General features: G+C 47.3%; 1 protein-coding gene across 1 annotated transcript; it reads right to left on the bottom strand.

Annotated features, from left to right (window-relative positions):
• Nucleotides 1–32,977: 32,977 nt before the first annotated feature.
• On the bottom strand, nucleotides 32,978–34,256 carry LOC125544313 (uncharacterized). Its single transcript, XM_048707942.2, has one exon. It carries the CDS (start codon nucleotides 34,178–34,180, stop codon nucleotides 33,473–33,475), a length of 708 nt encoding a protein of 235 aa, XP_048563899.2. The 5' UTR covers nucleotides 34,181–34,256; the 3' UTR covers nucleotides 32,978–33,472.
• Between the last annotated feature and the right edge of the window lie 37,833 nt (nucleotides 34,257–72,089).

Raw genomic sequence — 72,089 nt, forward strand, 5'->3', positions numbered from 1 at the left:
CCAGATCTGTGTCGAAGCTAGCGTCGACGTAACCCTTTACGACGAGCTCTTCGTCACCTCCATAAACGAGAAACATTTCCTTAGTCCTTTTCAGGTACTTCAGGATATTCTTGACCGCTGTCCAGTGTTCCTTGCCGGGATTACTTTGGTACCTTCCTACCAAACTTACGGCAAGATTTACATTAGGTCTGGTACACAGCATGGCATACATAATAGAACCTATGGCTGAGGCATAGGGGATGACACTCATCTCTTCTATCTCTTCTGCCGTGGTCGGGCATTGAGCTGAACTCAATCTCACACCTTGCAAAACAGGAAAGAACCCTTTCTTGGACTGATCCATTTTGAACTTCTTCAAAATCTTATCAAGATATGTGCTTTGTGAAAGACCTATGAGGCGTCTTGATCTATCCCTATAGATCCTGATGCCTAATATATAAGCAGCTTCTCCAAGGTCCTTCATTGAAAAACTCTTATTCAAGTAGGCCTTGATGCTGTCCAAGAGTTCTATATCATTTCCCATCAAAAGTATGTCATCTACATATAATATGAGAAATGCTACAGAGCTCCCACTCACTTTCTTGTAAACGCAGGCTTCTCCATAAGTCTGCGTAAACCCAAACGCTTTGATCATCTCATCAAAACGAATGTTCCAACTCCGAGATGCTTGCACCAGCCCATAAATCGAGCGTTGGAGCTTGCACACCTTGTTAGCATTCTTAGGATCGACAAAACCTTCCGGCTGCATCATATACAATTCTTCCTTAAGGAAACCATTAAGGAATGCCGTTTTGACGTCCATTTGCCATATTTCATAATCATAGAATGCGGCAATCGCTAACATGATTCGGACGGACTTCAGCTTCGCTACCGGTGAGAAAGTCTCATCATAGTCAACCCCTTGAACTTGTCGATAACCCTTAGCGACAAGCCTAGCTTAGTAGATGGTCACTTTACCATCCGCGTCTGTCTTCTTCTTAAAGATCCATTTATTTTCTATGGCTCGCCGTTCAACGGGCAAGTCAGTCAAAGTCCATACTTCGTTTTCATACATGGATCCTATCTCGGATTTCATGGCTTCTAGCCATTTGTCGGAATCCGGGCCCGCCATCGCTTCTTCATAGTTCGAAGGTTCATTGTTGTCTAACAACATGATTTCCAAGACAGGGTTGCCGTACCACTCTGGTGCGGAACGTGTCCTTGTGGACCTTCGAATTTCAGTAGGAGCTTGATCAGAAGTATCTTGATCATCATCATTAACTTCCTCTCTAGTCAGTGCAGGCACCTCAGGAACATTTTCTTGAGTTGCGCCATTTACCGGTTCAAGAGGTAATACTTCATCAAGCTCTACTTTCCTCCCACTTACTTCTTTCGAGAGAAACTCTTTCTCTAGAAAGAATCCATTCCTGGCAACAAAGATCTTGCCTTCGGATCTGAGGTAGAAGGTATACCCATAAGTTTCTTTAGGGTATCCTATGAAGACGCATTTTTCCGACTTGGGTTCGAGCTTTTCAGGTTGAAGTTTCTTGACATAAGCATCGCATCCCCAAACTTTAGAAACGACAGCTTAGGTTTCTTCCCAAACCATAATTCATACGGTGTCGTCTCAACGGATTTCGACGGTGCCCTATTTAAAGTGAATGCGGCAGTCTCTAAAGCATACCCCCAAAAGGATAGCGGTAAATCGGCAAGAGACATCATAGATCGCACCATATCTAATAAAGTGCGATTACGACGTTCGGACACACCATTACGCTGAGGTGTTCCAGGCGGCGTTAGTTGTGAAACTATTCCACATTTTCTTAAGTGTGTGCCAAATTCGTGACTCAAGTATTCTCCTCCACGATCTGATCGTAGAAACTTGATTTTCCTGTCACGTTGATTCTCAACTTCACTCTGAAATTTCTTGAACTTTTCAAAGGTTTCAGACTTGTGTTTCATTAAGTAGACATACCCATATCTACTTAAGTCATCAGTGAGGGTGAGAACATAACGATAGCCACCGCGAGCCTCAACACTCATTGGACCGCACACATCAGTATGTATGATTTCCAATAAGTTCGTTGCTCGCTCCATTGTTCCTGAGAACGGAGTCTTGGTCATTTTTCCCATGAGGCATGGTCCGCATGTGTCAAATGATTCATAATCAAGAGACTCTAAAAGTCCATCTGCATGGAGCTTCTTCATGCGTTTGACACCTATGTAACCAAGGCGGCAGTGCCACAAGTATGTGGGACTATCATTATCAACCTTACATCTTTTGGTACTCACACTATGAACATGTGTAGTAATACGCTCGAGATTCATTAAGAATAAACCATTGACTATCGGAGCATGACCATAAAACATATCTCTCATATAAATAGAACAACCATTATTCTCGGATTTAAATGAGTAGCCATCTCGTATTAAACGAGATCCTGATACAATGTTCATGCTCAATATAGGCACTAAATAACAATTATTGAGGTTTATAACTAATCCCGTAGGTAAATGTAGAGGTAGCGTGCCCACGGCGATCACATCGACCTTGGAACCATTCCCGACGCGCATCGTCACCTCGTCCTTTTCCAGTTTTCGTTTATTCCGCAGCTCCTGCGGTGAGTTACAAATATGAGCAACGGCACCGGTATCAAATACCCAGGAGTTACTACGAGTACTGGTAAGGTACACATCAATCACATGTATATCAAATATACCTTTGGTGTTGCCGGCCTTCTTATCCGCTAAGTATTTGGGGCAGTTTCGCTTCCAGTGACCCTTCCCTTTGCAATAAAAGCACTCTGTCTCAGGCTTGGGTCCATTCTTTGACTTCTTCCCGACAGCTTGCTTGCCGGGCGCAGCAACTTCCTTGCCGTCCTTCTTGAAGTTCTTTTTACCCTTGCCCTTCTTGAACTTAGTGGTTTTATTCATCATCAACACTTGATGTTCCTTCTTGACTTCTACCTCTGCTGATTTCAGCATAGCAAATACTTCAGGAATGGTCTTTACCATCCCCTGCATATTGAAGTTCATCACAAAGCTCTTGTAGCTTGGTGGAAGCGACTGGAGGATTCTGTCAATGACCGCGTCATCCGGGAGATTAACTCCCAGCTGAGTCAAGCGGTTATGTAACCCAGACATAGTGAGTATGTGCTCACTGACAGAACTATTTTCCTCCATCTTACAGCTAAAGAACTTATCGGAGACTTCATATCTCTCGATCCGGGCATGAGCTTGAAAAACCATTTTTAGCTCTTCGAACATCTCATATGCTCCATGTCTCTCAAAACGCTTTTGGAGCCCTGGTTCTAAGCTGTAAAGCATGCCGCACTGAACGAGGGAGTAATCATCAGTACGTGTCTGCCAAGTGTTCATAGCGTCTTGGTTTTGTGGGACGGGTGGATCACCTAGCGGTGCTTGTAGGACATAATCTTTCTTGGCAGCTATGAGGATGATCCTCAGGTTCCGGACCCAGTCCGTATAGTTGCTGCCATCGTCTTTCAACTTGGTTTTCTCTAGGAACGCGTTGAAATTGAATACAACGTTGGCCATTTGATCTTTAAGACATATTGTAAAGGTTTTAGACTAAGTTCATGATAATTAAGTTCATCTAATCAAATTATTAATGAACTCCCACTCAGATTAGACATCCCTCTAGTCATCTAAGTGTTACACGATCCAAGTCAACTAAGCCATGTTCGATTAACACGTGAGACGGACTAGTCATCGTCGGTGAACATCTCCATGTTGATCGTATCTTCCATACGACTCGTGTTCGACCTTTCGGTCTCTGTGTTCCGAGGCCATGTCTTCACATGCTTAGGCTCGTCAAGTTAACCCTAAGTGTTTTTGCATGTGTAAAACTTCTTACACCCGTTGTATGTGAACGAAAGGATCTATCACACCCGATTAACACGTGGTGCTTCGAAGCGATGAACTGTAGCAACGGTGCACAGTTAGGGGAGAACACTTCTTGAAATTTTTGTAAGGGATCATCTTATTTACTACCGGCGTTTTAAGTAAACAAGATGCAAAACATGATAAACATCACATGTAATCAAATAATAATAGTGACATGATATGGCCAATATCACATAGCTCCTTTGATCTCCATCTTGGGGCTCCATGATCATCCTTGTAGATCGTCATACTCATCGACATGTAAGTCGTGATTCCTTGTACAAGAACATGATCAATCTCATACATCACATATATCATTCATCACATCCTTTTGGCCATATCACATCACATAGCATACCCTGCAAAAACAAGTTAGACGTCCTCTAATTGTTGTTTGCATGTTTTACGTGGCTCCTATGGGTTTCTAGCAAGAACGTTTCTTACCTATGCAATGACCACAACGTGATATGCCAATTGCTATTTACCCTTCATAAGGACCCTCTTCATCGAATTCGATCCGACTAAAGTAGGAGAGACACACACCCGCTAGCCACCTTATGCAACTAGTGCATGTCAGTCGGTGGAACCTGTCTCACGTAAGAGTACGTGTAAGGTCGGTCCGGGCCGCTTCATCCCACGATGCAGCCGAATCAAGATAAGACTAGTAACGGCAAGCATATTGAACAAAATCAACGCCCACAACTACTTTGTGTTCTACTCGTGCAAGAGAACTACGCATAGACCTAGCTCATGATGCCACTGTTGTAGAACGTTGCAGAAAACAAAATTTTCCTACTCGTTTCACCAAGATCCATCTAGGAGTTCATCTAGCAACGAGTGATTAGATGCATCTACGTACCTTGTAGATCGCGAGCGGAAGCGTTCAAAGAACGGGGATGATGTAGTCGAACACGATGTGATTCAAATCACCGATGATCAAGCACCGAACGGACGGTGCCTCCGCGTTCAACACACATACGGAACGGATGACGTCTCCTCCTTTCTTGATCCAGCAAGGGGGGAAGAGAGGTTGATGAAGATCCAGCAGCACGACGGCGTGGTGATGGATGCAGGGCGTCACAGTAGCAGGGCTTCGCCTATACTACGAGAGAGAGACGTAACGGGGAGAGAGGAAGCACCAAAGGCTGAGGTATGAAGTCCCTCCTCTCCCCCACTATATATAGGAGGGCCAAGGGGGGGTGGTGCGCAGCCTAGGAGATCTGATCTCCTAGGTGCGGCGGCCAGGGGAGGGTTTCCCTCCCCCCCAAGGCACCTCGGGGTGCCTTCCACCACTTGGACTCCTCCTTGGTGGAAACCCTAGACGCATGGGCCTATAGGGGCTGGTGCCCTTGGCCCATACAGGCCAAGGAGCACCCCCTACAGCCCATGTGGCCCCCCGGGATAGGTGGCCCCACCCGGTGGGCCCCCGGGACCCCTCCGGTGGTCCCGATACAATACTGATAACCCCAAAACTTGTCCCGATGGCTGAAACAGCACTTCCTATATATAATTCTTTACCTCCGGACCATTCAGGAACTCCTCGTGACGTCCGGGATCTTATCCGGGACTCCGAACAACATTCGGGTTACTGCATACACATATCTTCATAACCCTAGCGTCACCGAACCTTAAGTGTGTAGACCCTACGGGTTCGGGAGACAAGCAAACATGACCGAGACGACTCTCCAGTCAATAACCAACAGCGGGATCTGGATACCCATGATGGCTCCCACATGCTCCACGATGATCTCATCGGATGAACCACGATGTCGAGGATTAATCAACCCCGTATACAATTCCCTTTGTCAATCGGTATGTTACTTGCCCGAGACTCGATCGTCGGTATCCCAATACCTTGTTCAGTCTCGTTACCGGCAAGTCACTTTACTCGTACCGTAATGCATGATCCCGTGATCAACCACTTGGTCACCTTGAGCTCATAATGATGATGCATTACCGAGTGGGCCCAGTGATACCTCTCCGTTATCCAGAGTGACAAATCCCAGTCTCGATCCGTGTCAACCCAACAGACACTTTCGGAGATACCTGTAATGCACCTTTATAGTCACCCAGTTACGTTGTGACGTTTGATACACCCAAAGCACTCCTACGGTATCCGGGAGTTACACGATCTCATGGTCAAAGGAAAAGATACTTGACATTGGAAAAGCTCTAGCAAACGAACTACACGATCTTTGTACTATGCTTAGGATTGGGTCTTATCCATCACATCATTCTCCTAATGATGTGATCCCGTTATCAATGACATCCAATGTCCATAGCCAGGAAATCATGACTATCTGTTGATCAACGAGCTAGTCAACTAGAGGCTTACTAGGGACATATTATGGTCTATGTATTCACACGTGTATTACGATTTCTGGATAATACAGTTATAGCATGAATAAAGACAATTATCATGAACAAAGAAATATAATAACAATGCTTTGATTATTTCCTCTAGGGCATATTTCCAACACCGGCCCCCTCTCTCTCTTTTCCACCTCCGCGAATCCTATTCCAACTAGGATTGGGGGGGGGATCCTACTCCCAGAGGGAGTAGGACTCTCCTGGCGCGCCTCCTATGGCCGGCCAGCCTCCCCCCCTCTAGTCCTTTATATACTTAGGTAGAGGCACCCTAGAACACACAAGTTGATCCACGTGATCTATTCCTTAGCCGTGTGCGGTGCCCCCTGCCACTATAGTCCTCGATAATACTGTAGCGGAGTTTAGGCGAAGCCCTGCTGCTGTAGTGCATCAAGATCGTCACCACGCCGTCGTGCTGACGGAACTCTTCCCCGACACTTTGCTGGATCGGAGTCCGGGGATCGTCATCGAGCTGAACGTGTGCTCGAACTCGGAGATGCCGTAGTTTCGGTGCTTGATCGGTTGGATCGTGAAGACGTACGACTACTTCCTCGACATTGCGTCAACGCTTCCGCAGTCGGTCTGCGTGGGTACGTAGACAACACTCTCCCCTCTCGTTGCTATGCATCACATGATCTTGCGTGTGCGTAGGAAATTTTTTGAAATTACTACGAAACCCAACAGTGGCATCCGAGCCTAGGTTATTTATGTTGATGTTATATGCACGAGTAGAACACAAGTGAGTTGTGGGTGATATAAGTCATACTGCCTACCAGCATGTCATACTTTGGTTCGGTGGCAATATTGGACGAGACGACCCGGACCAACCTTACACGTACGCTTACGCGAGACCGGTTCCCCCGACGTGCTTTGCACATAGGTGGCTTGCGGGCGACTGTCTCTCCAACTTTAGTTGAACCAAGTGTGGCTACGCCCGGTCCTTGCGAAGGTTAAAACGGAGTCTATTTGACAAACTATCGTTGTGGTTTTGATGCGTAGGTGAGATTGGTTCTTGCTTAAGCCCGTAGCAGCCACGTAAAACTTGCAACAACAAAGTAGAGGACGTCTAACTTGTTTTTGCAGGGCATGTTGTGATGTGATATGGTCAAGGCATGATGCTGAATTTTATTGTATGAGATGATCATGCTTTGTAACTGAGTTATCGGCAACTGGCAGGAGCCATATGGTTGTCGCTTTATTGTATGCAATGAAATCGCGATGTAATGCTTTACTTTATTACTAAGCGGTAGTGATAGTCGTGGAAGCATAAGATTGGCGAGACGACAACGATGCTGCGATGGAGATCAAGGTGTCGCGCCGGTGACGATGGTGATCATGACGGTGCTTCGAAGATGGAGATCACAAGCACAAGATGATGATGGCCATATCATATCACTTATATTGATTGCATGTGATGTTTATCCTTTTATGCATCTTATCTTGCTTTGATTGACGATAGCATTATAAGATGATCTCTCACTATATTATCAAGAAGTGTTCTCCCTAAGTATGCACCGTTGCCAAAGTCCGTCGTGCCCAGACACCACATGATGATCGGGTGTGATAAGCTCTACGTCCATCTACAACGGGTGCAAGCCAGTTTTGCACACGCAGAATACTCAGGTTAAACTTGACGAGCCTAGCATATGCAGATATGGCCTCGGAACACGGAGACCGAAAGGTCGAGCGTGAATCATATAGTAGATATGATCAACATAACGATGTTCACCATTGAAAACTACTCCATCTCACGTGATGATCGGTTATGGTTTAGTTGATTTGGATCATGTAATCACTTAGAAGATTAGAGGGATGTCTATCTAAGTGGGAGTTCTTAAGTAATTTGATTAATTGAACTTAAACTTATCATGAACTTAGTACCTGATAGTATCTTGCTTGTTTATGTTGATTGTAGATAGATGGCTCGTGCTGTTGTTCCGTTGAATTTTAATGCGTTCCTTGAGAAAGCAAAGTTGAAAGATGATGGTAGCAATTACATGGACTGGGTCCGTAACTTGAGGATTATCCTCATTGCTGCACAGAAGAATTACGTCCTGGAAGCACCGCTGGGTGCCAGGCCTGCTGCTGGAGCAACACCAGATGTTATGAACGTCTGGCAGAGCAAAGCTGATGACTACTCGATAGTTCAGTGTGCCATGCTTTACGGCTTAGAAACGGGACTTCAACGACGTTTTGAACGTCATGGAGCATATGCGATGTTCCAGGAGTTGAAGTTAATATTTCAAGCAAATGCCCAGATTGAGAGATATGAAGTCTCCAATAAGTTCTATAGCTGCAAGATGGAGGAGAACAGTTCTGTCAGTGAGCATATACTCAAAATGTCTGGGTATAATAATCACTTGATTCAGATGGGAGTTAATCTTCCAGATGATTGCGCCATTGACAGAATTCTCCAATCACTGCCACCAAGCTACAAGAGCTTCGTGATGAACTATAATATGCAAGGGATGAACAAGACTATTCCCTAGCTCTTCGCGATGCTAAAAGCTGCGGAGGTAGAAATCAAGAAGGAGCATCAAGTGTTGATGGTTAACAAGACCACTAGTTTCAAGAAAAAGGGCAAAGGGAAGAAGAAGGGGAACTTCAAGAAGAACGGCAAGCAAGTTGCTGCTCAGAAGAAGAAACCCAAGTCTGGACCTAAGCCTGAAACTGAGTGCTTCTACTGCAAGCAGACTGGTCACTGGAAGCGGAACTGCCCCAAGTATTTGGCGGATAAGAAGGATGGCAAGGTGAACAAAGGTATATGTGATATACATGTTATTGATGTGTACCTTACTAGAGCTCGCAGTAGCACCTGGGTATTTGATACTGGTTCTGTTGCTAATATTTGCAACTCGAAACAGGGACTACGGAATAAGCGGGCACTGGCAAAGGACGAGGTGACGATGCGGGTGGGAAATGGTTCCAAAGTCGATGTGATCGCGGTCGGCACGCTACCTCTACATCTACCTTCGGGATTAATATTAGACCTAAATAATTGTTATTTGGTGCCAGCGTTGAGCATGAACATTATATCTGGATCTTGTTTAATGCGAGACGGTTATTCATTTAAATCAGAGAATAATGGTTGTTCTATTTATATGAGTAATATCTTTTATGGTCATGCACCTTTGAAGAGTGGTCTATTTTTGATGAATTTCGATGGTAGTGATACACATATTCATAATGTTGAAGCCAAAAGATGCAGAGTTGATAATGAAAGTGCAACTTATTTGTGGCACTGTCGTTTAGGTCATATCGGTGTAAAGCGCATGAAGAAACTCCATACTGATGGACTTTTGGAACCACTTGATTATGAATCACTTGGTATTTGCGAACCGTGCCTCATGGGCAAGATGACTAAAACACCGTTCTCCGGTACTATGGAGAGAGCAACAGATTTGTTGGAAATCATACATACCGTTGTATGTGGTCCGATGAATATTGAGGCTCGTGGCGGATATCGTTATTTTCTCACCTTCACAGATGACTTAAGCAGATATGGGTATATCTACTTAATGAACCATAAGTCTGAAACATTTGAAAAGTTCAAAGAGTTTCAGAGTGAAGTTGAAAATCATCGTAACAAGAAAATAAAGTTTCTACGATCTGATCATGAAGGAGAATATTTGAGTTACGAGTTTGGTGTACATTTGAAAAATTGTGGAATAGTTTCCCAACTCACGCCACCCGGAACACCACAGCGTAATGGTGTGTCCGAACATCGTAATCGTACTTTACTAGATATGGTGCGATCTATGATGTCTCTTACTGATTTACCGCTATCGTTTTGGGGTTATGCTTTAGAGACGGCTGCATTCACGTTAAATAGGGCACCATCAAAATCCGTTGAGACGATGCCTTATGAACTATGGTTTGGCAAGAAACCAAAGTTGTCGTTTCTTAAAGTTTGGGGTTGCGATGCTTATGTGAAAAAGCTTCAACCTGATAAGCTCGAACCCAAATCGGAGAAATGTGTCTTCATAGGATACCCAAAGGAGACTGTTGGGTACACCTTCTATCACATATCCGAAGGCAAGACATTCGTTGCTAAGAATGGATCCTTTCTAGAGAAGGAGTTTCTCTCGAAAGAAGTGAGTGGGAGGAAAGTAGAACTTGACGAGGTAACCATACCTGCTCCCTTATTGGAAAATAGTACATCACAGAAAACTGTTTCTGCGACATCTATACCAATTAGTGAGGAAGCTAATGATATTGATCATTAAACTTCAGGTCAAGATACTGCTGAACCTCGTAGATCGACCAGAGCGAGATCCGCACCAGAGTGGTACGGTAATCCTGTTCTGGAAGTCATGCTACTAGATCATGATGAACCTACGAACTATGAAGAAGCGATGGTGAGCCCAGATTCCGCAAAGTGGCTTGAAGCCGAAATCTGAGATGGGATCCATGTATGAGAACAAAGTATGGACTTTGGTTGACTTGCCCGATGAACGGCAAGCAATTGAGAATAAATGGATTTTCAAGAAGAAGACTGACGCTGATGGTAATGTTTCTGTCTACAAAGCTCGACTTGTCGCAAAAGGTTTTCGACAAGTTCAAGGGGTTGACTACGATGAGACATTCTCACCCGTAGCGATGCTTAAGTCTGTCCGAATCATGTTAGCAATAGCCGCATTTTATGATTATGAAATTTGGCAGATGGATGTCAAAACTGCATTCCTGAATGGATTTCTGGAAGAAGAGTTGTATATGATACAACCGGAAGGTTTTGTCGATCCAAAGGGAGCTAACAAAGTGTGCAAACTGCAGCGATCCATTTATGGACTGGTGCAAGCCTCTCGGAGTTGGAATAAACGTTTTGATAGTGTGATCAAAGCATTTGGTTTTATACAGACTTTCGGAGAAGCTCTGTAGCATTTCTGATATTATATGTGGATGACATATTGCTGATTGGAAATGATATAGAATTTCTGGATAGCATAAAGGGATACTTGAATAAGAGTTTTCCAATGAAAGACCTCGGTGAAGCTGCTTACATATTAGGCATAAAGATCTATAGAGATAGATCAAGACGCTTAATTGGACTTTCACAAAGCACATACCTTGACAAGATTTTGAAGAAGTTCAAAATGGATCAAGCAAAGAAAGGGTTCTTGCCTGTGTTACAAGGTGTGAAATTGAGTCAGACTCAATGCCCGACCACTGCAGAAGATAGAGAGAAAATGAAAGATGTTCCCTATGCTTCAGCCATAGGCTCTATCATGTATGCAATGCTGTGTACCAGACCTGATGTGTGCCTTGCTATAAGTTTAGCAGGGAGGTACCAAAGTAATCCAGGAGTGGATCACTGGACAGCGGTCAAGAACATCCTGAAATACCTAAAAAGGACTAAGGATATGTTTCTCGTATATGGAGGTGACAAAGAGCTCACCGTAAAAGGTTACGTTGATGCAAGCTTTGACACTGATCCGGACGATTCTAAATCGCAAACCGGATACGTGTTTACATTAAACGGTGGAGCTGTCAGTTGGTGCAGTTCTAAACAAAGCGTCGTAGCGGGATCTACATGTGAAGCGGAGTACATAGCTGCTTCGGAAGCAGCGAACGAAGGAGTCTGGATGAAGGAGTTCATATCCGATCTAGGTGTCATACCTAGTGCATCGGGTCCAATGAAAATCTTTTGTGACAATACTGGTGCAATTGCCTTGGCAAAGGAATCCAGATTTCACAAAAGGACCAAACACATCAAGAGACGCTTCAACTCCATCCGGGATCTAGTCCAGGTGGGAGACATAGAGATTTGCAAGATACATACGAATCTGAATGTTGCAGACCCGTTGACTAAGCCTCTTCCACGAGCAAAACATGATCAGCACCAAGGCTCCATGGGTGTTAGAATCATCACAGTGTAATCTAGATTATTGACTCTAGTGCAAGTGGGAGACTGAAGGAAATATGCCCTAGAGGCAATAATAAACTTATTATTTATTTCCTTATAATCATGATAAATGTTTATTATTCATGCTAGAATTGTATTAACCGGAAACATAATACATGTGTGAATACATAGACAAACAGAGTGTCACTAGTATGCCTCTACTTGACTAGCTCGTTAATCAAAGATGGTTATGTTTCCTAACCATGAACAAAGAGTTGTTATTTGATTAACGAGGTCACATCATTAGTTGAATGATCCGATTGACATGACCCATTCCATTAGCTTAGCACCCGATCGTTTAGTATGTTGCTATTGCTTTCTTCATGACTTATAGATGTTCCTATAACTATGAGATTATGCAACTCCCGTTTACCGGAGGAACACTTTAGGTACTACCAAACGTCACAACGTAACTGGGTGATTATAAAGGAGTACTACAGGTGTCTCCAAAGGTACATGTTGGGTTGGCGTATTTCGAGATTAGGTTTTGTCACTCCGATTATCGAAGAGGTATCTCTGGGCCCTCTCGGTAATGCACATCACTTAAGCCTTGCAAGAATTGCAACTAAATAAGTTAGTTACGGGATGATGTATTACGGAACGAGTAAAGAGACTTGCCGGTAACGAGATTGAACTAGGTATTGGATACCGACGATCGAATCTCGGGCAAGTAACATACCGATGACAAAGGGAACAACGTATGTTGTTATGCGGTCTGACCCATAAAGATCTTCGTAGAATATGTAGGAGCCAATATGGGCATCCAGGTCCCGCTATTGGTTATTGACCGGAGACGTGTCTCGGTCATGTCTACATTGTTCTCGAACCCGTAGGGTCCCCATGCTTAAGGTTACGATGACAGTTATATTATGAGTTTATGCATTTTGATGTACCGAAGGTTGTTTGGAGTCCTGGATGTGATCACGGACATGACGAGGAGTCTCGAAATGGTCGAGACATAAAGATTGATATATTGGAAGCCTATGTTTGGATATCAGAAGTGTTCCGGGTGAAATCGGGATTTTACCGGAGTACCGGGAAGGTTACCGGAACCCCCCGGGAGCTAAATGGGCCATGATGGGCCTTAGTGGAAAAGAGAAGAGGCGGCCCTACATGGGCTGCGCGCCCCCTCCTTCCCCTAGTCCTATTAGGACTAGGAGAGGTGGCCGGCCCCCTCTCTCTCTTTTCCCCCTCCGCGAATCCTATTCCAACTAGGATTGGGGGGGGGGGAATCCTACTCCCAGAGGGAGTAGGACTCTCCTGGCGCGCCTCCTATGGCTGGCCAGCCTCCCCCCTCTAGTCCTTTATATACTGAGGTAGAGGCACCCTAGAACACACAAGTTGATCCACGTGATCTATTCCTTAGCCGTGTGCGGTGCCCCCTGCCACTATAGTCCTCGATAATACTGTAGCGGAGTTTAGGCGAAGCCCTGCTGCTGTAGTGCATCAAGATCGTCACCACGCCATCGTGCTGACGGAACTCTTCCCCGACACTTTGCTGGATCGGAGTCCGGGGATCGTCATCGAGCTGAACGTGTGCTCGAACTCGGAGGTGCCGTAGTTTCGGTGCTTGATCGGTTGGATCGTGAAGACGTATGACTACTTCCTCTATGTTGCGTCAACGCTTCCGCAGTCGGTCTGCGTGGGTACGTAGACAACACTCTCCTCTCTCATTGCTATGCATCACATGATCTTGCGTGTGCGTAGGAAATTTTTTGAAATTACTACGAAACCCAACATCAAGGTCCTGCTTCAGTGCGGAGACCTCCACCATGCGAGCGGCAGCGGCCAGCACTGAAGCCTGCTTATTCACATAGACATATTCTGATTAGACTCCTGTGATTATTCTTTGATCCTCTATTCGGCCTTTCTTTGCGAACACCAAACAGAGCATCAGGGGCTACTGTCTATGTTGTAACATTTTCTCATAATTTGATTACTTACCTCAAAGCCTGATAGGAGGCTGGCACAGGCTTCAGTCAGTCCGCTTTTGGCGGACTGAACCTTCTTGACCACCGCACTCATGATAGTGCGGTGCTCTTCGTCAATGGAAGCGCCGCGAAGCGCTTCCAGCAAATTGTCCGATGCCTCTGGATGGACAGACGCCATCAGCACAAACGGCTTGCCCCCCTTGGCGAGGGGTCGCCTGACAGAATCCGGAACCACTGGAGGTTCCAGCGCAGTATTCGGCTGGGGCCTAGACTTGCTGCCCCCGGCATTAGAGCCCATGGGAGTCTTGCCCCTCATGCGCCCTACGTCCGGAATGTCACCTTGGGGTGCCTCCAGAACTGTCTCCCCTTGGTTCAGTACCCTTTGAGACAACACCTCGACATCGTCCATAGCGCGGGGGGAGGAGGCGGTCGGGAGTGAATCGCTGTTCATCTCCGACGGGCCCAAAGACTCATCCGAAGAGGATACGTCGTTATGGGCTTTGGATGGGCTGCATGATCATGTTCGGCATGATAAGAAGCAATAAAATAAAATATACCAAGAACTATTATGGTATCCGGATACTTACGACTTCGCTAGGGGCTTGTCCCTGGGTAACCACTCATCTTCGCTAACAGCGGCCGCCGTGGAGCAGTCCTGTTTCAATTTGGGATGTTATACATAGATCATTCTTGCATATCATATTTTATTGCATTTTTGTTTCGCAATCCTCAAAATCCTAAGAAACTCAAGGACCTCGGAGAGAGTTGGGGATTTCCCGGTTTCCTTATTTGATTTTCATCAAATAGTGAAACGAGGATTTTGGTTTTAATTATTTTTCTCTCCGAAAATATTTCATATTAATATATAAGAGGACATAATAAAACTTCTCCAAAATAATTGAAATATTGGAGGAAAAATACTAAAATCATTTATTTGATTTTATTTGGATTTTATTTGCAATTAGATAAGTTGCACGTTTTTCAAAATTGCATTTTAGGGCCAAGAAAATGTTCATCTTGTTCTAAATATTTTATTTAGAGGGTGAAAATTTGTTTTGGCATTTTTAGAATTTATTTTATTTCTTAGGATTTTTCTGAGTTCTGCGGAATGGTTTTTTTAAACTTCCCTCGCCCGACTAGGCCGGAGCCCAGCAGAGCCAGGCCGGCCCACCCCGCGCATCGCCTCCCCTCGCGCGCGCCGTCGTGCTCGGCACGGACGCCGAGGAGAGTCCGGCTCGGAATCCTCCCGGGGCGCCCCCTCGACCAAACCAGCCGCCGCCCCCTCCCCTTTTTATAGCCGCCACCCCGCCCCCTTGCCACCACCCCCGCCAGCCGCCAACCCCGCCGCCGCAGCCGCGCCGCCGCCTGCCGCCGCTCGCGCCTCTGCAGCCCCGCGCCGCCGCCTTGCCGCCGCCGAGCCCCGCCGCCCCACGAGCCGCCGCCCCGCCGCCCGATCCCGCCTCACCGGAGCCGCCTCGCCGAGGAACCGCGCTGATCTGAGCCGCCGTTTTTTTAGAACCGTTCGGGTTTTTAGAAACCTAGTTCGTTTTTTAGATCGGTTTGCCGGTTTTTTCCCGGTTCTTCTATTTTTGCGGACGTTCGTCCATACATTCGTTTTAATGAATGGTTTTCGCCCGTTAGTTACAGCTAACGAACGCTCGTTCGTTAGTCTGTTCGTCCATTTTCTTTTTATCGGATTAATCCGCGATTATTTCTGATCGCGATGTCTGATCCGATTTTCTTTTTAGTTTTTCTTTTCGCTCATTAGTCGGAATCAGGCGATTCAAGCGCCTAGATCTTCATCTCGAGACCCTCTTTCCGCTTAACCAACTTGAACAAGATTTTGGTACTGTAAAATTTGATCTAGGTCCAGATTAGTAAACGGATCTTGTTTCTTTCGCCGTTTGAGTTTTGTTGCTCCGTTTGATTTGATTCTTTTTGCAAACCGGAGTTCTTAAGTTGAACTTTCCGGTTAGACCTTCTTATTTGGGTTTTACCCGTGTTTCTTGTTAGTTGCTTATGTATGCTATTGTTTGTTTGTGATAGAATTCCTGGAGTGCGAAGCGTGTTATTTGGAGTCTCTAGGTTACGCGGATCGTCAGCAAGGCAAGTAACACTTTGATCATACCCCTTTATCACCCAGTTTTTATGCATTAGTTCCAATTCTCAAACATTGCATGATTAGGATGACATTAACTTGTGGGTTGGGAAGTAGTTGATGAGGTAGAACCTATTACCCTGTTACATTCAAACCCTTGGGAGTTACTTCTACGCTTTGCTTATACTACTATGCTATGCTCGTAGACGTGGTTTGGGTGAGTGAAATCCATGACAGATGTGAGATTGTTAATAATGGTTCAACTTAAGGTGGCAACTTAAATTTACATCTGGGTGGATTGAGGCACCTGGAGTACCCAGTGTTGCCTGTATTTTCTGGAAATCCCGGAGTACCCGTGTGATCTTCCTATGGACTGCCACCCAGGCTCAAAGGAACTAAGATTATTCATGCTAGAAACTTCCGTGTGCAGCCACAAGCTATTATGGGCTCTAGCATAGTTGAGTAAGTTACGTGAAGCTCTTGAAGAGGTAGATCAGCAGGTAGTGGGTTTGTAGGTTTGGTATGGTCTACCCAGAGTAGAGAGTTAATGTTTTTGAAAGACTGTGTCTCGGTCATTCGTTTCTCAAACACCAGGTAGTGCGAGAAATCCAATGGAGGCGATCGAGTCTTGTGGGGAAAAGTGCGCAAACCTCTGCAGAGTGTATAAACTAATCATGGTTAGCCGTGTCCCCGGTTATGGACAATCTTGAGTATCTAGTACTTGGAGTATCTTAAGTATCTCATCACTCTTAAATAATATTGTTGGGTTGTTAATCACTTTAATTGGGATTGAGTTGGAGGAACCTTCTCAATGATGTTTCAACTACCATGATAGTAAAATTTAAAATCTATTCCTTTGTTGTAGGGAAAATTTGGCTTTTCGCAAAAACTGTAACCATAGAGCTTTCCACCAGCCATATATGCATGTAGTCTTAGCATTATTCCGTTCTTGCTCTACTGTGTTACTTTGCCAGCATATTCCATGTGCTGACCCATTTCGGGCTGCAACGTATTATGTTGCAGACTTTTCAGTCGAGGAGTAAGGTTCGTTAGGTCGTTGTCGTGCAGCTCAGCTATGCCGTTGGAGTTGATGGACTCGCTTTATCTTCCAAACCTTCCGCTGTTATCGTATTAGATGGCCTTAAGCCATATTTATTGTAATGAGTTCTCTTTTGAGACATCCGATGTAATAAGTGTGTGATTGCTACTCTGTTATAAATCCTTCGAGTACTGTGTGTGTCAGCATTACCGATCCAGGGATGACATTGAAGCACAGAGACTTGACCGTTTGAGGTCGGGTCACCACAAAGATGGTATTAGAGCACACGCTGAGTGTAGGACACGACCACTAAGATAAACCCTAGGTCACTCTTCTCTACTCATTTCTGACTCCTCTCCATTTTCTACTCTTTAGTATGGCGGAGACGAAGAACAAGTTTGCACAACCGGAGGAAGACTCACCTTTTGGTTGACACTTGAAGGAAGTCACTAGGTACCTGAACATAGGAATACCAAGCTTCACCGGGACATACAATGCCACTTTACCAGAAGAGGAACGATGGATGATTCAAGTTCAAGTTCCAGGAAGGACATTCATGTCAGTCACTAAGCCCATAGAATTCTCCTTCGACGCACCAACTTGGAGTTTAGGAAAGAGTATGGTAGCTCACATCACCATGGGACGCATTGGAGAAGTATATCACAAGGATCTTAAGGACACTATCTACCAAATATGTGGGTGCCAAGACGAGCAATGGGAGATGATCAGCACCAGGAATGATAGATCAATTGCAACTTTTGTCCAGGAGTTAAACCAGCACATTCGACGTAGAATCAGATGTGCGCAGACATGATAGATTTGAAGAAGGATCATCGAGCTGGAAGAAGAACTTAAGTCTACACGCGATGGATATGAGGAGGAAATTGCAACACTATTGGAGAAGAATGACGACCTGATTAAGATCGGAATATTTATGGGAGACCCCACTCCAGTAGAAGAAGATGAAGAACCCAAGGAGATTCGCCCAGAGGACTACATCATCATCGACGACACCGACTCCGACCTTAGCGATGATGACTTTGAAGACAAAGCTGGAGCAGATATCATGGAATCTGCAACCGAGGAATATTTTTAGAAGACCACCATATCAGTAGTAGTATTCCGCCATGTAAATAAAGTAGTCCGAGCACTTTTGCAATAGTTAGATCGATTGTATACCTTGCTTGATTGATTGAGTGAAATGATTGTGTTTGTCTCATGTGCATATGGGTAGTGCCTTCTCATTAGACTCCATTCTATTCTAATCTCTTCCCTCTAAACCCATCAGATGCCTCCGAGACGTGACCCCGAATTTCCCTTCCCGCCGAAGCTCACTCAGTTGATCCAACAGCAGAATACCCTGATGCAGTTGCTAGTTTAGAACCAGGGCAACAACAACAACAACAACAACAACAATCCACCACCACCCCCACCAGTTGACAACTTAGCCCGTTTTCTGAGGTTGCAGCCGCCAGTGTTTTCCAGTAGCACCGAGCCTATGGTAGCAGATGATTGGCTCCGCAAGATCGGAAGGGATTTGACCACTGCAGGATGTACTGATGCTGAGAAGGTGCGTTTTGCCACCCATCACTTGGATGGACCAGCAGCATCATGGTGGGAGAATTACATTGTCACCTACCCTATAGCCACGGTTACATGGGATCAGTTTCAGCAAGCTTTCCGCACAGCCCATGTTTCAACTGGAGCTATGAGTATGAAGAAGCATGATTTTCGCAACTTATGCCAGGGGAACCGTACTGTGGCTCAGTACGTGGATGAGTTTAGCAAGTTATCTCGCTATGCCCCTGACGATGTGGCCACAGATGCCGCGAAGCAGGAGAAGTTTATGGAAGGGCTGAATGATGAGATGAGTATGCAGTTGATGGTAGCAACCTTCAACAACTACCAAGAGTTGGTAGATAAGGCTCTTATGATTAAAGGGAAGCAACAGCAGATTGAGAGTCGTAAGAGGAAGTATGGACAAGGGAGGTATAATTCAGGAGCTCAGCAAAAGCCTCGCCTAACCACGAACTCGGGAGGACTTGTTCATAACCATGGAGGTCATAACCACGCCGGAGGAGGGTCACATAACCATAATGGTACTAAGAATGGGAATGGGAACGGAGCCAATAACAATCAGAACCGCCCCAATCCATCCACACCCGCCAAAAGAGATCTAAGTCACGTTACTTGTTTCAAGTGTGGGAAGACTGGACACTATGCCACGGAGTGCCCTGATGGAAAGAATGGAAAGGGAAATGGGAGCGCTGGGAAGAAGCCCAATCCATTCAACAAAGGACAAGTGAACCACGTTAACGTGGAGGAGGTTGAAGAGCAGCAGGACGCGGTAATAGGTAAGTTTTTGGTTAAGTCATTTACCGCTCTTGTTCTTTTTGATACTGGTGCATCGCATTCAAACATATCTAGGGGATTCGTGGATAAGTTTAAACTACCAACCCAAACCCTTAGGACCCCTCTCTTAGTGAGTTCACCTGGAGCAGAATATATGGCTAATCGATGGTGCGATCAGATACCCCTAACCATTGGCACCCATGTTTTTCCGTTCGACCTAATTATCTTGGAGTCACAAGGATTGGATGTGATATTAGGCATGGAATGGATGTCAAAGTATGGAGGAAGTATTGACTGTGCTAGTAAGTCGATTTATCTCACCACCCCGGAGGGAAAAAGGATTAAGTATGTATCTAGGCATGTGCCTAGGAGGAGCCAAGTGAATACCCTCACGGGAGTAGTTCAGGAGGAAGTGCCTGTAGTAAAGGATTACCTGGATGTTTTTCCAGAGGAGTTACCAGGCATGCCACCAGCTCGAGACATCAAGTTTTTGATAGAGCTATTGCCAGGTACAGGGCCAATATCCCAGAGACCCTATCGGATGCCCGCAAATGATCTGGAAGAGATTAAGAAACAGATCAAGGAGTTATTGGAGAAAGGTTACATTCGAAGAAGTTCATCACCTTGGGGAGCCCCAGTACTTTTGGTTGAGAAGAAGGATAAGTCCCTAAGAATGGTTGTTGATTATCGGGCCTTGAATGAAGTGACGATTAAGAATAAGTATCCGCTGCCGATGATCAATGATCTGTTTGATCAGTTGCAAGGAGCTAAGGTGTTTTCAAAGATCGATCTACGATCGGGATACCATCAGTTGAAGATTCGAGAGAAGGATATACCAAAGACAGCATTCACCACGCGGTATGGATTATACGAGTATACGGTCATGTCGTTTGGACTGACTAACGCCCCTGCCTATTTCATGAGCATGATGAACAAGGTGTTCATGGAATATTTGGACAAGTTTGTTGTGGTGTTTATTGATGATATTATGGTATACTCGAAGAATGAAGAAGAGCATAAGGAGCATTTGCGTTTAATTCTCGAGAAACTCAGGGAACACCAGTTGTATGCCAAGTTCAGCAAATGCGAGTTTTGGTTGAAGGAAGTCGGATTCCTTTGACATGTTATATCAGGAGAAGGTATATCAGTAGACCCCAGCAAGGTTCAGTCAGTCACTGAATGGTTGGCACCCACTTCAGTTAGCGAGATCCGTAGTTTTCTTGGGCTCGCAGGGTACTATCGGAGATTCATTGAGAATTTTTCCAAGATTGCGAAACCAATGACTGAACTATTGAAGAAGGATACCAAGTTTAAATGGACAGTAGATTGCGAGGCAAGTTTCTAGGATTTGAAGAAACGTTTGACTACAGCCCCAGTGCTGACACTGCCAGATATACATAAGGATTTCCAAGTGTATTGCGATGCCTCTCGCTTAGGACTTGGATGTGTGCTCATGCAGGACGGAAGAGTTGTTTCGTATGCCTCGCGACAACTAAAACCTCACGAGTTGAATTATGCCACGCATGATTTGGAGCTAGCAGCCGTAGTGCATGCGTTGAAGACTTGGAGACATTACCTTATTGGAAACCGTTGTGATGTGTACACGGATCATAAGAGTTTGAAGTACATTTTCACACAAAAGGAGCTGAACCTTAGGCAGAGGAGATGGTTGGAGCTTATAAAGGATTATGACATGAAGCTTCACTATCATCCAGGAAAGGCCAATGTCATAGCAGACGCCTTGAGCCGAAAGAGTTATGCTAATATCCTTGAAAGTAAGGGATTGCCGAAGGAGTTAGCAGAGGATATCATGGAACTTCGATTAGAGATTGTCCCAAGAGGTTTTGTTGCAACAATGGAGGTTCAGTCTACATTGTTGGGCAAGATTCGAGAGGCTCAGAAGGATGACAAAGAGATTGCCGAGATAAAGGAGAAGATGAGCAAAGGAAAGGCCAAAGGTTTTCGTTAGGATGAGCACGATACCTTATGGTTTGAGGACCGGATATACGTGCCCAATAACACAGAGATCAGGAAGTTAATACTACAGGAGGCTCATGACTCACCATACTCGATACAACCCGGAAACACCAAGATGTATTTGGATTTGAAAAAACGTTTCTGGTGGACAGGTATGAAGAAGGATATTGCCGAGTATGTAGCCGTATGTGATATATGTCAGAGAGTGAAGGCAGAGCATCAAAAGCCGGCAGGATTATTACAGCCTATGCCGATACCCGAATGGAAGTGGGATAAACTTGGCATGGATTTCATCACCAGATTGCCCAGGACCAAATCAGGATATGATTCTATATGGGTAGTAGTTGATCGCTTGACCAAAGTGGCTCACTTTATCCCAGTGAAAACAACTTATACCAGTACGAAGTTGTCCAAGATATATATGACCAGGATCGTATGTCTGCATGGAGTTCCGAGGACCATCTTATCAGATAGAGGAACACAGTTTACTTCAAAGTTTTGGCATCAGCTGCACCAGACTTTGGAACGAGATTGGAGTTCAGTACAACATTTCACCTGCAGACGGATGGACTGACCGAGAGAGTCAATCAGATTCTGGAGGACATGTTGAGAGCCTGTGCGCTAGATTATGGATCTAGCTGGGATGACAATTTGCCTTATGCAGAGTTCTCATACAACAATAGCTACCAAGCCAGTTTGAAGATGGCACCGTTCGAAGCCCTGTATGGACGGAGGTGCAGAACACCGTTAATGTGGGATGAAGTAGGAGACCGACAGTTGTTTGGACCAGACTTGATCAAGGAGTCTGAAGAGAAGGTTAAGCTGATTCGTGATAGACTGAAGATTGCTCAGTCCAGGCAGAAGAGTTATGCAGACTCGAAACACAAGGAGGTAACCTATGAAATTGGAGATAGGGCATATCTGCGAGTATCACCATTGCGAGGAGTAAAACGTTTTGGAGTTAAGGGAAAGTTAGCCGCGAGATTTGTAGGACCGTATCGTTTTTTGGAACGGATGGGAGAAGTTGCATACAAGTTGGAGTTACCTGAAGGACTGTCAGGAGTTCATGATGTGTTCCACGTTTCGCAGTTAAAGAAGTGTCATGCGGAGATGGCCGATATACCGTTAAGAGATACAGTACCCTTGGAGGCGATTTAGTTGGACAGTGATTTGACTTATGAGGAAAAGCGAGTCAAGATTTTGGAGTTTGCCAGCCGAGTCACCCGCAGCAAGGTTATCAGGTTTTGCAAAGTTCAGTGGAGCCACCATACCGAGGATGAAGCCACCTGGGAACGAGAGGATGATCTCCGCAAGGACCACCCACACCTTTTTTCTAGCCAACCCGAATCTCGAGGGCGAGATTCATCTTAAGGGGGGTAGGTTTGTAACATCCCAAATTTTTAATTTGGAATGTTATACATAGATCATTCTCGCATATCATATTTTATTGCATTTTCATTTCGCAATCCTCAAAATCCTAAGCAACTCAAGGACCCTCGGAGAGAGTTGGGGATTTCCCGGTTTCCTTATTTGATTTTCATCAAATAGTGAAACGAGGATTTCGGTTTTAATTATTTTTCTCTCCGAAAATATTTCATATTAATATATGAGAGGAGATAATATGACTTCTCCAAAATAATTGAAATATTGGAGGAAAAATATTAAAATCATTTATTTGATTTTATTTGGATTTTATTTGCAATTAGAAAAATTGCACGTTTTTAAAAATTGCATTTTAGGGCCAAGAAAATGTTCATCTTGTTCTAAATATTTTATTTAGACGGTGAAAATTTGTTTTGGCATTTTTAGAATTTTATTTTATTTCTTAGAATTTTTCTGAGTTTGGCAGAATTGTTTTAAAAAAAACTTCCCCCGCCCGACTGGGCCGAAGCCCAGCCGAGCCAGGCCGGCCCACCCCGCGCACCGCCTCCCCTCGAGCGCGCCGCCGTGCTCGACACGGCCGCCGAGGAGAGTCCGGCTCGGACTCCTCCCCGGGCGCCCCCTCGCCCAAGCCAGCCCCCCCCCTTTTTATAGCCGACACCCCGCCCCCTTGCCACCACCCCCCCAGCCGCCAACCCCACCGCCGCAGCCGCGCCGCTGCAGCCCCGCGCCGCCGCCTTGCCGCCGCCGAGCCCCGCCCCCCCGCCGCTCGATCCCGCCTCGCCGGAGCCGCCTCGCCGAGGTACCGCGCCGATCCGAGCCACCGGTGTTTTTAAAAACCGTTCGGTTTTTTTAGAAACCTAGTTCGTTTTTTTAGATCGGTTCGCCGGTTTTTTCCGGGTTCTTCTATTTTTGTTGACGTTCGTCCGTACGTTCGTTTTAACGAACGGTTTTTGCCCGTTAGTTACTGCTAACGAATGCTCGTTCGTTAGTCTATTCGTCCCTTTTCTTTTTATCGGATTAATTCACGATTATTTCTGATCGAGATTTCTGATCCGATTTTCGTTTTAGTTTTTCTTTTCGCTCTTTAGTCAGAATCAGGCGATTCAAGTGCCTAGATCTTTGTCTCGAGACCCTCTTTCCGCTTAACCAACTTGAACAAGATTTTGGTACTGTAAAATTTGACCTAGGTCCAGATTAGTAAACGGATGTTGTGTCTTTCGCCGTTTGAGTTTCGTTGCTCCGTTTGATTTGATTCTTTTTGCAAACCAGAGTTCTTAAGTTGAACTTTCTGGTTAGACCTTCTTATTTGGGTTTTACCTGTGTTTCTTGTTAGTTGCTTATGTATGCTATTGTTTGTTTGCGATAGAATTCTCGGAGTGCGAAGCGTGTTATTTGGAGTCTCTAGGTTAAGCGGATCGTCAGCAAGGCAAGTAACACTTTGATCATACCCCTTTATCACCCAGTTTTTATGCATTAGTTCCAATCCTCAAACATTGCATGATTAGGATGACATTAACTTGTGGGTTGGGAAGTAGTTGATGAGGTAGAACCTATTACCCTGTTACATTCAAGCCCTTGGGAGTTACTTCTACGCTTTGCTTATACTGCTATGCTATGCTCGTAGACGTGGTTTGGGTGAGTGAAATCCATGACAGATGTGAGATTGTTAATAATGGTTCAACTTAAGGTGGCAACTCAAATTTACATCTGGGTGGATTGAGGCACCTGGAGTACCCAGTGCTGCTTGTATTTTTTGGAAATCCCGGAGTACCCGTGTGATCTTCCTATGGACCGCCACCCAGGCTCAAAGGGAACTGAGATTATTCATGCTAGAAACTTCCGTGTGCAGCCAAAAGCTATTATGGGCTCTAGCATAGTTGAGTAAGTTACATGAAGCTCTTGAAGAGGTAGATCAGCAGGTAGTGGGTTTGTAGGTTTGGTATGGTCTACCCGGAGTAGAGAGTAAATGTTTTTGAAAGACTGTGTCTCGGTCATTCGTTTCTCAAACACCAGGTAGTGCGAGAAATCCAACGGAGGCGATCGAGTCTTGTGGGGAAAAGTGCGCAAACCTCTGCAGAGTGTATAAACTAATCATGGTTAGCCGTGTCCCGGTTATGGACAATCTTGAGTATCTAGTACTTGGAGTATCTTAAGTATCTCATCACTCTTAAATAATATTGTTGGGTTGTTAATCACTTTAATTGGGATTGAGTTGGAGGAACCTTCTCAATGATGTTTCAACTACCATGATAGTAAAATTTAAAATCTATTCCTTTGTTGTAGGGGAAAATTGGCTTTTCGCAAGAACAGTAACCATAGAGCTTTCCACCAGCCATATATGCATGTAGTCTTAGCATTATTCTGTTCTTGCTCTACTGTGTTACTTTGCCAGCATATTCCATGTGTTGACCCGTTTCGGGCTGCAACGTATAATGTTGCAGACTTTTCAGACAAGGAGTAAGGTTCGTTAGGTCGTTGCCGTGCAGCTCAGCTATGTTGTTGGAGTTGATGGACTCGCTTTATCTTCCAAGCCTACCGCTGTTATCGTATTAGATGGCCTTAAGCCATATTTATTGTAATGAGTTCTCTTTTGAGACATCCGATGTAATAAGTGTGTGATTGCTACTCTGTTATAAATCCTTCGAGTACTGTGTGTGTCAGCATTACCGATCCAGGGATGACACTAAAGCACATAGACTTGACCGTTTGAGGTCGGGTCGCTACAAGTCCGGAAGGAGAGTCCTTCCCTTCTTGGACCCTTCGGCCTCCCCTGACGGAGCGGCCTTCCTTTTCTTGTCTCCCCCGACTGGGGGAGAACTTTCCTCTTCCTCCTCCTCGTTTTCGTGGGAGGAGGTCACCTCAGTGTTATCGAACGATGAGTCCGATACGACCTTGCGCGGGAGACCTTTCCTGGTCCCCGTGGCCTTCTTCTCCGGCGCCTCATAGGGCGTCGGAACCAACATCTCCATTAAGAGAGCCCTTGCTAGATCTTCGGGCAGTGGGGATGGACAATCGATCCGCTCCGCTGTCGCGACCCAGTCCTGTTAAATGGCGTGGAGGCTTAGATCCCCCACATGATTATACTGGGGAAAGAAACATCTTACGAGATATAAGGAGCTCACCAGATTGGCAGGGCGCTTTGCGCAGAGTCCACGATTCTCGGTAAGGGGAGGATGTACCTCGGCGGACTTGAACAACACCTTCCAGATGTCCCGGTGCATCGTGTCGAAGAGCTCTCGCAGTGTTTGGTGCTTAGCCGGGTCAAACTCCCACATATTGAATGCCCGTCTTTGACACAGGAGGATCCGGCGGAAGTGCATGACCTGGACTGCTACCTCTTTTAGCACTGCATTGGTTTTCCCCGAAGAGGAGGGATGATGCAGCAAAGTAGCGTAAGTATTTCCCTCAGTTTTTGAGAACCAAGGTATCAATCCAGTAGGAGGCTACGCGCGAGTCCCTCGCACCTGCACAAAACAAATAAATCCTCACAACGAACGCAAATAGGGGTTGTCAATCCCTATAGGTCCACTTACGAGAGTGAGATCTGATAGATATGATAAGATAATATTTTTGGTATTTTTATGATAAAAGATGCAAAGTAAAATAAAGGCAAAGTAAATGGCAAAGTAATAACTAAGTAGTAGGAGATTGATATGATAAAGATAGACCCGGGGGCCATAGGTTTCACTAGTGGCTTCTCTCGAGAGCATAAGTATTCTACGGTGGGTGAACAAATTACTGTTGAGCAATTGACAGAATTGAGCATAGTTATGAGAATATCTAGGTATGATCATGTATATAGGCATCACGTCCGAGACAAGTAGACCGACTCCTGCCTGCATCTACTACTATTACTCCACTCATCGACCGCTATCCAGCATGCATCTAGAGTATTAAGTTAAAAACAGAGTAACGCCTTAAGCAAGATGACATGATGTAGAGGGATAGACTCATGCAATATGAAGAAAACCCCATCTTGTTATCCTCGATGGCAACAATACAATACGTGTCTTGCTGCCCTTACTGTCACCGGGAAAGGACACCGCAAGATTGAACCCAAAGCTAAGCACTTCTCCCATTGCAAGAAAGATCATCTAGTAGGCGAAACCAAACTGATAATTCGAAGAGACTTGCAAAGATAACCAATCATACATAAAAGAATTCAGAGAAGATTCAAATATTATTCATAGATAGACTTGATCATAAACCCACAATTCATCGGTCTCAACAAACACACCGCAAAAACAAGATTACATCGAATAGATCTCCACAAGAGAGGGGGAGAACATTGTATTGAGATCCAAAAAGAGAGAAGAAGCCATCTAGCTACTAACTATGGACCCGTAGGTCTGAGGTAAACTACTCGCACTTCATAAAGGGTATATGGTGTTGATGAAGAAGCCCTCTGTGATCGATGCCCCCTCCGGCGGAGCTCCGGAACGGGCCCCAAGATGGGATCTCGTGGATACAGAAAGTTACGGCGTGGAATTAGGGTTATGGCTCCATATCTGATCGTTTGGGGGTACGTGGGTATATATAGGAGGAAGAAGTACGTCGGTGGAGCAACAGGGGGGCCACGAGGGTGGAGGGCGCGCCTGGGGGGGTAGGCGCGCCCCCCTACCTCGTGGCCTTCTGTTACGTGTCTTGACATAGGGTCCAAGTCTCCTGAGTTGTATTCGATGAGAAAATCACGTTCCCGAATGTTTCATTCCGTTTGGACTCCGTTTGATATTCCTTTTCTTCGAAACCCTAAAACAGGCAAAAAAACAGCAATTCTGGGTTGGGCCTCCGGTTAATAGGTTAGTCCCAAAAATAATATAAAAGTGGATAATAAAGCCCAATAATGTCCAAAACAGTAGATAATATAGCATGGAGCAATCAAAAATTATAGATACGTTGGAGACATATCATGGACCACGTTGACAAGCTTGATTTTCTTGCTTATCATGTTTTTAACACAGTTCTAGAGTCCGGTCAGCTCCACCGATGAACCCCAGGATAGGCCCTTCTCTTTCCAGGAGGTGAGCCGCATGGGGATGCCGGATCGAAATTCGGGGGTCGCCACCCAGTTGGTGTCACGCGACTCGGTGATGTAGAACCACCCCGATTGCCACCCCTTCACGGTCTCCACATAGGAGCCTTCGAGCCAGGTGACGTTGGGCATTTTGCCCACCATGGCGCCTCCGCACTCCGCTTGCTGGCGGACCACCACCTTCGATTTAAGTTGAAGGTCTTCAGCCACAGGCCGAAGTGGGGCTTGATGCGGAGGAAGGCCTCGCACACGACGATAAATGCCGAGATGTTGAGGATGAAATTGGGGGCCAGATCGTGGAAGTCCAGCCCGTAGTAGATCATAAGCCCGCGGACAAATGGGTGGAGGGGAAATCCCAGCCCGCGGACGAAATAGGTAAGGAATACAACCCTTTCGTGGCGTTCGGGGGTAGGGACGATCTGCCCCGCGTCTGGGAGTCGGTGCACGATATCTGCGGCCAGGTATCCGGCTTCCCGGAGTTCCGTAATTTTCTCCTCCGTAACAGAGGAGACCATCCACTTGCCTCCCGCTATGGACATGTTTGGAGTGGTTTTTCGGAGAAAATGCGAACTTGGGCGCTGGAGCTCGAGTGCGCGAGAATGGATGGGTAGGGAAGAAGAAGGCGTGGGTGAAAAGGAGGAGTCCTTGTCCCTTTATAAGGGCGGAAGAAACTATGCGCCTCCCCACCTGCCTGGTAAACTCGTTTATTCCCCAAGCACCGTGATTGATGGTGCGGTTGGGTTACCCACACCCGTATTGATGAGAATCCCGTGATAAGGGGACACGATCTCTGCTTCGACAAGACGTGCCGAGAAAACCGCCTCGCAATATGTGCAGTAGCTGGTTGAGAAAAACGGTTCAAATAATGACCGGGCCATGGAGTGATGTCACGTTATGAAAAGTTGTCAGCAGATTAGATTTGTGAAGATATTATACTCTCTACGGTGGTATGTGGAATTTGTTTTGCAGAGCCGGACACTATCCTTGTGTTCGAAATCTTCTATGGAGTATTCGGAGGAGGAACCCGCCTTGCAATGCCGAAGACAATCTGCGCGCCGGACTCATCGTCATTGAAGCCGGGTTCAGGGGCTACTGAGGGAGTCCTGGATTAGGGGGTCCTCGGACTGCCGGACTATATACTTTGGCCGAACTGTTGGACTATGAAGATACAAGATTGAAGACTTTGTCCCGTGTCCGGATGGGACTCTCCTTTGCGTGGAAGGCAAGCTTGGCAATTCGGATATGTAGATCTCCTCCCATGTAACCGACTCTGTGTAACCCTAGCCCCCTCCGGTGTCTATATAAACCGGAGGGTTTAGTCCGTAGGACAACAACAATCATAATCATAGGCTAGCTTCTAGGGTTTAGCCTCTATGATCTCGTGGTAGATCAACTCTTGTAATACTCATATCATCAAAATCAATCAAGCAGTAAGTAGGGTATTACCTCCATCGAGAGGGCCCGGACCTGGGTAAACATTGTGTCCCCCGCCTCCTGTTACCACCCCCCTTAGACGCACAGTTCGGGACCCCCTACCTGAGATCCGCCGGTTTTGACACCGACACACTTGTCAGCAAGGATGAACAGCTCCAACGTCGTGCTCAGGTCATTGTCGATGGCTAGCTTCTCGCACATGCGGATGTCCTTGACTCCATTGGTGAACGCCGTGATGATGGCCTCGCCCGAGGCGCGCGGAATCTTGTGGCGCACCTGGCTGAAGCACTGAATGTACTGGCGGAGTGTTTCGTCGGGGCGCTGCTTCACCCGCCGCAGCTCGTTCATGGTGAGGGCGCGGTCGTAGGTGCCCTTGAAGTTGGCGACGAACAGCTCACCCCACGAAGAGATGGAGTCCTCGGGTAGGTTCATGAACCAGGAGAAGGCGCCGTCCTTGAGGGCCATGGGGAACTAGTTCGTCATGACCTTGTCATCACGCTCTACGCGCTGAGCATCGAGGTGGAGTGGTGGTGGGCGTCGCGCTCTGCGGGCGCGGTCTAGGCGACATGCGCTGCCCGGCGCTCGGCACGAACACGATGGGCGTCAGCCATGGAGTTGGTGTAGCTGAAACTGGAGCGGAGTGGAAGAAGAGAGGCAGGCCCCCTACCTGGCACGCCAAATGTCAGAATCGGGGCTCCGCAGACCCGAGGAAGGTTCGAACTCAGGGGCGTGCTCGCTGCTCCTCACCTCGCCCTGTCAGCTACACACATCCCCACGGCCAAGATCTACCAAGATCCCAGCGCAAAGGAAGGACAAAGAATAGGGTAGTTTACCCAGGTTCGGGCCACCTTACGGTGTAAAACCCTACTCCTGCTTTGTGGTTGCATTGCCTCGTGAGGGAGGATGATTGTGAGTACAAGTCGCCTCGGGAGGCTTCAGGAGCGACTCCGGGCTTGAGGGGTGGATGAACTCGATCGGGGACCTTGCTAAGGTGATGGTCTAGCTCTACTTATGTTGACCCGATCCTCTTCCCCCAAAACACTTGGCGGGAAGGGTTGCCACAATGGCCAATTTTGAAGGGGAACATGAGTACATCTTATCTTGACAAAAGATGGTCTTCGCCTGCCAAAGCTTCTGGCCATGACGCGCAAGTGGGCTCGGCGATGACCTCCGTCTGGATGAGTCCGTCGTCCTTGTCTTGTTGCACTGAAGAGGTAATCTTTGGGGCCGCCTAGGGAACCCGCGTGATGGCCTTGTTCATTCAGCACCAAAGAGGAAAGCCACACCATCCGTGCCCGCTGGCACGGGTCCCGACGGCGCTCGTCATGGCTCGTGTCACCCACATGCCGCGCGAGGCATGGCTTGGCGACCTCGGTGCATCCGCCCGTGAGGGGGCCTCGGGAGACGACTTCAGGGGTCTGCCCCATGAGAAGGCCTCATGAGGTCCTTGGTGATGTGCGCCTCGCGAGGGTCCTCCTTGAGGAGCCTGGGAGATGGGCCGTATTGGGCCTTTCACCACGCGCTGCATCCTGGGCCGCAGGTAGACGGGCTGGGTACCCCCAGTCCCAGAGTCCTGACACATCTGACACGAAGGGTGTCGAGGCCTCCCACCCCCTACCGTCGCGATGTGCAGGCTCGTGTTTTCATGGCCCGAGGTCGTGCGCGGCTTGTGTCTTCGCTGTTTGAGGTTCTCCAGTGGTTGAGCAATCTTTTTTAAACCCAGAGCTTGTAGAAGCAGCGGGCGAAAAGTCGTCGATGCACACCAAGAGACGCTACGGCTATGATGTGCGAAGAAAATTGTCACCCCGGAGAAGAAAATGTCGATAAGGGCTTGTAGAAACTCCAAATATCACAGAAGTTGGTCGAATCCTGACAAATTCACCAGAAACCTAAACCGGCCAGATCCCGGAAGACCCAACGGAGACACAACTCCACACACCCTTCATTGGTGATAATCTCACCCACTAAACGAGAATAGGGTGAGGAGAACATTATTCCTACATTGTGGAGGCGTCACCATCTCTTTATCTCAAACCAAACACGAAGACACTCTAAAATACCCTAAGAGAAATTGTCCGTGCCGTTGCACACAAGTCTGAACCTTAGGTCGAGCTCGCTGTCGTTCAGGAGCATGCACCGACGCCCTCTTTTTTGATGACCTAGTTAGGCCAGGCCGTCGTTGAAAAATACAACACTAGATCTCTTCGGCTGCCGCCAGTTTTACCGCCGAGCATAATCTTATGAAGACCTTTACTCAAGCCCTCGTCTCCCTCACCGTCTACAGTAGCACTCCAACACCTCAACAGTCTCATGACATCAGCACCTCCCCATTGGAAGCCGCACGGGCTTTGCCCGACGACGCACCCTGACGTCATCGGCAAGACGGGTAGATAGCCGAGCCGCGGCCTCACGCATGCCCGCGTCATGCCGTGTCGCTGCTGCCGCACCAGCGTGCCCGTCCGTTCTGTTTCACACCCGTCCACCCATCGATGACACACCGGCGGTCGACGAGATTAGCACCGGCATAGATCCACTCCGAATCATCCATGCAAACAATCATGGGGCCACACGCACGCGCGGCAAGGGGCATGGAGTGGAACCGAAGGGACCTCCCTCGCGCCTCTGTCGCCACGCTGTTGCGCGGCCGATCGACAAATCACGTATGCCTAGACTAAGGCTAGGCTAGCAATTCGGCTTATTTTTAGTCGACGGAAGCCACCGCACTAGGCGCGTTCACCAGCTAATGCTAGTGACTGACCTTTGTGCGTTCTACACTTCCACTGCCACCAGCAGGATAGCTTAGGTTATAGCTTGTGCAGCAATAAAGTGGCGAGCGGCCGGCACAGAGGTGGCCACGTTAGCTTTGCCGTCCGTCCCCAAAATTGAACAACCCTTTTCATCAGAAAAATTGCAACCATTTGAATTTCTCGAAATTGAAATACAGGAATCAACAGCCCCCGAATTAAGGTAAGGTATAATAAGAGTAGTGACATCTGTATGGCTGCTGGTTTCATCGCAAAAAGAGAAGTGTGGTTGCCGGTGGGTTTTGGTTAGGAGCTCGGCCCGCGAAGCGGCTGTCGCGGTCGAACCCGTCGCCTACTTGATGATGGATGGATGGATGGGCGTCTTGACGGGGGGAACATCAAAGCAGGCGAGCTCCAAGGAGTAAAGTTAGGGGGATTCAGGTCCCATCACATCCAGTAGTTGGTGTAATTGGTGAGGACCTGCATAATTGTAGATGCTCTCTCCACATATACATATACAATTCATCTAACTACGGAGAAAATGTCGTAGTTGGCAACTGGGTATACATCAGCGAAATTCTTGCTTATCGAGCCCACTACAATATAGTATAGTTGTAGTATTATCGACAGAATCAGAATCCTCGTTTGCAATTTTGTATACACGCGAGGATGAACTGTTTGACTGTTCCGCACAAGTATATTGTACTCTACGTGATTAAGTGAACATCATTGAAATTATGGATCTTATTCCAACCGTAAAAATAGAACAGTCTCTGTACTGACGTCTTAACGTACAGATTGCTTTGGCGACATCAATAGAGACAATGAGGCATGAATTGTTTTGTACGTATGCGTATCAATACTATTAGTACAACGTCACAGTATTAAAATCAACTAATAACGCCGCCATCCAGAGCTTTGCCCAAAAGGACACGCTCGAACAAAACAAAGAGGTTACACCATACATGAATTCACCAAAACTACCAATCAACATACAAAATTCTCTCCCATACAATCATTAAAATGGGCAGTTCTATCCTACCCTGAGATTGATGAAAACAAAAAGATCAGAACGAACAGAAGAACAGCAGTTCTTTCTGACTAGTGTGCAAGCAAACAGAGAACCTACAAAATAGTACGTATATCTTCTCCGATCTCTATTGTTGAGATGGTGTGGTTTTTACATTTACCTTAGCCAAGCAGATCCTAATTTAGTACTATATATAAGCACACCAATTTTATTTCTAATAACACTACCAAGGTTATGCAATACTATTATGCACACAAAAGCTGAAAAATTGACGGGGTAGAGAGAGAGGCCAAGAAACGCATTAGAATGGGGGATAACTTCGCCGTAACCCACTGACGTTGGCGAACAACCCGACAAGCTCTTGCTTGTATGGGAGGTAGGATCTCCTCCGGCCAGCGCCGCCGCTTCCTCCTCCTCCTCCTCCTTTGCTGTAATAACTCCATCCGTGGGCATCGGCGGCGCCGCCGCCGTCGCTCCTGCTGCTTCCTTCCTCCACGTCCCCCTGCTTGGGAGGCCCTGAAGTGGCGTTCAAAAAGACGAACTTCTCCTTGCCGTCGCTGTGGCTCCGCCCCACGAGGCGCTCACTGATGCGCCGCCACCGGAGGACCGACCCCGTTGAGCCGCTCTTCCGGCATCGCCGCAGGGACGCCGGAGTGGACTGTCCGGGGGCCCAGAGGCAGTAGCTCTCCGGCGCCACGCCCTCCAGCTCGCCGTCCCCGAAGCTCTCTTCGTCCCTCTGCCTCGCGCGGAAGTCGCGCTCCTCCAGCAGGAGCTGCCCCAGCGGGACTCGCACGGTGGCCGTCTCCTGCTCGTCGACCGAGGCCGCCGGCGGCGGGGACGGGGGGCGGCCGAAGATGGGGTACACGGGCACGATGAGCGCGTCCGCCGCGAACGGTAGGACGGGGAAGGTGAAGCCGCCTCCGTCTTCGTCTCCCTCCTCGTCGCCGTCGACGATGCGGTGTGGAGATTTAGGAAGGTTCTCAGCGGGGCCGTGGTCTCTGTCCTCCATGGCTCTCTCTCCTCGCCTTTTGCGGGTTGAAGGATAGATATTTGATCGGTTGCCTTTATGTGTGGCTTCCTTCCTTTTGCTTGGCTGGGTCGGGTTCCTTTTTTCGGCCTGAGCCGGTGGCGGCGGCAAGTGAACACAGAGCGGTGTGAAAGATAACTCCTTCAAGCTGACAGATGGGCCTTATTGCGTTCTGGGTACCACAGGTCAGTGCCCAGGAGCTGAAGTGATGGTTCAGGCGTAGCTTTGATCCGGCGCGGTAAAGTGTGCGTGAGTTGCTGCTCAGGCTAGAAGTCCCAAGAAACACGAACTAAATGAGGACAAAAAGGAGCCAAATGGGGCCAAAGGAGCGCTCAGGCTAGGGTTTGGCCCCTCTTATTATTGAGTTGTACTTTGTGTTATATATATTACGTGTTGTGGCTCATCTTCTAGTTATGTATAGTTAAAATTGAGACATATCCTGTACTTATATACACGTGCATCTGCACCATCAATATAATAATTATTTTATTGCAAAATATCTCTCTACATGGTTAGTTTTTTAGGTTTTACTCCCCGTCTTCTGCTGTCGCCGCCGTCGCGCGCTCCTCCCGTGCTGTCGTTGTCGCCGCCACCCCCCTCCCCCCCGCCGCCGCGCTCCTCCCATACCACCACCCTACCGCCGTCGCGCGATCCTCCCACACCGCCGCCGCCGCCGCGCGATCCTCCCGCATCGCCGCCGTCGCCGCTACCCAGCCGCCGCCGTCCACGCGTCTCCCGCGCCAGCCGCCGCTTCTACAGCTGCACGTCCGCACCTAATCGCCAGCCACCTACCTAGCCCGCCGCCGGATCACCCGAAGTTGTTGCTGCCGCCGAGCCGTGTCCACCAACTCCCGCGTCGTTCGCCCGCGTCGCCTGCCCGCCGCCGCCCGACCCGATCGCTCGCGTCGCGAGAAGCGCCGACCGCTGCCCCGCTGTCGCCCTCGGACCCGCGATGGCGTCCATCGGCCCGTCCGCCGCCGCCGCCTTACGGTGCGGCTGCCGCCTACGACGCGTTCGACGTCGCCCCGCACTACCCGCGGGCTCTTCCTGCGGGCCACCAGGCGTTCATCGGCGAGCCTTACTAGCCGACTGGCGTCGGCTACGACGCCCTCCTTGCGCCGTCGCCCGTCGGCGGTTATGGTCCACCCATCCCGGCGCCGCCCTACGAGGGCCTCCCGCCGCCGTCTTCCCTCGGTGGTTATGGCCTGCCCGCCCCGGCGCCACCCTACGAGGGCCTCCCGCCGCCGCTGGTACCTGTGTCATGGGACCCCACCCTCCTCACCGCCCAGCACTTCGCGTCATCGCCGAGTAGCTCAGTCGGTGGAGGTGACTGGTACATGGACTCGGGTGCTACTGCGCACATGACAGCCCATTCCGGTAACCTAACCTCTTCCACTCCTGTTCGCACACCCACTCGTATCACCGTCGGCAACGTCTCCTCCTTACGTATTACTCATATCAGTAGCACTAGTTTTCCCTCCACTTCCACACCCATTACTATGTCTAATGTTCTTGTTTCCCCTGAATTAGTCACAAACCTAGTTTCCGTTTGTCATCTTACTCGTGAGAACCCACTTGCTGTTGAATTTGACGGTGTTGGCTTTTCTGTGAAAGACGCCCGTACCCGGATGATCCTTCACCGATGTGACAGTCCCGATAAGCTCTATCCCGTGCACGCCGGCACCTCCACCTCCACACCAGTCGCCCTTGCCGCCGGCGTTGACCTCTGGCATGCTTGCTTGGGCCACCCCAACCTCACTGTGTTACGTCAAATTCTTAGGAGTTTCTCTTTCTCATGTAACAAGCTCGACGAGCACTCTTGTGAGGCATGTCGCTTAGGCAAGCACGTTCGCCTTCCCTTTAGTGCGTCTACTTCAGTGTCCACTTTTCCGTTTCAATTGCTTCATAGTGATGTTTGGACGTCTCCCGTTGCGAGTAACACGGGCTATCTATACTACTTGGTGATATTAGATGATTATTCTCATTATGTGTGGACTTTTCCACTTCCTCGTAAATCCGATGCTTTAGCCACACTCACCTCCTTTTATTCCTATGTCACCACCCAGTTCGGCCGCCCCATACTCGCACTCCAAACTGATAACAGAAAAGAGTTCGACAACGTCGCTCTTCGCACACTTCTCGCCTCTCACGACACCATCTTCCGTCTGACTTGCCCTTACACTTCATAGCAGAATGGCTGCGCTGAGCGCATTCTCCGCACTCTTAATGACTGCGTTCGCACGTTACTCTTTCACTCTAACGTTCCCGCTCGGGTTTGGCCCGATGCTCTCGCCACCGCCACTCTCTTAGTTAACATTCGTTCGTGTCGTCCTCGGTGGAACTACGCCCCTCACCATCTTCTTTTTGGTACACCACCGTCCTATGATGGTCTCCACATTTTGGGGTGTCTCTGTTATCCCAGTACCACGTCCACCATGCCACACAAGCCCACACCACGTTCCGTTCCATGCATCTTCCTTGGCTACCCTCCCAACACTAAAGGTTACCGGTGCTATGATCCTGTCACTCATCGTGTGTACACCTCGAGGCACGTGTATTTCATCAAGACGGTGTACCCTTTTTCAGGTTCCTCCGGCTTTAGCCCCTTCGGCACCGGCCCCCGCGCCCCCTACCTAGAGCGATGCGTGGCGGCAGCCCCCCCGGCACGACGCCTTCTGCCGCCACCACCCGGTTTTCCGACTCCCTTCCCAGAGGTCGAGTTTGATAGGGCTCCTGGATCCCCATCTCCCTCCTATGAGGTTGAGCCGGTGGGCACTCCGCCCGCCACCCCGGTGACGGGCTCGACATCCTCCTCGCCCGTCGCCCCCTCGGCCGCCAGCTCGGCTGGCACCGCTGCCGCCGCGGCCCCCGTCACCAGCATCGCGACCCCTGTCGCCGCCGTGAGTGCCCCCGCAGCCACCGGCGCCCCTGTCATGGCCGCGGCCCCTGCCGCCGCCGCGACCCCCGTTGCCATCGCCGGCCTTGCTGCCCCGCCACTTGGCGTGACTACCCATGCCCGAGCAGGATTGCTTCGGCCGAGCGCGCGCTACTCCTCCGACGAGTATGTGTGCGCCGCCTCGACGTCAACACCATCACCCGTTCCCACCTCCGCTTATGCTGCCCTTTGGGATCTCCATTGGCTAGCTGCGATGCAGGAGGAGTTCGACGCCCTACAACGCAACCTGATACGTTTCCAACGTATCTATAATTTTTGATTGTTCCATGCTATTATATTATCAACCTTGGATGTTTTATATGCATTTATATGCTATTTTATATGATTTTTGGGACTAACCTATTAACCTAGAGACCAGTGCCAGTTTCTATTTTTCCCCTTGTTTTAGAGTATCATAGAAAAGGAAAATCAAACGGAGTCCAATTGACCTGAAACTTCACAGAACTTATTTTTCGATCAGAAGAAGCCCACGGAGTATCGGAGATGGACCAGAAGAGTCCCGGGCTGCCCATGAGGGTGGGGGGCGCGCCCACCCCTGGGCGCGCCCCCTGCCTCGTGGACAGCCCGGAGATCCACCGACGTACTTCTTCCTCCTATATATATATATATCCATATACCCTAAAAACTTCGGGGAGCAGAATAGATCGGGAGTTCCGCCGCCAGAAGCCTCCGTAGCCACCGAAAACCAATCTAGACCTGTTCCAGCACCCTGCCGGAGGGGGGAATCCCTCTCCGGCGGCCATCTACATCATCCCGGCGCTCTCCATGACGAGGAGGGAGTAGTTCACCCTCGGGGCTGAGGGTATGTACCAGTAGCTATGTGTTTGATCTCTCTCTCTCTCTCTCTCTCGTGTTCTTGAGGTGTTACGATCTTGATATATCGCGAGCTTTGCTATTATAGTTGGATCTTATGATGTTTCTCCCCCTCTACTCTCTTGTAATGGATTGAGTTTTCCCTTTGAAGTTATCTTATCGGATTGAGTCTTTAAGGATTTGAGAACACTTGATGTATGTCTTGCGTGGGATACCCGTGGTGACAATGGGGTATTCTATTGACCCACTTGATGTATGTTTTGGTGATCAACTTGCGGGTTCCGCCCATGAACCTATGCATAGGGGTTGGCACACGTTTTCATCTTGACTCTCCAGTAGAAACTTTGGGGCACTCTTTGAAGTAATTTTGTGTTGGTTGAATAGATGAATCTGAGATTGTGTGATGCATATCGTATAATCATACCCACCGATACTTGAGGTGACATTGGAGTATCTAGGTGACATTAGGGTTTTGGTTGATTTGTGTCTTAAGGTGTTATTCTAGTACGAACTCTATGATAGATTGAACGGAAAGAATAGCTTCATGTTATTTTACTACGAACTCTTGAATAGATCGATCAGAAAGGATAACTTTGAGGTGGTTTCGTACCCTACCATAATCTCTTCATTTGTTCTCAGCTATTAGTGACTTTGGAGTGACTCTTTATTGCATGTTGAGAGATAGTTATGTGATCCAATTATGTTATTATTGTTGAGAGAACTTGCACTAGTGAAAGTATGAACCCTAGGCCTTATTTCCTAGCATTGCAATACCGTTTATGCTCACTTTTATCATTAGTTACCTTGCTGTTTTTATATTTTTAGATTACAAAAACCATTATCTACTATCCAGATTGCACTTGTATCACCATCTCTTCGCCGAACTAGTGCACCTATATAATTTACCATTGTATTGGGTGTGTTGGGGACACAAGAGACTCTTTGTTATTTGGTTGCAGGGTTGCTTGAGAGCGACCATCTTCATCCTATGCCTCCCACGGATTGATAAACCTTATGTCATCCACTTGAGGGAAATTTGCTACTGTCCTACAAACCTCTGCACTTGGAGGCCCAACAACGTCTACAAGAAGAAGGTTGTGTAGTAGACATCACAACCGCACGTGGCAGCTTGTTCCACGACCCCCTCGTGCCAATATCATCACTGGCAAGTGGGTGTTTCGCCACAAGACTCGCCCGGATGGTTCTCTCGAGCGCTACAAGGCTCGGTGGGTGGTTTGTGGATTTCGGCAACCCGCGTGCTTGGACTTCACCGACACATTCGATTCGGTTGTTAAACTGGGCACGATCCGTGCTGTGCTCTAGTTGGCGGTTTCGCGCGCCTGGCCTGTGCACCAGTTGGATGTCTCCAACACCTTCTTGCATGACCATCTTGCCGAGCAGGTGTACTGTGAGCAGCCCATTGGCTTCGTCGACGCTGCGCACCCAGACTTTGTGTGCTTGCTCTCCCGTTCTCTTTATGGGTTGAAGCAGGCACCTCGAGCTTGGTACCAGCGTATCGCCGCCTTCGTGCAGTCTCTGGGATTTTGGTCCACTCCCTCTAATGCCTCACTCTTCGTGTATCTTCAGGGAGCTGACACTGCATATTAGCTACTCTATGTCGACGACATCATCCTCACAGCGTCCATCGTCGATCTTCTTCAGCGGCTGACTGCTCGTCTTCGTGATGAGTTCGCCCTCAAGGACTTGGGGCCCCTACACTACTTCCTCGGCATCGAGGTGGTCTGCCGGACTGAAGGCTTCTTTCTGCATCAGCAGAAGTATGCCCACGAGCTCTTGGAGCGTGCCCGTATGCTTAACTGCAAGCAGGCACCAACCCCCATTGACACAAAGGCAAAGGTCTCTGCTCTGGATGGGTCTCTCACGTCCGATGGAGCGTTTTATCACTGTATTGTTGGTGCTTTACAGTACCTGACACTGACTTGACCCGACCTGCAGTACGCTGTTCAGCAGGTGTGCCTCCACATGCACGCTCCGCGTGACTCCCACTGGACCTTGGTGAAGCATATTCTCCAGTACATATGCAGCACCATGTCTTTGGGGCTCACCCTGACGGCCTCCGCCTCCACCGACCTCGTGGCCTACTCGGATGCCGACTGGGCTGGCTGCCCCGACACTCAATGTTGCACGTCAGGCTACTGCGTCTACCTTGGGCCCTCGTTGATCTCTTGGTTATCGAAGCGGCAGCCCACGGTCTCTCGCTCCAGCGCCGAGGCAGAGTATCACGCCGTGGCTAATGTCGTGGCCAAGTGCTCTTGGCTTCGTCAGCTGCTCCAGGAGTTGCTTTGTGATGTTCATAAGGCCACTCTTGTCTACTGCAATAACGTCAGCGCGGTCTACCTTTCCGCCAACCCGGTGCACCATCGATGTACGAAGCATATTGAGATCGATATTCACTTCGTGCGCGAGCAGGTTGCCCCTGGCCGTGTTCGGGTTCTTCACGTGCCGACGTCTCACGTGCTGACGTCGCAACAGTTTGCTGATGTGATGACTAAGGGATTGCCTACCTCCGTCTTCAAGGAGTTTCGGTCCAGTCTCTGTGTCTCTGGTGACACTTCGACTTCGGGGGGGGGGGGTGTTGAGTTGTACTTTGTGTTGCATGTATTACGTGTTGTGGCCCACCTCCTAGTTGTGTATAGTTGAGGTTGAGGCCTACCCTGTACTTATATATACGTGCACCAGTACCCCATCAATACAACGATTATTGTATTGCAAAACATCTCTCTATACTTCTGACGGCGGCTATGTTGAGAGTTTTGTCTACTCAGGTCGATCTCCCCTCCGGCTATCTCCTCTACCTCCGACGGTTCGAGCGGTCCGTGTTGATCCAAGGGAAGACTCACGCTTCTTCCTGGCCTTGGCCGACAAGGTTTTGGAGGTTTGACGGGGGATTTCCAATTTAGTTCAGGTAGTGGAGAGTGGAGGAAGTGGTGGCAGGAAGCATGAGTCGGGAAACATGGAAGATCTGATCAAGCATCTTGATCTGCATGAGGATGATGGAGAGGACTTCGCTTGGGAGGATGATCCGGTTGTGCCAAAAGTTCAAGCAAAGTGGTTGGCCATGGACTAGGGTTCACACTAGTAAGGGGTTTAGTCCGGTCGTGTATGCTGACATGAGGTATGCATGGAATCCAGCGAAAGAAGCACATTGGCGACTGATAAAAGATAATTTGTTTACCATTCAATTTGGGTGTTTGGGTGACTGGAACACCGCGATGTTGAAAGGCCCCTTTTTGGAAATCAAGTGGTTATCCTGGCTGAATATGATGGGTTCACGAACCCTAAGTCCGTGGTACTGGACAATGTGGCGGTCTGGGTAAGGATTTTAAAACTACTGGACAACTATCTGAATGAGGCCATGATCAAGGGAATGTGCAGGAAGATGGGCAATATCCTGGAAACTCGGATACAATTCCCGGCTGGTTATGTTGGAGCTGTCGTAAGGGATGAAAATAAGTCCTGATGTGAAAAAGAGGTTGGAATGTTTCATATCCATACCAAAAGGATGGAAAGAAGGATTGGTACCAAGTAATTTATGAGAAATTACCGGTTTTGTGTAATCATTATGGGTTCCGTGGGCATTGGTTTGAGGAGTGTGGTACATGAGAGCATGATGCTACGAAGTTTGAGTATGGGGGTTTTATTCTAGCCGGCAATTGGAAGAGCCAGTGGAGGACGAGGTTCTGGAAGAGGTGGAGGACGAGGCCGTTCATGGCAGAGCATGATGGTTTACATACTAGAGGCAATAATAACAACTGTGATCCCCAAAGTAGCCATAATTAAGAATAATTAGGATTTCTAAATAAGGGTCCACTCATGGGAAATCCAACCTTTCCCTGCATCCGACAGTAATCTATTTTTAATATCTAATTAGAGCGGGGATTCCACAAGAGAAACATACTTTCCTAGAGAACTAGTAAAAACTTCTGCCACAAAGAACGGTTGTGATATGGAAAGGAATCAGTCGAAAGAATTTGTGCTTGGCGTCAGCTACGAAGCCTCTTTTGATCAACAATCCTTCTGAGAAAAAAATCGATTTAGCGCTGGATTTAAAAACCTCTAGTTATGATAATTGCCTTAGGAGCAGGTGCCTTTTAGGATTAGGATTTGGAAGTACCGTTCTTCCATAGAGGATTGCCGAGAGGTTTTTTACTGAAAATTGTGCTTGCTATAAAATAAAAGTTCTAATTTTGGTTTTCCCGCAACTAAAGAGAAAGAGAACGCGATAATTTTTCTTATTAGGTAATAACAACAGCTATGATCCCTAAAGAGCTGGCATTGGGATGTTGCATTCGGGATGCAACTGGATCTGAGTACCTCGTAGAACCCTCCAGGATTGCATACCATTAATCCAAAACATATAAAGAGACGTTACCATAGCTGAGAAGGAACCTGCAGCAAGGAAGTGACTGGCCATGGACTCAGTGTATGGGGTGTAGACGATGAGCATCTTGATCGAGCAATAATACCAGTGGTTCCTTGATCAAAGGTGACAAGTATTGTGGACTTATTTGATGGGAATGAGAAGGATCTGAGTGCTACTCCACGAAAAATGCACACAAGAAGAAGTTGGAGGAGGGCTAGATGGGGAGGCTATTGACAGTTGTGAGCATGACGAATCTCTAGCAGGATCGACGACACCCCTCGGGGGTTGACCACCGAGAGCAATGAACATATTAAGTCTGAACTCTCGGGGCTGCGAATAGTCTGAGATAGTCCAAGAAATTCACAACTTGCTACAGTTGCATCGTGTGTGTTTGTTCTTTCTCTTGGAGACCTAACTCTCTGTTACGCGAGTTAAGGTTTACTTTGGGGTTCAGGCATTCTTTTGGTGTTAAGAGCGAGGGGGAGTGTTAGACTAGTGTTGTTTTGGAATAATTACTTGATTAACAGTTTAAAATCATGCAACCGAACACACATTGATGCTTTGGTCCAGAACAAGTGTACTGGGAGTAGGGAATGGCGGTTCATGGGTTTCTATGGTGAACCTGTAACGCCCACAATGCGGCTATATCTCCCACGTGTTGAGGCATGACTTAGAAGCATAACCACATGGTGGTTTTGTCGCAAGAGGGGTAATCTTCACAAACATCCCATGTAATGAATAAGACAGATAAATAGAGTTGGCTTACACTCGCCACGTCACACAATACATAAATAATCCATACATCATCCAAATACACTCATAGACCGTCTACGGTCAAATCCAAAAGAAAAGGAAGATAAAGCCCAAATGCTAGATCCCCGATCGTCCCAACCGGGCTCCACTACTGATCATCAGGAAACGACACATAGTAATGACCAAGGTCCTCGTCGAACTCCCACTTGAGTTTGGTAGCATCACCTGCACTGGTATCATCGGCACCTGCAACTGTTTGGAAGTATCCATGAGTCACGAGGACTCGATAGTCTCACACCCGCGAGATCAAGACTATTTAAGCTTATGGGTAGGATAAGGTAATGAGGTGGAGCTGTAGCAAGCGCTAAGCAAATATGGTGGCTAACATACGCAAATAATAATAAGATGAGAAGCTACGCAATGGTCATGAAGCTAGAAGCGATCAAGAGGTGATCCTGAAACTACTTACACACAAACATAACCCAAACCGTGTTCACTTCCCGGACTCCGCCGCAAAGAGACCATCACTACTACACACGCGGTTGATTCATTTTAATTAAGTCAAGTGTCAAGTTCTCTACAACCGGATATTAACAAATTCCCATCTGCCACATAACCGTGGACACGGCTCTCGAAAGTTTATACCCTGCAGGGGTGTCCCAACCTAGCCCATCACAAGCTCTCACGGTCAACAAAGGATATTCCTTATCCTGGAAAGGCCCGATCAGTCTCAGAATCCCGGTTACAAGACATTTTGACAATGGAAAAACAAGACCAACAAAGCCGCCCGAATGTGCCGACAAATCCCGATAGGAGCTGCACATATCTCGTTCTCAGGGCACACCAGATGGACAAGCCCAGGGCGCGCCGAACATCACCCAGTTCGGACCAACACTCAGAGGAGCACTGGCCCGGGGGGGGGGGGTAAAATAAAGATGACCCTCGGGTCCGCAGAACCCAAGGGAAAAGGCTAAGGTAGGAAAATGTAAAACCAAGGTTGGCCTTGTTGGAGGAGTTTTATTCAAGGCGAACTGTCAAGGGGGTCCCATAACCCCAACCACGTAAGGAACGCAAAATCAAGGAACATAGCACCGGTATGATGGAAACTAGGGCGGCAAGAGTGGAACAAAACACCAGGCAAAAGGCCAAGCCTTCCACCCTTATACCAAGTATATAGACGCATTAAATTAAATAAGAGATAAAGTGGTATCCTAACATATCCATGTTCCAACATGGAACAAACTTCAACTTCACCTGCGACTGACAACGCTATAAGAGGGGCTGAGCAAAAGCGGTAACATAGCCAAACAACGATTTTCTAGGAAGGTTGGTTAGAGGCTTGACATGGAAATATGGGAGGCATGATATAACAAGTGGTAGGTAGCATGACATAGCTGTAGAACGAACAACTAGCAAGCAAAGATAGAAGTGCTATCGAGGGTATGGTCATCTTGCCTGCAATTTTCTCAGAGTTGCCGAAAGCTTGATCCTTGTTGGCATACTCAACAGGTTCCTCATTCACGTACTCTTCTCCTGGCTATACCCAAAGCAAGAACTCAAGCAACGGAACAACAATCAATCACAGTGCAATGCACAAGCAACATGATGCAATACATGACATGATATGCAAGATATGATATGCAAGATATGATATGCAAGATATGATATTCAATGCATATGCGTGCTCCGAAAGGGAAAGAATGATCAAGGCATCAACTTGTCATAACAAGTATGCCGCTGGAAAGATGAAGTGATTTCGGTCAAAATCGATATAAGGATCACCGGAAACGGATGCACGGTTTGCAAATGACAAGCAAAATAAGAATGACGCAAATATGCGATTAATAGGATGATATCACTTAGAATGCAATAAGAAACTAAGCTACTCTACTCCAACATAGCAAAAAATCATATGGCAGTGATGCACACGAGATGCTTGACAAAACATGAACACTGAGCTACGGCTAAATCACAATAGAACAGGTTCAAACAAGCATGGAAAAACTGCAAAAGATATCAGCTTCACAGACTTTGTGAAAATACTAACATGTCAAAAACAACATCAGTAAGCAATGTTTAGAGCAAGCAAACAACATGCTACAGGAACATATCATGCCAAACAAAGGCATGGCATGTTTCTACTAAATGCACTTAACAAAACTCCCTTACTTAACATGAGCCAAAAAGGCACCGAAAATGATGTGGACCCATGCAATCATGGCAAGTTATATCAACAGTTTCAGACTTAGAAGAAAAATAGAGCATGGCATAAACAGATTCATGATAGCAACTTTGCAAGCTCAATTCACTCACCACAAGGCATTACATGACAACACAAGCATACCAACAGTAATAAGACATGTTCATTTAGTTAAACGTGGCAAGAGCAAGTTCATAGGATGCATGGATCACTAACAAGGCAATATTGATTAACATGTTAACAATCTGCCAGGAATAATATTTGGCAAAAGTAGAGCAAGGAAATGACATGCTAGGGTGCTCCATAATTGCAAACAGAGCCTCGAATGGATAGAGCAATACCACATCTACAAAACATGTTTACTAAACTATCTAAAAATATGCATGGATCTCATGGTAGTAAGAAGTTTACATGACATCAAAATGTAACAGGAAAAGGACTTAGCAAAACTACTAAGTGCCTGAAAACAGTAACATCACGGAGCCTACTTTGCATGCTTGTTCTAGTCACTACATAGCTCATAAAAATACAAGACTTGCACCCCTGGAAAGATGGCATGATGGAGCTCAAAACACATGTAGACATCATACTCATAAGATGCACACACAAAATGCAACAAAAATGACAATCATCAAGTTCTGTTAAGTGAAAGCAGTTAACATCATATATCACTCTTGCAACGAGGGAAATGGCATCAATATGGATAGTAACATGCATCCAAATGCCACTAACACGATGAGCATAATGAGACAAACATTTCAACATATCAGATGCACAAATCGGAGTCACGGGCATAGAGATATAGCATAATGAACAAGGCATAAAAATTATTGGGATCTCCAGGACTTGTCAAAAATATACCACTCTGATCCAGATCTAGGGTTTCGGGGCATGCATCCCGAGGCTCACCGGAGAAGGAGGAAGCGATGGACGGAGATGGAGAGATGGCCGGCGTCATGGCCGGAGCTCGACGGCGGGGCGGCGGCCGGCGACGAGGTGGCGGAGGAGGCGCGGCGAGACGGCGGCGGGGTCCGGGCGCGAGGGCGCGGGCGCGGCGAGGCACTGTGGCGGAGCATTGCGGCGGCGCAGTGACGCGGAAGGCGGAGCGTGGCGGCGGTGGCGCGTGGAGGCGGCGGCACGCGGGAGGAGGAGCGGGCGGCGCGGGCGAGCGCGCGGGCCGGGGAGGGCCCGCCCTGGGCCTGGGCGGGCCAGCGAGGAGGCGGCGATGTGGGCGCGGGGGTGGAAGCCAATTGCGGGCTGACATGTTGTGGCGGAGGGGTCGGTGGACACGTCCGTCAGTGCAGGAAGAAATGTCCGGCGGCGCGGAGGGAAGAAGGACTAGGGTTTGGACTGCGGGATTTCGGGGGAGGCACCAATTTATAGGTAGCGGGGGCTAGGAGAGTCCAAATGAGGTGCGGTTTTTACCCACATGATCATGATCCAACAACGGAGAACATGGAGGTGGTTTAGATGGGTTATTGGGCTGTTTTGGAGGGGTGTTGGGCTACAACAAGAGAGGGGCTTTTGCGGTTACCCGGTTAACCGTTGGGGCATCAAACGACCTCCAAATGGATCGAAATTTGACAGGCGGTCTACTGGTGATGCACCCATTCCGAGAACATTTTTCTCTCACTCACGAAAATAGACAAGTGGGATGCATCGGGTGCATGTGGGAGTGTCGGATTGTGAAACAGACAACGAGGAAAATGCTCGGATGCATGAGACGAACACATATGCAAATGCGATGCACATGATGACATGATATGAAATGGAAGACATGAACAAAAGGCAAAACGAAGACAAAACCCAACCACGAAGGGAATATCATATCACATAGCCGGAAATGGCAAGATTCGGAGTTACAAATATGGCAAGGTACATCCCGGGTGTTACAGAACCCGTGAGATCAAAGAGGAAGAGAAGTTGGGAGCTGCTCACATACCTTGAAGGAGAATATGATAACCCATGGCTTTGTGTGGGGTATTTTAATGAGGTATTAAATGAAAATGAACAATTTGGTGATGTTTAAAGGGAGGAGTGGATGATGGATGGCTTTAAGCTCTGTCATTTTGCTGATCTAGGTTGCTCAGGGCTCCCCTATACTCGGGATAACCGTCAATAGGGTAATCAGAATATCTAAGTTAGATTGGATCAGGGCCAAAGGGATGATCGGTTCATGGTGTTGTTTGACAGTTCAACGATCAATCATGTACAAGCTACCGAGTCAGACCATTGTGCATTGGTCGTTGGTATATCCAAGTCGGACTGGGCAACTGGTGCAAGTAGTAACATACTTTTCAAATTCAAAAATGCATGGACTAGACATGGGAACTATGTACAAATTGTTGAGAATGTGTGGGTGTGGGTGCCTACAAATGGAAACCTTCAGTGGGTTACAAAGGCACGGGTACATGTCAAGGATGGACTGTAAAAATGGAGTAGAGAGGAGTTCGGCTCAATACATAAACCGTTAAAAAATGCAGTCAAGACTAGAAAAACTGTGAGCAAACTGATTATGGAAATGTGTGTTAGTGAAAGAGAAAAGGCTTGTAAAAAAGATTTTAGAGCTTCTTGCGACGGAAGAAATGATGGTAAAACAACGCTCTAGAGTAACCTGCTTGAGGAGGTGATACCTCCTTTTATTGATCCGGTATTGGAACATAAAATAGGATCCCGCACCTATTTCCCCATAGGTGACCCTGGGTTATCGAACCCATGAGAGGAAGATTCCATTGAAGTGATGGTCTCTATCAAGTTTTGGTCAAAGTGTCAAATCCATCTTTTGACCGGATCAGCAAGCAAATAGTGATTCAAACACTTATAATAAAAGAGGTACGGGCATGAGGTCTTATGCTTACAACCTTGTATTTGTGCTGGGATCAAATAGGATATTAATTTGTGCGTTGGAAGTCACTCGTCGAGATGTGTTTGTTACGATCGAAGTGGGGGATGTGTCCAAATAACATCTTGACCAACACGAGTCCTGCATCAAGAATCAGTTGTCCTACCGCAGACCGTATACATCGCACGGGGTTGCCTCGATAATTAAGATAATAAAGTTAGACAAGAGCTTTGGGCGTTTAATGACTACACCTCATTTATCCCCAGGGATATGATCCATGTTACCCTACTGAACCTTACTGTCACTGTCGTGGGTTTGTCACGGCAGATGTCCTCGTGAAAGGACTTAGTCGTGGAGCCATCTCTACGGGTTAGCTTAAAGGGGTTAAACCGGACAAGGGACACGAGGGATTTTATACTAGTTCGGCCCCTTCGATGAAGGTAAAAGCCTACGTCTAGTTGTGATTGGTATTGCTAGGGTTTCGATGACCAGGGAGCGAATCCGCTTTGCCTGGCTCTCGAGTTCTTGTCTGTTGTCCCTCAACCGCTGTCGGGTCATCCCTTTATATACATGGGTTGATGCCCGCCGGTTTACAAAGTCCCGAGGACGGATCATACACGTGTCCGGCTCGGTCTCTATTCCTTCTAACTTACAATACAAGTTACATGAAAGAGTCGGTTTACATCTATAGGCCTTAACTCGCCTTTTGGCCTTGGGCCTTCGTAAAACGCCACCATCCTCACGTCTTCATGGGCTTCTATATTCATGGAGTTAACCCGGCCACTCTTATCCGGTTTACCTCCAGTAATCATATCCCCAACATTAGGCCCCAGATTGATTTGAACTTGTTCATATCAATCTTCAATAGTTAGAAAAATTCTTGCCCTGGCACCTTCATACAGATCTGGTAAACCGCCGTGACGTCATCCTTTAGATCCGTAGTAAATCGCCATGACATCATCTATTCGTTGAAGCTGAAGATACCCTTCATTAATGAATATCCAACCATCGAGGCGACATCCTTATTAACTATCCATTTTAAGCTCCTCGATTCACGCACTTGTCACTTATCGGTTCGCCTTATAAATAGGACCAAGGGCCATTCCCTTTTCCCCCTTCGTCTCCTTCACTTCTTCTTCCTCCTTGCGACACCTCTGCATCCGAGCGCCACCGCTGTCCCCGAGCTTCGCCTCCGCCTCTCCGTTGGCCGCTGCATCAACCTGGTTGCACCAGAGATCCGCGGTGTACCTCCGCTGCTTCAACAGCCATTTGTAAGTCATTTCCTTTCCTCCTTTGTAGATATGCCTAGGGTTTCCTTGTTCGTCGAAGTTCATCGAGGCTCCAGCACTGTTCTTCCCTGTTTCTCCTTAGTCCACGGATAAGAACTTCAAACTTGATATATCCCATGTAATGGCTTATATCTGTTACCACAACAAACCCTTATGCGCATAAAAACTGATCTGGTCCTTTGTGAACTCCTTTGGGACCAACCTTTTTAAGTCTAAATCTTTTTGATTTCCTGTCTTACGGTAGATCCAAAATTTCCCTGCAACCTTGTGAAATCTGTTTTACCTTACTTAGTCATTTTTGCCTTAGATCTGTATCCTCTTTACCACATAGGCGGTTTACCTTTGTAAAAGCAATCTATCACATACCATTAGTCCCCTGGTGAACCGGCAAGCCCTTTATCTCCGTTGTCATACTCCGGTTGAACAGTATGTGTATACCTTTGTTCCGATGTTGCCTTGTCATTCGTTATTGTATCAGCCTCCGGTTTACAAAATTTACATACTTGTATATCTTTATTCCGTTGCACCTTATGCACCACCATGAATGAATCGTAAACCGGTATTTCTTTTCAGCTTTTCACTTGCAATGGCCAAACAGTTTTATGCCTGTAACTGGGCTCCTTCCCGGGTTACCGAGGAGCAGCTAAATGGAATGGTCAGAATTGGTACTTTACCCAAAAAGAATGAGATCCGGTGGCGAGTTCCTGGACCGGAGAATCCTCCTACCCCTAAGCAGGGTGAGGTAGTGGTATTTGTTGACCACATAGGCCGTGGTTTCAAACCGCACGGGTCAAAGTTTTTCCGGGATGTGCTTGCCAGTTTCCAGCTCCACCCTCAAGATACTGGACCTAACTTAGTATCCAATATATGCAACTTCCAAGTCTTCTGTGAAGTGTACTTACAAGAAGAACCAACTGCTGAGCTGTTCCGGGATTTTTTCCATCTGAACCGGCGCACTGAATTTGTAGACGGACCCAACACTGAACTTGGTGGCGTCTCTATTCAAAAAAGAAAAGAGGTTGAATTCCCTTGTGCCAAGCTACACAGTCACCCCAAAGAGTGGAACCAAACTTGGTTCTACTGTAAATACACCTCCCCAGAAGACGAGAACCCTTTGCCGGGTTACCGTGCCCACCGGCTTTCCAACACTCATCCACTGTCGCAACGTCTAAGTGCCCAGGAACGGGCCTCTTATGCCCCTCAACTCGCCAAGCTCCGAGTCTTTATGGCCAACGGTTTATCAGGCGTCGACTTTGTGCGTTGCTGGATATCCTGGAGCATCTTGCCATTAAGTCGCCGCTCTGGTTTAATGTGTGAGTACACTTGTGAAGTAGAAGACTCCCAATATCACATCAACATTCAGTTAATTGATGAAGAAGTCACTGAGGGTGTCAAGAAGATTTTGAAAGAATCGGAATCTGTCTGCCACCAAACCGGCTTAAACCCCTTTTACGCAAAAAACAAACCGCCTGCTGTAAGTACTGTCCTTCCTTTTTTACCTTTGATGTCTTTTTAAACTGTTCAACCTGTGAATATCCTTTTGCTTGTTTATAAACAGGGTGATGATCCATTCTGGAAGAAGAAACCTGCAGAAAAAGCAGCAAATCCTTCCCGCCCCAAAACAAAAACCGTCAAGAAAACCTCAAAGCGGAAGGCAGCTGAACGTATCAGCATGGAACTGGATGAGGACGTGGATGAACCGAAAGTTTAGGTAGAAGTTGATTCACTTGGTTCCCTTTTTATGCATCTCATTAACAATGATATTTATCAGGAGGGCGCGGAAGGCAACCAAGCTGACGATGTAGAGGTAATTATCCTTTCCTCCGGTTCAGACTCTTTGCCTACACAAAAAATCCGTCAAGCGATCCGGAAAGTAAGCTTTTCACATCCTCTTGCTCACTTGGATCCAACATTTATTTTGAAGAAGCAGCAGCACGAGGCTCGCCGCACAACCCGGCAGAGCAGCCAAAAGGTCACTTCGGCCGGTTTACCTGACACCGTGGTTCGAAAGCGCCGATCTGAGGTCTCACCTCCTTCTGACAATTCTTATCCCAATGAAGGTTATTTCCGACAACCCCTTAATCCGTCCGATTCAAATTATCAGGTGACTCCTCCCTCATCATCTGGCGAGTCAACAACAACCCAATTTCCTCCTCTCAAAACTGTAGCTGGGTAAGTATTTAAATCCCTTCTTTGAATGTTTCCATACTTTGTATACTATGCTTAATTTTCACATCTTTTTCCGTTTGTAGAGCCAAAGCCAGACCCAGTAAAAAGGCTCGGGTGAACAATCTGCCTGAAGACCAGGTGGTTCTTGAACCGGAGCAAACAGGTGAACCAGACCAAACTGTTGAACCGGAGGGTCCCAATCCTGAAGCCACCTTTGATGAGCCACCCCCTCAACATCACAATATTGATGAACAACCAGAAGTTGATACTGCTGTGCCTGATGCTGAACTGGCAGATCCAATCCGGGCTAGTCCGGTGAGAGCTACTGAAACTCCATCCACTCCAGAAAAAGCTGCTGGAGATAAAGAATGCGAGGTTACCTGTAACGCCCTCGATGCGGCTATAGCTCCCACGTGTTGAGGCACGACTTAGAGACATAACCGCATTGAAAGCAATGTCGCAAGTTAGGCAATCTTCACAACATCCCATGTAGTATAGATAATAAAAGGGGAGATACATAGTTGGCTTACACTCGCCACGTCAATCAAAGTACATAAATAGCATTACATCAATCAAACACTCATGGCCCGGCTACGGCGCCAAAATAAAAGATAACCCAACAAGCGACACGGTCCCGATCACCCCAACTGGGCACCACTACTGATCATCAGGGAAAGACACGTAGTAACGGCGTAAGTCCTCGTCGAACTCCCACTTGAGCTCAAGCGCGTCATCTGGAGCGGAATCATCAGGCCCTGCATCTAGTTTGGAAGTAATTTGTGAGCCACAGGGACTCAGCAATCTCGTACCCTCGCGATCAAGACTATTTAAGCTTAATAGGTAAGGCAAGGAAAATATGTAGAGCAGCAACAAGCGACTAGCATATTTGGTGGCTATCCTGTTCGCAAAAGAGAGCGAGAAGAGAAGGCAAAGCGCGAGCGAGTAACTAGAGGGAAACCTGCGCAAGCATTACTCCAACACCGTGTTCACTTCCCGGACTCCGCCGAGAAGAGACCATCACGGTAACTCACATAGTTGATTCATTTTAATTAAGTTAAGGTTCAAGTTATCTACAACCGGACATTAACAAATTACCAACTGCCCATAACCGCGGGCACGGCTTTCGAAAGTTCAAATCCCTGCAGGGGAGTCCCAACTTAGCCCATGACAAGCTCTCACGGTCAACGAAGGAATAGACCTCCTCCCGAGACATTCGGATCAGACTCGGTATCCCGGTTCTACAAGACACTTCGACAAGTTAAAACAAATCCAGCAACACCGCCCGAATGTGCCGACAAATCCCGATAGGAGCTGCACATATCTCGTTCTCAGGGCACAATCGGATAAGCAATCCGTACAACTAAAACCAGCCCTCGAGTTTCCCCGAGGTGGCGCTGCAAGGGGCTCTAGGTTGGACCAACACTCAGAGGAACACTGGCCCGGGGGGGGGGGGGGTAAAATAAGATGACCCTCGGGCTCCGGAAACCCAAGGGAAAAAGAGGCTTGGTGGCAAATGGTAAAACCAAGGTTGGGCATTGCTGGAAAAGCTTTAATCAAGGCGAACTATCAAGGGGTTCCCATTATCACCCAACTGCGTAAGGATCGAAAACTATATGCTATAGGACCTGAACATGGCAAAGTAAAGCATGGAATAGAGCTACTCAAAGAGTTTAACAAAAGTCCCTTAGTGACCTTGAGCCAAAAGGGATCAGAAAATACAATTGCAAGCATGTGAACATGGCAAAAACATAATTAGTTCTCAGACTTAGTGAAAACTGGAGCATGCTGAAACAGATATCAAGTAGGCATGTTTATGAGCTCGATGCACTCACTACAGGGCAAGTCATGACAATCTAAGCATACCCCCATCAAGAATACACAAAATACAAGCTAGACATGGCAAGAACAATAACATAGCATGCACGGGTTAACTACAACACCCTCGGCAAAATTGCTAACAAGTAGACAATCTGCCCAAATTCACGAAATGACAAAAGTAGAGCTCGATTGACTCAAGTTAGGGTGCTCCGTAATTGCAAACAAAGACATGGATGGATAGAGAACTACAAGATTAACAAATAATCCTTACTGATCATCCTGAAAAGAGGCACGGATCACTAGGAAACAACATGAACATATGGCATAATGAGATAAACAGTCCAAGGACTTAGTGGAAATGCTAAGTCCCTGAAATCAGCATTAACGAATGCTCCACTTTGCAAGCTTGTGCTAGTCACCACACACATCACAAAAATACATGGATTGCACCTCTGGATAGATGGCAAAACATATAACAAAACTCATATAAAGCTCGGGGGCATATCATGCACACAATAATCATGGCAAAAATGACAAATATCTAAAAGGAGCAGCAGATCTGACAATTATCTCAAATGGCATCCTTCTAACAGCATTTCGGGCATCAAGATGAACTCAAATGAAAATGATGCAATGATATGAAATGATGTGCTCTCTGAGACGAACATTTTGATATGCTATATGCCCAAAACGGAGCTACAGATGAGGAGTTACGATGCGATGAACATAGCCAAAATATTAGGGTTTCGGGGATAAAAGTCAACCGAGACGGGATCCGGATCCAGATCTGGACGCACGGTTTACGAGGTTCACCAGAGATGGACTTGAAGCTCGCCGGAGATGGGGTCTTCGCCGGATCCGGCCGGTGCTCCGGTCGTCGGAGTCGAAGAAGAAGCGGGGAGGCGAGGCGGCGTCGGTCGGTGGGCAGCCCGGCGAGGCGGCGCGGCGTGCGGCGGCCTCGGGAGCTTGCCGGCGTCGTGTGGCGGAGCCGGCCGGTGGCCGTGGCCGGCGAAGGTGGCGGCGCGGCGGAGCAAGAAGCAGGCGGCGGCACGCGGGGAGATGGGCCGGGAGGGCCTGATCCGGGCTCTCCGGGCCGCGGCGGGGGGGACGGCGCGGGGTGCCACGTGGCGGCGGGGGAATGGCTGGCGGCGGCGTGTCCGGTGCCGACGGACAATGTCCGGCGCGCGGAGGGTCAGATCTAGGGTTTCGGGTGGAATGACCCAGGATTTCGAATGGGGGAGGTATATATATAGGCATAGAGGGAGCTAGGAGAGTCCAAATGAGGTGCGGTTTTCGGCCACGCGATCGTGATCGAATGCTCTAGATGATGGAGAGGGTTTTGGTGGGTTTTGGGCCAAATTGGAGGGGTGTTGGGCTGCAACACACACAAGGCTTTCTCGGTCCCTCGGTTAACCGTTGGAGCATCAAACGAAGTCCAAATGGTACGAAACTTGACAGGCGGTCTACCGGTAGTAAACCAAGGCCGCTTGGCAAGTCTCGGTCCAATCCGGAAATGTTTAATCCCCACACATGAAAGAAAGGTAGAATTGACCACCGGAGGAGAACGAAGCGCCGGAATGCAAAACGGACAACGGGGAAAATGCTCGAATGCATGAGATGAACACGTATGCAAATGCAATGCACATGATGACATGATATGAGATGCATGACAACGACAACAACACATGGAGACAAAAACCCGAACCCGAGAAAATAAAATAACTTAAGGACGGAAACGGCAAGAGTTGGAGTACATATTGGGTAAATCATATCCGGGGTGTTACAACACTCCACCACTACGAAAGGATCTCGTCCCGAGATCTAGGACTAAAAGAACGCCGGGTACTCAGAACGGAGGTGATCCTCGCGTTCCCAGGTAGCTTCACGGTCGGAATGGTGTGACCACTTGACTTTGAGGAATTTGATTGACTTGTTGCGAGTCTTGCGTTCAGTCTCTTCAAGAATAGCAACGGGGTGCTCACGATAAGAGAGATCTTCTTGGAGCTCAATGTCCTCGAAGTTGACGGTGCGGTCAGGAGTCTTGAAGCACTTGCGGAGCTGAGAGACATGAAACACGTCATGAACATTTGCAAAGTTTGAAGGAAGCTCGAGGTGATAGGCGAGATCGCCTCTCTTGCTGACAATCTTGAAAGGTCCCACGTATCTAGGGGCAAGCTTCCCTTTGATACCGAAGCGACGAGTACCTTTCATTGGACAGACGCGGAGGTAAACATGATCTCCGATCTCGAAAGCCAAATCACGGTGCTTACTATCATAGTAGCTCTTCTGGCGGGATTGGGCTACTTTGAGGTTATCTCGAATGACTTTGCACATTTCCTCTGCCTCTGTGATTAAGTCATTACCCAAAAGCTGACGTTCACCGGTTTCAGGCCAGTTGAGAGGGGTACGACACTTCCTGCCATACATAATTTCAAATGGGGCCTTGCCCGAACTTGCTTGAAAACTGTTGTTGTAGGAGAATTCAGCATATGGAAGACAATCCTCCCACTTCATGCCGAAGGAGATCACACAAGCCCTGAGCATATCTTCAAGAATCTGATTGACACGCTCGACTTGACCGCTAGTTTGAGGATGGAAAGCTGTGCTGAAGCAGATGTTGGTTCCCATGGCCTTCTGAAAAGAATCCCAAAACTTGGAGGTAAAGATGCTGCCATGGTCTAAAGAGATCACTTGTGGAATACCGTGCAGAGAGACAATTTGAGAGGTATAGAGTTCCACTAATTGAGCTGCAGTGATTGACTCTTTGATAGGCAGAAAGTGAGCCACTTTAGTGAGTTTGTCGATGACAACGAATATAACATCATTGCCATGTTTGGAATTTGGAAACCCAGTCACGAAGTCCATCTCAATGTGGTCAAACTTCCATTCTGGAATGGCAAGAGGTTGGAGGAGACCAGCTGGCCTTTGGTGTTCTGCCTTCACTCTTCTGCAGACATCACACTCATTCATGAATTGAGCAATCTCACGCTTCATTCCAGTCCACCAATAAGCCTGCGTAAGGTCCTGATACATCTTCGTGCTCCCAGGGTGGATGTAGAGAAGAGAATTGTGAGCCTCGTTCATGATCACTTTACGGAGGTCACCTTTGGGCACAACAATACGATCCTCGAAGAAAAGAGTATCCTTGTCATCAAGGCGGTAGCACTTGTACTTGGGTTGACTCTTGGCAATCCCAATCTTCACCTTTTTCACCATAGCATCAAGAAGGCTTGGCGAATCTGGTCTTCCAAGGTAGGAGAGACTTGAAGGTTGGCGAGGAAACCTTGAGGAACAACTTGTAGATTAAGTTTGCGGAAAGCTTCACAAAGCTCGGGTTGATAAGGCTTGAGAATCAGGCTGTTGCAATAAGCCTTCCTGCTCAATGCGTCAGCAATCACAATAGCCTTTCCTGTAGTATACTCAATACTCGGATTATACTCTTGAATCATTTCGACCCATCGAGTCTGCCTGAGGTTGAGATTAGGCTGAGTGAAGATGTACTTGAGACTCTTGTGATCAGTGAAAATGTCCACTTTTCTTCCCAATAAGAGATGTCTCCAAGTCAAAAGAGCATGCACAACTGCCGCCAACTCAAGGTCATGAGTGGGGTAGTTCTTCTCGTTGGGATTCAACTGGCGAGAGGTATAAGCCACAACTTTCTTCTCTTGCATCAATACTGCGCCAAGACCTTGGAGAGAGGCATCACAAAAGACCTCGTACGGCTTGGATTCATCAGGCGGAGTCAGAACTGGAGCATTGACCAATTTCTCTTTCAAAGTGTTGAAAGCAATGTCACACTCCGGAGACCAAACGTACTTGACATGCTTCTGGAGAAGATTTGAGAGAGGCTTCACGATCTTAGAAAAGTTTTCAACGAATCTTCGACAGTATCTTGCGAGACCGAGGAAGCTACGGAGTTGCTTCACGTTCTGTGGTGGTTCCCAATTCACAATTGCAGACACCTTCTCAGGATTCACTGCAATGCCCTTGGCAGAGATGATATGACCAAGATAAAGAACCTCATCGAGCCAAAATTCGCACTTGGAGAACTTGGCGTAGAACTTGTGTTCCCTGAGCTTATCGAGTACCAAACGCAAGTGCTTGGCATGATCTTCCTTGTTCTTCAAGAAAACCAGAATGTCATCGAGATAGACCAAAACGAAGTCATTGGTGTAGGCGTTGAAGATGAAGTTCATCATGCGAGAGAAAGTTGGAGGAGCGTTGACGAGGCCAAAAGACATGACAGTGTATTCATATGAACCAAAGCTTGTCCTGAAAGCCGTCTTGGGAATATCTTGCTCACGGATTCAAATCTGATGATAACCCATAAGGAGATCAAGCTTGGAGAATACTTGGGCACCTTTGAGTTGTTCGAACAGCTCGTTGATGTTGGGAAGTGGGTATTTGTTCTTGATGGTCTTCTTGTTCAATGGACGGTAATCAACACAAAGTCGGTCTGTTCCATCCTTCTTCTTCACAAAAAGAACACCACAACCCCACGGAGAAGAACTAGGTCGGATGAGGCCCATTTTCTCTTGAACACCGAGTTGCTTCTTTAGCTCCTTCAACTCTTCAGGTCCGAGCTTGTAAGGACGCTTGCACACAGGTTCCGTGCCGGGCTCAAGATCAATGAAGAATTCAACTGGCCGGTGCGGAGGCATTCCTGGAAGCTCTTCTGGAAAGACGTCTTGATATTTGCAAACGACTGGAATTTGCGAGATAGCATCTAGTTCACCCTTCTCATTGAGAGAAAATAGACGGATGGTATCATCATGAGCGGCAAAGACAATTACATCCTCAGACGAATGAGTCAATTGAATCTGCCTGGCTGCACAATCAAGCTGAGCCTTGTGCTTAGAAAGCCAATCCATTCCGAGAATAAGATCAATGTCCGAGTCACCAAGAACGTTTGGAGAAGACAAGAACTTATAGTCACCCAAAGTGATTGTAACATCCGGAACACATACTCGAGATGTCATTTGACGGGCCGGAGAGACAATAGCCAACGGTTTCGACAACAATTGAGTAACAAAATAATGCTTAGATGCAAAAGGTCTCGACATGAAACAATGCGATGCACCAGTGTCAAAAAGAACTCTTGCAGGAATATCGTTAACAGGAAGGTTACCCATGATGACATCTGACGAGTCCTCTTCCTGAGCTGCGTTCATCAAGTTGACCTTGGTGTGCTTGGGGTTATGCTTGACCACAGCTGTACTTGCCGATCTCACAGGAGGAGGAGGAGGAGGGAGATGCCTCTGGTGGAAGCATTTGTTGGCATAGTGACCCTTCTGTTGGCACTTGTTGCACGTGACCTCTGAAAGCGGACGGTGATACGGAGCACTCGATCTTGGAGCTTGAGACGAAGTCTTGTTCTGAAAGCCAGGGTTGGGTGGGTGGGAAGATCCACTGCCACCTTTGCTCTTCTGCTGATACGGCTGATGGAACGGAGGAGGAGGAAGCCAATACTTCTGCTGCTTGGCCACTTGAGTAGAGGAAGAAGGAGTAGCATCTCTGACTCGCTTCTTGGAAGCATCACACCTCAGTTGAGCAGCCTCTTGCTTCAATGCCATGTTGTAGAACTCATCGTACCTCAAGGGCTCAAAGAGAACAAGAGCTAGCTGAATTTCTTCTCTGAGACCACCCCTGAACTGGTATATCATGCTCTTCTCATCAGGGACGTCCTGCTTAGCAAAGCGGGCGAGCTTCTGAAACAACTTGTTGTAGTCATAGACAGACAAAGAGCCTTGCTTCAGGTTGCGGAATTCCTCACGCTTGCTTTCAACCACGCTCTGAGGAATATGATGAGCTTTGAAATCTTAACGGAATTCATCCCAGGTAATCGCACGGCCTCCTTTGGAATCCTTGTACTGCTGGAACCATTCTGCAGCTTGATCTTTGAGTTGGAAAGAAGCAAACTTGACGAAGTCCTCAGGCCTGACGTTACTGCACTCGAAATGCTTGCACAGATCCACGAGCCAATCATCAGCATCAGTTGCCTCAACACAATTGCTAAAAGTCTTTGGCCCGTTAGCAAGGAACTGGTTGAGTGTAGCAAAGTGATTCTGATTGTTGCCTTGGTTGCCTTGGTTCGCTTGATTGCGCTCTTGAAGAATTTGCATGATCAACTGTGTGTTTGCATTGGTTGCGGCCATCACATCTTGCCATGCCTCCGGAGGAGGAGGAGGTGGTGGCGGATCTTGATTCTGATTCTGATTGGTGCTCTTAGCGGGAGCCATCCTGAAGAGGGTGACAACCGTTAGCACATTGACAGATAAAATGAAGCTGAATCAAATGGGATGAAATTGCAACATATAGTCGTCACATCCGAACAAAATGAATGAATGCATTCCACTTGAAATGGTCACATATCCATAAATTGAGAAGCCACTTAGAATTTAGGTAGAGAAATAAATCAACAAGGTACGGATCAAGAACGAATACTCGGTAAGAAATCCCAATCTCAAACCAAATATCCGTGGAAGAAGAACTAGAGCTACAAGAATTCCCACCTATGAAACTCCCGAACCTTTCCGGTTATGCAATCAGGTGTTGGGGATACAGGGGAAGCATAATATCTCACCCAAATCTAGCAAATCCTACATCCAGCTGTATCCATCCTTCAACACATAACTGAGAAAAACTTCGGAAACCATCTACCTCAACCTTCGAAAAGCATCTGTTATACAAGTTATGGCGATACTCCCGAACTCCCGCCCCAGTACTGGGTGGCGTCGAGGTTATCTCACCAACGAACTGCATAAAAGAGATTTTCGATGTCGGCGTACTAAACTCAGGTATTCCAGAACTGCAACGATAAAATTGTGACGACAACACCTCGGAGCTCAACTCCCCGGGACACTGCCACAACCCCTAAAGACAGGAGGCACCAAGAACAATGTTCTCGTCACAAAACCATTAGAACGATTCCAAGATACCCGCGTGATCCTAAATTTTTTTAGTGAAATTTGAGAAGAGAAGAGTCAAAACTCTACGTCAGGATGCCTTACCAGAGCGATGAGGAGACTGGGGAGTAAAAAGAATTCCTAAACTCTCCGATATATAATTCCTAAATGACTCAAAACATTTTTCTAGACTCAACTCGACCGCTAAAAACGATCAAGCAATGGGGGCTCCTAAGGTCGGGGAAGGCTCTGATTACCAACTTGTAACGCCCTCGATGCGGCTATAGCTCCCACGTGTTGAGGCACGACTTAGAGACATAACCGCATTGAAAGCAATGTCGCAAGTTAGGCAATCTTCACAACATCCCATGTAGTATAGATAATAAAAGGGGAGATACATAGTTGGCTTACACTCGCCACGTCAATCAAAGTACATAAATAGCATTACATTAATCAAACACTCATGGCCCGGCTACGGCGCCAAAATAAAAGATAACCCAACAAGCGACACGGTCCCGATCACCCCAACTGGGCACCACTACTGATCATCAGGGAAAGACACGTAGTAACGGCGTAAGTCCTCGTCGAACTCCCACTTGAGCTCAAGCGTGTCATCTGGAGCGGAATCATCAGGCCCTGCATCTGGTTTGGAAGTAATTTGTGAGCCACAGGGACTCAGCAATCTCGTACCCTCGCGATCAAGACTATTTAAGCTTAATAGGTAAGGCAAGGAAAATATGTAGAGCAGCAACAAGCGACTAGCATATTTGGTGGCTATCCTGTTCGCAAAAGAGAGCGAGAAGAGAAGGCAAGGCGCGAGCGAGTAACTAGAGGGCAACCTGCGCAAGCATTACTCCAACACCGTGTTCACTTCCCGGACTCCGCCGAGAAGAGACCATCACGGTAACTCACACAGTTGATTCATTTTAATTAAGTTAAGGTTCAAGTTATCTACAACCGGACATTAACAAATTCCCATCTTCCCATAACCGCGGGCATGGCTTTCGAAAGTTCAAATCCCTGCAGGGGAGTCCCAACTTAGCCCATGACAAGCTCTCACGGTCAACGAAGGAATAGACCTCCTGCCGAGACATTCCGATCAGACTCGGTATCCCGGTTCTACAAGACACTTCGACAAGTTAAAACAAATCCAGCAACACCGCCCGAATGTGCCGACAAATCCCGATAGGAGCTGCACATATCTCGTTCTCAGGGCACAATCGGATAAGCAATCCGTACAACTAAAACCAGCCCTCGAGTTTCCCCGAGGTGGCGCTGCAAGGGGCTCTAGGTTGGACCAACACTCAGAGGAGCACTGGCCCGGGGGGGGGGGGGGGTTAAATAAGATGACCCTCGGGCTCCGGAAACCCAAGGGAAAAAGAGGCTAGGTGGCAAATGGTAAAACCAAGGTTGGGCATTGCTGGAAAAGCTTTAATCAAGGCGAACTATCAAGGGGTTCCCATTATCACCCAACCGCGTAAGGAACGCAAAATCCGGGAACATAACACCGATATGACGGAAACTAGGGCGGCAAGAGTGGAACAAAACACTAGGAGAGAGGCCGAGCCTTCCACCCTTTACCAAATATATAGATGCATTAAGATAACATGGCAATATAATGATATCCCAACAAATAAATAATGTTCCAACAAGGAACGGTCTCCAATCTTCACCTGCAACTAGCAACGCTATAAGAGGGGCTGAGCAAAGCGGTAACATAGCCAATCAACGGTTTGCTAGGACATGGTGGGTTAGAGGTTTGGCATGGCAATTTGGTAGGCATGATAAGCAAGTGGTAGGCATCGTAGCATAGGCATAGCAAAAGAGCGAGCATCTAGCAAAGCAAAGATAGTAGTGATTTCGAGGGTATGATCATCTTGCCTGCAAAGTTGTCAGAGTTGACTGGATCCTCGAAAGCAAACTCAACGGGCTCCTCATTAGCGAACTCGTCTCCCGTCTCTACCCAAACAAGACAGAAAAGCAATAAGGACACAATCAACCATGTGCAAGGCTCAAACAATATGATGCAAAGATGGTATGCTATGCGGGATGCATATGCAAGATTTGGCAAGGAATGCATGAACCTGGCCTCAACTTGGAAATCCAAGTGTGCCACTGGAAAGATGAGATGAAATCGCTTGAAAACGATATAAAGAACGCCGGAATCGGAGTTATGGTTTGGAAGTGGCAAGCAATTCAAATATGACCACGTTCTGCGATTTATAGCAAGTAGCCATCTAAATGCAACAAGATGAACATGCTACAGCACCCAAACATGGCATCAAAATACATGGAAGGGATACATTCATGATGCTTAACAAAAGACTAGCACTGATCTACGGCCAATTCATCCATGAACAGGTTCAAACAAGCATGGCAACAATGCATTTGGCAAACAGATCTCAGACTTTGTGAAATTCACACTTGTCTAGAATTTCAGATCAGATAGCACTCTTTGGAGCATGAAAACTATATGCTACAGGACCTGAACATGGCAAAGTAAATCATGGCATGGAGCTACTCAAAGATCTTAACAAAAGTCCCTTAGTGACCTTGAGCCAAAAGGGATCAGAAAATACAATTGCAAGCATGTGAACATGGCAAAAACATAATCAGTTCTCAGACTTAGTGAAAACTGGAGCATGCTGAAACAGATATCAAGTAGGCATGTTTACGAGCTCGATGCACTCACTACAGGGCAAGTCATGACAATCTAAGCATACACCCATCAAGAATACACAAAATACAAGCTAGACATGGCAAGAACAATAACATAGCATGCACGGGTCAACTACAACACCCTCGGCAAAATTGCTAACAAGTAGACAATCTGCCCAGATTCACGAAATGACAAAAGTAGAGCTCGATTGACTCAAGTTAGGGTGCTCCGTAATTGCAAACAAAGACATGGATGGATAGAGCACTACAAGATTAACAAATCATCCTTACTGATCATCCTCAAAAGAGGCACGGATCACTAGGAAACAATATGGACATATGGCATAATGAGATAAACAGTCCAAGGACTTTGTGGAAATGCTAAGTCCCTGAAATCTGCATTAATGAATGCTCCACTTTGCAAGCTTGTGCTAGTCACCACACACATCACAAAAATACATGGATTACACCTCTGGATAGATGGCAAAACATATAACAAAATTCATGTAGAGCTCGGGGGCATATCATCCACACAATAATCATGGCAAAAATGACAAATATCTAAAAGGAGCAGCAGATCTGACAATTATCTCAAATGGCATCCTTCTAACAGCATTTCAGGCATCAAGATGAACTCAAATGAAAATGATGCAGTGAGATGAAATGATGTGCTCTCTGAGACGAACATTTTGATATGCTATATGCCCAAAATGGAGCTACGGATGAGGAGTTACCATGCGATGAACATAGCCAAAATATTAGGGTTTCGGGGATAAAAGTCAACCGAGACGGGATCCGGATCCAGATCTGGACGCACGGTTTACGAGGTTCGCCTGAGATAGACTTGAAGCTCGCCGGAGATGGGGTCTTCGCCGGATCCGTCCGGTGCTCCGGTCGTCGGAGTCGAAGAAGAAGCGGGGAGGCGAGGCGGCGTCGGCCGGTGGGCAGCCCCGGCGAGGCGGCGCGGCGTGCGGCGGCCTCGGGAGCTCGCCAGCATCGTGTGGCGGAGCCGGCCAGTGGCCGTGGCCGGCGAAGGTGGCGGCGCGGCGGAGCAAGAAGTAGGCGGCGGCGGCGCGCGGGGAGATGGGCCGGGAGGGCCCGATCCGGGCTCTCCGGGCCGCGGCGGCGGGGACGGCGCGGGGTGCCACGTGGCGGCGGGGGAATGGCTGGTGGCGGTGTGTCCGGCGCCGGCGGACAATGTCCGGCGCGCGGAGGGTCAGATCTAGGGCTTCGGGTGGAATGGCCCGGGATTTCGAATGGGGGAGGTATATATAGGTATAGAGGGAGCTAGGAGAGTCCAAATGAGGTGCGGTGTTCGGCCACGCGATCGTGATCGAATGCTCTAGATGATGGAGAGGGTTTTGGTTGGTTTTGGGCCAAATTGGAGGGGTGTTGGGCTGTAACACACACGAGGCCTTCTCGGTCCCTCGGTTAACCGTTGGAGTATCAAACAGAGTCCAAATGGTACGAAACTTGACAGGCGGTCTACCGGTAGTAAACCAAGGCCGCTTGGCAAGTCTCAGTCCAATCCGGAAATGTTTAATCCCCACAGACGAAAGAAAGGTAGAATTGACCACCAGAGGAGAACGAAGCGCCGGAATGTAAAACGGCCAACGGGGAAAATGCTCGAATGCATGAGATGAACACGTATGCAAATGCAATGCACATGATGACATGATATGAGATGCATGACAACGACAACAACACACGGAGACAAAAACCCGAACCCGAGAAAATAAAATAACTTAAGGCCGGAAACGGCAAGAGTTGGAGTACATATTGGGTAAATCATATCCGGGGTGTTACATTACCATTACTGGTATTGGTCACACCTCTCCTGGACATCCTGTAATCTTGGCCCAACATAGTGCCAAGGAAGAGCGTGCTTCCATGGAAAAAGGAAAATGGAGCACTGACTTGTCAATCTACGCCCATCTCAGCGCCCAAGAACTCCACTTCGGTTTTCTAAACCGTCTGCACTCAAACCGAGATTATGAAGCTGGCTTGGTGAACTTGATGAAAGAGCGCTATGAGGTATTGTTATCACTTTCCTTTCTTGAATCCAAACATCAACCCCAATAGCCCCCAAGGGCCGGTTTATGATGACAATCATAAACTGGGACTTCATAATACATTAACTTTTACAAACTTGTCCTCCATATAGCAATTGATCGTATGAAGTAAATCAGACATGATCATTATATTCCTGTAAGTTCTCACCTATGTAGCCCCCAAGGGCCGGTTTAGCTTTGCGAGGTAAACCGGGTCTTCTATCAATGCGTCAGCTTTGAACAGATGTACATTAGGGCCCAAGTTTTAAGGATAATGCTTGCATTGTACTTGAGACTTGTGAAAAATATGCTGACGATAGAACAAATAGGCATTAGCCCCCAAGTACAAAGTGCATGACTTGTTATATGCTTGGTACTTCATAACCTGTTTTACTGATATATCTCATCTTTGTAGGCTGAGCTAAATAAGAAGGATGCTCAAACCGCAAACCTTCAAGAGAATGTAAAGTCTCAACAAGCAGAGGCTTCCAAAGCCAAAGAAGAGCTGACCAATACCTTGGCAGCTATGGAGAATTTGAAAGAGACCTTCAACAAGGAGCATGCTGACTGGGAAACAGAAAAGGCCGGTTTGCAAAAAAGGCTGAGGACGCAGAGGCAGCCCTGAAGCTGGTGGTGGAAGAACTAACCGGCTTAAAATGACAGATTGACGCCATGACTTCTGCTGTGTTTGGTAAGTGCCTTTGTCTAATTCATAAGATCTTATCAATGGCCGGTTTACTGATGCTGAACCATGACAGGGACCCGCATTGCTCATCTGGGCTCTGACATGCGGATGAAACTTAAAGCGGCCTACACCTTAATAGAACAACTGTTCTCTGGATCCCAGCATGCCATTTGCACTGCAGCCTATAACAAGCTGGCGCCATCATTGATAAAGGAAACAATTGAGAAGCTGGCCATGCTACCTGCCCGGATCACCGAACTGAAAAGATCAGCCGCAAGATCAGGAGCGTTGACCGCGCTAATCCGAGCTAAGGCATGGATTCCGAATCTTGAATCGGCAGATATCATCAAAGGGTATCCTGGCGTGAAAGAAGATGGTTTAGACTTCAATAATGACGATCTGCGAAGGCTGACAAAGGAGATGCGGCCAATAGCAAGCAAACTAGTGGAGGACACCGATTTATCTCATTTTCAACCGGTTTATGATGTTGAGGGAAAGAGACAGCCCGCGGTGATCCATGATGTTGAAGATCTTGTGCCTCCAATCCGTAAGCATACTTATGCTCCTGATATTGACCCCTCCAGCCTTATCCATGAAGAGGCCGTGTTTCAAGATTTAACCGGAATCGATTGGTCAACGATTGATTTCCAGCGTCTGGGGAGGGATGAAGAGGATGTGTCTGCGCAAGATGATCCTCAATCGTCAAGCCATCCCAATGAAGAATCCTAAACTAGCGGTCGGTTTATCAGCGATAGTCTGCCACTTCTTAAAAACAATCATTCACTTTGGGCCGTTTTGAAACGCCTTGTAATAGGATAGCAGAAACACCTCTATCTGCCATGCCATCGAGCATGTTTGTGGTGCTTGATACCTTGACATGCATGGTCCATTATGATTTGTGTTCCTGCATATAAGAACTTTAAAGCGTCCTAGTGGTTTACCACTAGACGGGTCATGATGCCCAAAAACATATAACTTGGATGAATAACCAAGTTTTGTATTTAACCAGATAAAATAGATGATATCTGTGACATACCTCATTGGCTAACCAACTGCTTATATGGTAAAGGTGAAAAAACACCAATCCAGAGTGTTGATGACTCCTTGCCCTCTTGCCGGTTCATATAAAAACCGTACTGTGCTATAATAGCTGCTTATTTGTTCATATAAGACTGGTGACATCTAGTCAAAACCAGACCGGAGAAATGTACTACTAGTTTAAAACTGATCATGTACTGACAACTAAGCGTTGAAAGCCACGCCAGATTGTAATAAAACTGGTTTCTCAGAAATATTCATAAATCCCTTATCAAAAGATAAAAACAGCAAATCAAAAATAAATATACAAGGCTTTTTATGGGTTGCCAGGCCCTAAATCGAGGCTTTTCATGGGCTGTCAGGCCGCTGAGTTATACCATTTTGCAAAGCCTTTTAAGATGGACCTCAGTCTTTAACCAATCATCGTTTTAACTTTGACAAGTTCAGGGTCCATGGGATTGACTTGTCACACGTTCCATGGGTCATACCAGGTTTACCTGGACGGAGTGGCTTACTTAAAGAGGCAGGATAACCTGGGGTTTTAGGTGAATACACCTGGCTTCCAAGCCTGGCTTGATAGCCTATTACAAGGGTGCAAGCTCGTTGTTCTTTGAGAAGCAAGGAACCCCCAAGTAATATTTGAGCTGTGCTCAGTGGTTACCTATGTTTGAGCTGTGCTTGATACTACAGACTCTCTTTGGTTCCACATAATTTCCTTTTGGCTTAAAGCCTATGATGTGAAGACAACCAAGCCCCCTAGTGATGTCCCTTTTTGGTTTTAAACCGATCAAGAGGTGTAGCTATGGTTCGGATACAACCAAGCCCCCTAGTGACTTTCTTTATATCTGTGTGGCCTTATGAGCCGGGTTAATAAAACTCCGCTTTGTCAGTAGAAACCCTTGTGAAACCACACATGATGTAAAAAAGGAACAGAGACCCCGCTTTAACCGAGGCTTCAGTTTATTATATAATATATACATTGTCATAAGTATGTACATAAGAAGAGCATGTGGCTCAAGTATAGTAAGGCCGAAGAAGGGCTATATTCCACGGCCGCTTAGTCTCCTCCTCCGATTTACGTGAGTCTTTGTGCTCTTGAACATCAATGAGGTAGTATGACCCGTTGTGCAGATTTTTGCTGACCACAAAAGGTCCTTCCCAAGGTGGGGATAACTTGTGCATATCAGTCTGATCCTGGATGAGCCGGAGCACTAGATCGCCTTCTTGAAAGATTCTGGTCTTAACCCGGCGGCTGTGATAACGTCGGAGATCTTGTTGATAAATCGCCGAATGTGCTGCTGCTAAATCACGCTTCTCATCTAACAGGTCCAGTGAGTCCTGACGTGCTTTCTCATTCTCAGCTTCAACATACGCTGTCACACGGGGTGAATCATGACGGATGTCACTAGGGAGAACCGCCTCCGCTCCATAAACCATGAAGAAAGGTGTGTAACCCATAGATCTGTTAGGTGTGGTGTTGATACTCCATAACACAGAAGGTAACTCCTCCACCCAACAACCCAGTGTCCGCTTTAAAGCAACCATAAGCCGGGGTTTAATACCTCTCAAAATTTCTTGATTTGCCCTCTCTGCTTGACCATTAGACTGGGGGTGAGCCACTGATGCCACATCAAGCCGGATGTGCTCACGTTGGAAAAATTCCTCCATCTCACCCTTTGACAGATTAGTACCATTATCAGTTATAATACTGTGTGGGAAAACAAACCGGAATATCTCCTTTTTGATGAATTGAACCGCCGTGGCTGCATCACACTTACTGACTGGCTCTGCTTCTACCCATTTGGTAAACTTGTCAACTACCACTAATAGGTGGGTCTTTTTGTCCTTGGATCTCTTAAAGGGTCCAACCATATCGAGCCCCCAAGTTGCAAGCGGCCAAGTGATTGGAATCATTCTCAACTCCTGAGCCAGAACATGAGCGCGGCGCGCAAATTTTTGACAACCGTCACACCTTTTGACTAAATCCTCAGCATCAGCATGAGCTGTCAACCAATAGAAACCGTGATGAAAAGCCTTAGCTACCAAGGATTTTGAACCGCCGTGGTGACCACAATATCCTTCGTGGATTTCTCGCAAAATCTCACAACCCTCTTGAGGAGACACACAACGCTGAATTGCTCCCGTGAAGCTGTAACGATGTAACTCCCCATTGATTATGGTCATTGACTTGGAACGCCAGATTATCTGCCGGGCCAAGGTTTCATCCTCCGGTAACTCGCCCCGGTTCATGTAAGCCAAGTATGGGACTGTCCAATCCGGTATAACATGCAAAGCTGCCACCAATTGGGCCTCCGGGTCAGGAATAGCCAACTCCTCCTCTGTGGGTATCTTGACCGACGGATTATGCAGTACGTCGAGGAAGACATTAGGTGGCACCTGTTTACGCTGAGAGCCTAGGCGACTTAAAACGTCCGCCGCTTAATTCTTTCGCCAGTCTATATGGTCAACTTGATAACCCTTGAAATGACCAGCCACTATGTCCACCTCTCGTCGATATGCAGCCATGAGTGGGTCCTTAGAATCCCAAGTGCCAGATACTTGTTGAGCCACTAGGTCCGAGTCACCGAAGCACTTAACCCAGCTTAAGTTCATCTCCTTAGCCATCCGAAGACCGTGGAGTAAGGCCTCGTACTCAGCCGCATTGTTAGTACAAGGGAACATTAAGCGAAGAACATAACAAAACTTGTCACCTCGTGGGGAAGTTAATATAACTCCAGCCCCCGAGCCCTCCAATTGCCTGGACCCATCAAAGTGAATAGTCCAATACGTGTTATCTGGCTTTTCCTCTGGTGCCTGCAACTCTGTCCAATAATTGATGAAGTCCATGAGTGCTTGGGATTTGATTGCTGTGCGAGGTGTGTACTTGAGCCCATGAGGTCCAAGCTCAATAGACCACTTGGCAATCCGGCCAGTTGCTTCTCTGTTTTGAATGATATCTCCCAGAGGGGCTGAACTGACCGCTGTGATAGGATGACCCTGAAAATAATGTTTGAGCTTCTGGCTTGCCATAAACACCCCATACACCAGCTTCTGCCAATGCGGATACCTCTGCTTTGGTTCGATAAGCACCTCACTGATATAATAAACCGGCCGTTGAACCGGATATTCCTTTCCAGCCTCCTTGCGCTCCACAACAATAGCCACACTAATAGCCCTGGCATTAGCAGCCACATACAACAGTAAAGGCTCTTTATCGATCGGAGCTGCAAGCACAGGCGGTTCAGCTAACTGCCTCTTCAGATCCTCAAACGCTTTATCAGCCGCATCGCTCCAGGCAAAGTCATCCGTTTTCTTTAACATTTGGTATAAAGGGATAGCTTTCTCCCCGAGACGACTGATAAACCGGCTCAAAGCCGCAATCCGGCCGGCTAAATGTTGAACGTCATTGATACACGCCGGTTTAGCCAAAGACGTGATTGCTGAATTTTTTCCGGATTAGCCTCAATGCCCCTGTTTGACACCAGAAAGCCCAAGAGTTTGCCTGCCGGGACACCAAAGACACATTTGTCCGGATTGAGCATCATCTTGTAAACCCGGAGGTTGTAAAAGGTTTCTCTCAAGTCATCTATCAATGTTTCCTCTTTCCTGGACTTTATCACAATATCATCCACATATGCATGAACATTGCGCCCAATCTGCTTATGAAGACAATTCTGAACGCAACATTGATAAGTCGCCTGGGCACTCTTGAGCCCAAAGGGGATGGAGACATAGCAGAAGGCTCCAAAGGGAGTTATAAAAGCTGTCTTCTCCTGGTCCTTAACTGCCATTTTGATCTGATGATAACCAGAATAAGCATCCAAAAAACACAAGCGGTCACAACCCGCCGTAGCATCAATAATCTGATCAATATGAGGGAGGGCAAAGGGATCTGCAGGACAAGCCTTGTTCAAGTCTGTGTAGTCCACACACATACGCCAAGTGCTGTTTTTCTTGAGAACCAGCACCGGATTAGCCAACCACTCTTGGTGAAAGACCTCCACGATAAACCCTGAGGCCAACAATCGAGCTACCTCCTCACCAATAGCCTTGCGCCTTTCTTCATTGAAGCGGCGGAGAAACTGTCTGACCGGTTTAAACTTAGGATCTATATTAAGTGTGTGCTCAGCGAGTTCCCTCAGTACACCTGGCATGTCAGAAGGCTTCCATGCAAAGATGTCCCGGTTCTCACGGATGAACTCGATGAGTGCGCTTTCCTATTTGGGATCCAGGTTAGCGCTGATGCTGAACTGCTTGGATGAATCGCCAGGAACAAAATCAACTATCTTGGTGTCTGTGGCCGATTTAAGCTTCAACGTCGGATCGTGCTCCGTAGTTGGCTTTTTCAAAGAAGTCATGTCTGCCGGATCAACCTTGTCTTTATAAAACTTCAGCTCTTCCGTGGCACAAATCGACTCAACGTAAGCCGCATCACCTTCCTCACATTCCAAAGCAATCTTCCTGCTCCCATGTACTGTGATGGTCCCCTTATGACCTGGCATCTTAAGCTGCAGATAAACATAACACGACCTCGCCATGAACTTGGCATAAGCCGGTCGCCCAAACAGAGCGTGATACAGACTCTTCATTTTCACCACCTCAAAAGTCAATGTTTGTGACCTTGAATCATGATCATCTCCAAAGGCCACCTCTAGAGCTATCTTGCCCACTGGATATGCAGACTTACCGGGCACCACACCATGAAAAACGGTGTTCGACAGTTTCATATTTTTATCTGTCAACCCCATACGGTGGAAGGTATCATAGTATAGAATATTGATACCGCTTCCCCCATCCATGAGCACCTTGGTGAACTTATACCCCCCAACTCGGGGTGCCACCACTAAGGCTAGATGACCCGGATTATCAACCCGGGGTGGGTGATCCTCTCTACTCCATAAAATGGGTTGCTCAGACTAGCGCAAATACTGAGGCACTGTCGGTTCAACAAAGTTCACGGCCCTCTTGTGAAGCTTTTGATCACGCTTGCACAAGTTAGTGGTGAAGACATGATACTACCCACTATTCAACTACTTCGGGTTGCTCTAATAACCCGACTGCTGCTGCTGTTGATTCCCCTGATGGTTATAACCTCCCTGGTTGCTCAGATTCCCTTGATTGCTATGTCCGGTTTGATTGCCTTGAAATCCTAAACCGGAGCTACCGCCTCCATAACCCGGCCCATGAAAACAACCTCCTGAACCGCCGGGCGGTCCATTATCGTATTGAACATATTGGAGTTCTTGAACTCTTGCATGATATAACAATCCTTCCAAAGATGTGAAGCTAGCCTCTCCTTCGATCCATGCTTTGGACAAGGTTGATTTAAC

This window comes from Triticum urartu, chromosome 3A (genome assembly GCF_056163025.1).
Source record: "Triticum urartu cultivar PI428250 chromosome 3A, HENAU_Tu73, whole genome shotgun sequence".
Classification (NCBI taxonomy): Eukaryota; Viridiplantae; Streptophyta; class Magnoliopsida; order Poales; family Poaceae; genus Triticum; species Triticum urartu.

Bases quoted from the DNA above. Each gene is read 5' to 3' on its own strand.
- LOC125544313 (XM_048707942.2), bottom strand. From the start codon at position 34,180: ATGGAGGACAGAGACCACGGCCCCGCTGAGAACCTTCCTAAATCTCCA.